This window comes from Oncorhynchus mykiss, chromosome 2, assembly GCF_057628025.1.
Source record: "Oncorhynchus mykiss isolate SJ-2025 chromosome 2, ASM5762802v1, whole genome shotgun sequence".
In the NCBI taxonomy this organism is placed as follows: domain Eukaryota; kingdom Metazoa; phylum Chordata; class Actinopteri; order Salmoniformes; family Salmonidae; genus Oncorhynchus; species Oncorhynchus mykiss.
This window is the reverse complement of record NC_143023.1, coordinates 22,960,439-23,030,000: the sequence shown is the minus strand read 5'-3', so window position 1 is coordinate 23,030,000 and position 69,562 is coordinate 22,960,439. Positions and strand designations below refer to the sequence as shown.

The following is a 69,562-nucleotide window of genomic DNA, read 5'->3' as shown; positions in this document are numbered from 1 at the left end:
ATTCTGTCGGAAAATTCTACAAGTCCAGAGAAATACACCAACTAATGCATGTAGGGCAGAATTGGGCCGTTTTCCAGTAATAATGAAAATACAGAAAAGATCATTAAAATTTTGGCTACATCTAAATTCAAGTCCAAATTCGAGTCTGCAATTTAAAGCACTTCAAGCCCAAGAGCTGAGCCCAGAAACGAGCCCTCTCAGTCAGCTGGTGTTGGACCTCACCAACCAAGCTGACACCAGCACTGCTTCAAAAGAAAGAATTCCAATAAACAAAATCATGAACCAATCAAAGGAATCATATTTACAATACTGGAAAAACGAAACAAAATCCCAAAGCCGACTAAATTGCTATCTGACCCTAAACAGAGAATATGAATTGGCTGATTATCTCTACTCTGTCAGAGATACGAAGCAGAGACAGATCCTTACCAAGTACAGGCTGAGTGACCACCGATTGGCAATAGAAACCGGCAGACATAAAAAGACATGGCTACCCAAAGAGGAGCGTGTATGTGGTCACTGCATGACAGGGGAGGTAGAGACAGAGATGCACTTTCTCCTTTACTGTGATAAATATTCCTCACAAAGAGATTCATTATTCACAGAAATGACTACATATATTCCACATTTTTACAAATTGAACCCAGAGGAAAAACTAAGAATACTCATGGGCGAAGGAGCAATGGCTCCTCTTGCAGCCAAATATGTATTTTCCTGCCATAGCCTGAGGGACACTGAATAATAACATCTGCATAGTAAACAGTAACTTACTTATTATTACTATTATTGTTATTACTATAATTATTAATGTTTACTGTAGACTGTTACCATTTTATTGTATTTATTTTTGTATTATTATTTACTACCATTTTATATTATTATTTGCTATCATTTACAATTTTGTTACAATGTATATTGTATACATTGTTGCTTTGGCAATATTGACACAATGTTTTTCATGCCAATAAAGCAGCTTGAATTTGAATTTGAATTTGAGAGAGAGAGACCATTAGAGTTCTCAAACATTTTCGTACATACAGAATATTAGTGATATTTAGTGATTTACAGTTTGGCTGATGGTAATAGGTGATGGTTTACAAGCACTCAATAAACAGTACATGTGTTACAGAGTCTATGTGTTTAACTTGAATAGTATAGAGCTGTTCATAGTTCCTTCTAATTCTAGAATGAGGATAAAAGGGACGCTATAGAATATTTGCAGGAATCATGACAATGAAAGGGGGAAGCTAAACTTTCATAAATATAATATTGCTCATAGCGGGCGAAGGGTGGAGGACAGGGGTCCTTGATCCAATGGAAGCAGTAGGGAAATATTATGTTAATGAAAAAACCCTACATGGCACTTTTACCCCTCTCTTTTCGACGTCTGCGTCGGCTGGCACAGTGGTACGTGACAATGACAACGGCAATGGTCAGGATCACATCTGCTGCGATGATGCCAGCCATGGTGCCAGGTTCGATCCTGTAGCAGGATGGGTTATCTGAAAGAGGGGACGGAGGACAAGAGTGGGATAGGTGAAAAATGACAGGAAATATGATTATTTTGGTCCCCAGTGTGTGAAAAATATGGAATTTGTGTCTCTCAGTCCTGATGTTGTGCTTAATATGATATGTGTTTATCATGATACATACTTGTACCTGGGTCAGCCACAACCTTTTCTTGAGGAGAAAAATGAAAAGGAGATAATTGTCAATGTAATTATATTATACACTGAGTATACAAAACATTAAGAATACTAATACCTGCTCTTTCCATTTTTTTTAAAACTTTATTTAACTAGGCAAGTCATTTAAGAATAAATTCTTAATTTCAATGACAGCCAAGGAACAGTGGGTTAACTGCCTGTTCAGGAGCAGAACGACAGATTTTTACCTTGTCAGCTCAGGGATTTGAACCTTTCGGTTACTAGTCCAATGCTCTAACCACTAGGCTACCCTGCCGCCCCATCACTGACTGACCAGGTGAAACCTATGATCCCTTCTTGATGTCACTTGTTAAATCAATTTGAATCCGTGTAGATGAAGGGGAGGAGACAGGTGAACCCCTAAGTTCAATATCCGCACCCCGCAGAAAATCTATTAGGGTAATACAAAAAAAATAAATAATGTTCCATCAGTTTAACCTGGAGACATCAGTTTGTTTTGCATTGGATGCATCTCAATCCATCGCATCTGCCTATGTCACACTTCTGCATCTGCGGTGAAAGGTGACAGAGCTGGAGCGGTGTTTGTCAGACCTTGAGACATCCAAAAATTGTTCTTCTCACAAAATCGTCTGTAGTGTCCGAATGGTTTGGCCTACAAACTATTATGACCCCTCTATTGAAAGAAGAGACTCTGTTTTCTGTTTTCCTCGAGAACCGCCACAAGAAGACTCGTCTGAGGTCGGTACAGTTGATCTGCCAACTTCTGTCTGTAGCATCCGAACACTTTGGACTACACATTAATATGACGGTGAGACTCTCATTAACACATTCATGTCCAAATCAAGTCAAATTCCAAATCAAATTGTATTGTTCACATAAACATGGTTAGCAGATGTTAATGCGAGTGTAATGCGAAATGCTTGTGCAACTAGTTCTGACAGTGCAGTAATATCTAACATGCAATCTAATTTCCCAACAACTACCTAATACACACAATTCTAAAGGGGTGAATGAGAATATGTGCATATAAATATGTGGAGGAGCGATGGCAGAGCGGCATAGCCAAGATGGTATAAAATACAGTATATACATATTAGATGAGTAATGTAAAATGTGTAAACATTATTAAAGTGGCATTATTTAAAGTAGCATTGTTAAAAGTGAATAATGATCCATTTATTAAAGTGGCAAGTGATTGGGTCTCGGTGTAGGCAGCAGCCTCTCTGAGTTAGTGATTACTGTATAGCAGTCTGATGTCCTTGAGATAGACTGAAAAAAAGCTTCTATCGGTCCCTGCTTTGATGCACCTCTACTGACCTCGCCTTCTGGATGGTAGCGGTGTGAACAGACAGTGGCTCGGGTGGTTGTTGTCCTTGATGATCTTTTTGGCCTTCCTGTGACATCGGGTTCAATAGGTGCCATGGAGGGCAGATAGTTTGCCCCCGGTGATGCGTTGTGCAGACCACACCACCCTCTGGAGAGCCTTGCGGTTTAGGGCGGTGCAGTTGCTGTACCAGGCTGTGATACAGCCTGACAAGATGCTCTCGATTGTGCATCTGTAAAAGTTTGTCATGGTTTTGGGTGGCAAGCCAATTTTTTTCAGCCTCCTGAGGTTGAAGAGGCGTTGCGCCTTCTTCACCACACCATCTGTGTGGGTGGACCATTTCAGTTTGTCTGTGATGTGTACACTGAGGAACTTAAAACTTTCCACCTTCTCAGCTGCTTTCCCTTTGATGTGGATAGGGGGGTGCTCCCCCTGCTGTTTCCTGAAGTCCACGATCATCTCCTTTGTTTTGTTGATGTTGAGTGAGAGGTTGTTTTCCTGATACCACACTCCGAGGGCCCTCACCTCCTCCCTGTAGGCTGTCTCGTCGTTGTTGGTAATCAAACCCACTGCTGTTGTGTTGTCTGCAAACTTGATGATTGAGTTGGAGGCGTGCATGGCCACGCAGTCGTGGGTGAACAGGGAGTACAGGAGGGGGCTGAGCACGCACCCTTGTGGGGCCCCAGTGTTGAGGGTCAGCGAAGTGGAGATGTTGTTTCCTACAGCACCTGGGGCGGCCTTTCAGAAAGTCCAGGACCCAATTGCACAGGGCGGGGTTTGGACCCAGGGCCTTCAGCTTAATGACGAGCTTGGAGGGTACTATGGTGTTGAATGCTGAGCTGTAGTCAATGAACAGCATTCAACCATAGGTATTCCTCTTGTCCAGATGGGATAGGGCAGTGTGATGGCGATAGCATTGTCTGTGGACCTGTTGGAGCGGTATGTAAACTGAAGTGGGTCTAGGCTGTCCGGTAAGGTGGAGGTGATATGATCCTTGACTAGTCACTCAAAGCACTTCATGATGACAGAAGTGAGTGCTACAGGGCGGTAGTCATTTAGTTCAGTTATCTTTGCCTTCTTGAGTACATTAACAATGGTGGCCATCTTGAAGCATGTGGGGACAGCAGATTGGGATAGGGAGCGACTGAATATGTCCGTAAACACACCAGCTAGCTGGTCTGCGCATGCTATGTGGACGCGCTAGGGATGCCATCTGGGGCAGAAGCCTTGCGAGGATTAACATGTTTAAATGTTTTACTCACGTCGGCAATGGAGAAGGAGAGGGGGTGGACGCAGTCCTCGTTAGCGGGCCGCAATGGTGGCACTGTATTATCCTCAAAGCGGGCAAAGAAGGTGTTTAGTTTGTCTGGAAGTGTGATGTCAGTGTCTGTGACATGGCTGGTTTTCTTTTTGTAGTCTGTGATTTCCTGTACACCCTGCCAGCCGTTGAATTGCGACTCCACTGTTGTTTTGTTGTTTTGTCAGTAGTTTTATTCTAGGATGAAACCCCCTCTCAACCCCCGTACCAGTTGAAAAAATTAATGTAAGTATTTATAAAGACTGTTTAGTGCAAAAAAAAGTTAAATACGTGTACAAAAAAGTATTAATAATAATAATATTTATATATTCATATAAATATATATATAAAAGGATATATACAGTATATCCTGATCTTTCTTATACACTACATGGCCAAAAGTATGTGGATACCTGCTTGTTGAACATCTCATTCAAAAAGCATGGGCATTAATATGGATTTGGTCCCCCCTTTGATGCTGTAACAGCCTCCACTCTTCTGGGAAAGCTTTCCACTAGATGTGGAACATTGTTGAGGGGACTTTCTTCCATTCAGCAAAAAGAGCATTAGTGAGGTCGGGCACTGATGTTTGGCGATTTGAGGTCAGCGTTGATGACAGGACTCTGTGCAGGCCAGTCAAGTTCTTCCACACCGATCTCAACAAACCATTTTTGTATGAACCTCGCTTTGTGCACGGGGGGCATTGTCATGCTGAAACAGGAAAGGGCCTTCCCAAACTGTTGCCACAAAGTTGGAAGCACAGAATCGTCTAGGATGTCATTGCATGCTGTAGCGTTAAGATTTACCTTCACTGGAACTAAGGGGCCTAGCCTGAACCATGAAAAACAGCCCCAGACCATTATTCCTCCTCCACCAATCTTTACAGTTGGCACTCTGTATTCGGGCGGGTATCATACTCCTGGCATTCGCCAAACCCAGTTTCATCCATCGGACTGCCAGATGGGGAAGCTTGATTCATCACTCCAGAGAACGCGCTTCCACTGCTCCAGAGTCAAATGGCGGCAAGCTTTACAACACTACAGCTGACGCTTGACAATGCCATGGTGATATTAGGCTTGTGTGTGGCTGCTCAGCCATGGACACCCATTTCATGAAGCTCCCAACGTACAGTTCTGACATTGCTTCCAGAGGCAGTTTTGAACTCGGTCGTTAGTGTTGCAAAAGACAATTTGTTATCACTAAGCGCTTCAACACTCGGTGGTCCCGTTCTGTGAGCTTGTGTGGCCTACCACTTCACGGCTAAGATGTTGTTGCTCTTAGATGTTTTCACTTCACAATAACTGCACTTGCAGTTGACTGGGGCAGCTCTAGCAGGGCAGACATTTCATGAACTGACTTGCTAGAAAGGTGGCATACTATGAAGGTGCCATGTTGAAAGTAACTGAGCTCTTCAGTACTCGCCATTCTACTGTTAATGTTTGTCTATGGAGATTGCATGGCTGTGGGCTAGATATTATACACCTTTCAGCAAATGTGGCTGAAATAGCCGAATCCACAAATTTGAAGGACTGTCCACATACTTTTGACCATGTAATGTATCTCTCAGATATAGGACAGACATTTCAGACCAAACTTCCTTTATATTTTTGGTGGGACTATCTTTTGTCCCCTCTCAACCCTCATCGGCATAGACAGGACTTAGACTCATGGTTTAAAGAAGGATTTTTAAGGTTTGAGACAACTGAGACATGGATTGTGTATGTGTGGCATTCAGATGGTGAAATACGTGCCTTTGAATGGGTATGATAATAGATGTCAGGCAAACCGGTTTGTGTCAAGAACTGCAACGCTGCTGGGTTTTTCACACTCAACAGTTTCCCGTGTGTGTCAAGAATGGTCAACCACCCAAACGACATCCAGCCACAACTGAGGGAAGCATTGGAGTCAACATGGGCCAACATCCCTGTAGAATGCTTTCGACAACTTGTAGAGTCCATGCCCCAATTGACTTGAGACTGTTCTGAGGGAAAAAAGGGGCAGTGTAACTCAATATTAGGAAGGTGATCCTAATGTTTGAGTCACTCAGTGTATACTGTACAGATATAGCTTCAGTAAAAACAACGTTACCTACAGTTGAAGTCGGAAGTTTACATACACTTAGGTTGGAGTCATTAAAACTTGTTTTTCAACCACTCCACAAATTTCTTGTTAACAAACTATCGTTTTGGCAAGTCGGTTAGGACATCTACTTTGTGCATGACACAAGTAATTTTTCTAGAGTGTCAGAAGTTTACATTCACTAAGTTGACTGTGCCTTTAAACAGCTTGGAAAATTACAGAAAATGATGTCATGGCTTTAGAAGATTCTGATGGGTTAATTGACATAATTTGAGTCAATTGGAGGTGTACCTGTGGATGAATTTCAAGGCCTACCTTCAAACTCAATGCCTCTTTGCTTGACATCATGGGAAAATCAAAAGAAATCAGCCAAGATCTCAGAAAAAAATTGTAGACCTCCACAAGTTTGGTTAAGCCTTGGGAGCATTTTCCAAACACCTGAAGATACCACGTTCATCTGTACAAACAATAATACGCAAGTATAAACACCACGGGACCACGCAGCCATCATACCGCTCAGGAAGGAGAAGCGTTCTGTCTCCTAGAGATGAACATACTTTGATGTGAAAAGTGCAAATCAATCCCAGAGCAACAGCAAAGGACCTTGTGAAGATGCTGGAGGAAACACGTACAAAAGTATCTATATCCACAGTGAAACGAGTCCTATATCGACATAACCTGAAAGGCCGCTCAGCAAGGAAGAAACCACTACTCCAAAACTGCCATAAAAAAGACTATGGTTTGCAACTGCACACAGGGACAAAGATTGTACTTTTTGGAGAAATGTCCTCTGGTCTGATGAAACATAAATAGAACTGTTTGGCCTTAATGACCATCGTTATGTTTGGAGGAAAAAGGGGGAGGCTTGCAAGCCGAAGAACATCATCCCAACTGTGAAACACAGGGGTGGCAGCATCATGCTGTGGGGGTGCTTTGCTGCAGGAGGGACTGGTGCCCTTCCCAAAATAGATGGCATCATGAGGTAGGAAAATTATGTGAATATCTTGAAGCAACATCTCAAGACATCATTCAGGGAGTTAAAGCTTGGTCGCAAATGGGTCCAAATGGACAATGACCCCAAGCATACTTCCAAAGTTGTGGGAAAATGGCTTAAGGACAACAAAGTCAAGGTATTTGAGAGGCCTTCACAAAGTCCTGACCTCTATCCTATAGGAGATTTGTGGGCAGAACTGAAAAAGCATGTGTGAGCAAGGAGGCCTACACACCTGACTCAGTTACACCAGCTCTGTCAGGAGGAATGGGCCAAAATTCACCCAACTTATTGTGGGAAGCTTGTGGAAGGCTACCTGAAACCCGAGTTTCTATTTTGGGAGTTTCTCCCTTTCTTCTCTGCAGATCCTCTCATGCTCTGTCAGGTTGGGTGGGGAACGTCGCTATTTTCAGGTCTCTCCAGAGATGTTAGATCAGGTTCAAGTCCGGACTCTAGCTGGGCCACTCAAGGACATTCAGACACTTGTCCCGAAGCCACTCCTGCATTGTCTTAGCTGTGTGCTTATGGTCATTTTCCTGTTCGAAGGTGAACCTATGCCCCAGTCTGAGGTCCTGAGCGCTCTGGAGCAGGTTTTCATCAAGGATCTCTCTGTACTTTGCTCCGTTCATCTTTCCCTCGATCCTGACTAGTCTGCCAGTCCCTGCCACTGAAAACATCCCCACAGCATGATGCTGCCCAACATCATGCTTCATTGTAGGGATGTGCCAGGTTTCCTCAAGACATGACACTTTGCATTCAGGCCAAAGACTTTAATCTTGGTTTTATCCGACCAGAGAATCTTGTTTCTCATGGTCAGAGTCTTTAGATGCCTTTTGGCAAACTCCAAGCGTGCTGTCATGTGCCTTTTACTGAGGAGTGGCTTCCGTCTGGCCACTCTACCATAAAGGCCTGATTGGTGGAGTGCTGCAGAGATGGTTGTCCTTCTGGAAGGTTCTCTCTTCTTCACAGAGGAGCTCTGGAGCTCTGACAGAGTGACCATCGGGGTCTTGGTCACCTCCCTGAGCAAGGCCCTTCTCCCCCAATTCCTCAGTTTAGCCGGGTGGCCAGCTCCAGGAAGAGTCTTGGTGGCTCCAAACTTATTCCATTTAAGAATGATGGAAGCTTCTGTGTTCTTGGGGACCATCAATGCTGCAGACATTTTTTGGTACCCTTCTCCAAATCTGTGCCTCGACCCAATCCTGTCTCGGAGCTCTACGGACAATTCATATGACCTCATGGCTTGGTTTTTGCTCTGACATGCACTGTCAACTGTGGGAGCTTATATAGGCAGGTGTGTACCTTTCCAAATCATGTCCAATGAATTGAATTTCCCACAGGTGGACTCCAATCAAGTTGTAGAAACATCTCAAGGATGATCAATGGAAACAGGATGCACCTGAGCTCAAATTCGAGTCCCATAGCAAAGGGTCTGACTAGTTATGTAAATAAGGTATTTCTGTTTGTTTTTTATACATTTGCAAAAAACGTAAAAGCATGTTTTCGCTTTGTCGTTATGGGGTATTGTGTATAGATAGATGAGGATTTTTTTTTATTGAATCAATTTTTTAATAAGTCTGTAACATAACTAAATGTGAAAAAAGTCAAGGGGTCTGAATACTTTCCGAATGCACTGTACACATCTGATTGCCATTTCAGTGGAACAGAAGTAGAACAGCTTGACTCCAAACTTTTTCCACAGAAAATGTACTTTGAAAAGTTCACCTACATAAGAATAAGTCACATGGTTGTGGGCGAATTTGCAATTGTGAAGATAGGATTGGCTAATAAAAAGTTGTATATATATAAAAAAAGAGTTGGATATGCTACACAGATGCCAAATTATGTTTTATAATGTAGTTGAACAAAAAAAATAAACATTAAATTCAAATATCTGAATTTACCGAGTTAACATCTAACACATATCAATCAAATAATCTGAATTGAGACAAACATTTCAACTTATGTCTTTTAGTGGAGTGCAATGGAAACATTGCAGTTTAAAAAAAGTTAACCAGAATAAACAAAATAATACAGTGATCTTACCTCCATGTAAACTTATCTACAGGACCTTCTGCGGTGATCAGTTACTGCCTTTCACTAGGGCTTGCTAGGATTTTTCCCTTTTGAATAATAACAGGTTTCTCTGCTCCTCCCACTCCTCCTCCCCTGTTTCCTTTATATATCGGATGCACTCCATTGCCTGCTTGTAGGCCTTTACAATTCTGAAAGTTAGATTGTAGTTTTGCCAGCCTGCACATTTTGAAGTTGGTTTGATGTGTATAGTTACAAAGCAAACAATAAGCATGCAAGAGCACAGTATTATTCATGGTGAACCAAGCACACTAATTATAAGTATTCAGAGAAGAGTATAACTGCAGAAATCTATGACCCTTGTACTGCTATTTTTATAGCTCCACCCCTGAGTCACCTGAGCAAGAGAGATCCAACTAAAATGGATTAAAGAACAGAACAGCACTGTGCCATTCAGCTATTCACCATTTAACTAACTTACATTGTATGACTTATTCATGGACTGAAAATAATCAGTCAATACGGTCAATACATCAAAATTGTGACATTTTATGTCTTTGATAATTCAATGTTTTACACCCAACTTCTATGTTTTTTCATTTCAGGAGAAGCTGAATGTCTTCAGTGACGTTAAACTGACCTGTGATCAAGCAGCAGAGAACATTAAGGTAAGAATGCAGAATGATCACAGCCACATTTCTACCCTGTGGAATTAGGGATGATAAACTGGTGACTGATGTTACTATCGACACATTCTTATTTGCTTTCTCCAGAGCCAGGCTCAGCACACAGAGAGGCAGATGAAGGAGGAGTTTGAGAAGCTTCATCTGTACTTACAAGAGGAAGAGGTCAGGATAGTTGCACTAAGGGAGGAAGAGAAGCAGAAGAGTCAGAAGATGAAGGAGAAGATTGAGGAGATGAGCAGAGAGAGATCCTCACTTTCAGACACAATCAGAGCCATAGAAGAGGATAAAAATGTATTTTGTTTCTCTGCAGCACTACAGGGCCATCTTGGAAAGAAAGGTAAGTGATCTGCCTCCGGTCTCTCTCTTCTCAGTGGTTCAGTATCCAACCCCACTGACACCTGTCTGTCCTTCCAGAACCTAGTGCACACTGCTGGACTGTGAGAGGGTTTCAGGAGGACTGATCGATGTGGCAATGCACATGAGAACCCTGCACTATAGGGTCTGGGAGAAGATGCAGGCAAGAATTCAATACAGTGAATATTAGATACAATTGGGATAAACCTTTATCGCTACTAAAAGGTTCCAACACAGAAAACTAGAAATTTGCTTAGTGAATTAAATTTATGTTGAATAATAAGATTATGTCCCTACCTCAATTTTTATTTCATTATGGTATGTGTGTGTTGTCAGTTCCAATGACTCTTGACCCCAGCACTGCAAACTTACATCTAATCTTGTCTGATGATCTAACCACAGTGATATACTGCAACTTCCTGACAACCCAGAGATATTTGATGACTATACAATGGTCCTGGCCTCTGAGGGCTTTAACTCAGGAACACACGATGAGGTTGGGGACAGTACAGGACGGATCGTGGGTGTGATCACAGAGTCTTGCCGGAGGAAGGGAGACTTCAGCATGTGTAGAGGATCCTGGGGTGTGTGGTTTTTAAAGAATAGGTATTTAACATATGTTCTAATGGTGCCACGTGTTCACAGACTCGATCACCTAACCATGAGACAGAAACCCAAGAGGGTCAGAGTGCAGCTGGACTGGTACAGAGGAAAGCTGTCATTCTCTGACCCAGATAATAACACACATATATACACATTCACACACACTTTCACTGAGAGAGTCTTTCCATACATCAGGAATCACTGCATTCTCCATCCTCTGAAGGTGTTACCAGTGAAGGTCTCTGTTACAGTGGATACAGCCTCCGTCTGAATCAGGGATTAGCATGTTGAATGAGTCAGTAACACTCACCGATGCCCTTCACCTGCTGTAACACTCTCATCAGTCAAACAAGGATAACTCATCATTGTGTCCACCTTGTCTACAAACAGCAGGTATACACATCTGACTGACATTACAGTAGTGCAGAAATGGAGCAGCTTGATTGGAAACATTTCCCTTCAGACTATTTAGTGAAAAGGGTCACCTATAAAATAATCATTCACATGAGGTTGTGGGTGTTCATTTTTTTTTAAAGTGTATTTGCCATTGTGAGCATAGGTCACTTGCTGATAAAAAGTTGTATATTCTTTAAAAAGTCTGAGTTGGGATAGGCTACACAGATGCCACCATATTTTCAAATCATACAGTTCTTAATTAAGACTTCAATTAATTAATGTAGTTAAAAAGTCCTTGTCCTTGTCCTTGTCAAGACCGCTCCTCAAAATGGTAGTTGAACTTGCTTTACACTAGATGGGGTGAGTGTATTAAAGTGTATCAAACAGACGCTAGAGGGCTTCATAGCCTTTCCACACAGACAAAGAAACACTGAATCAGCTGTATAAAAAATGCTCAAATCCAAAGCTGGAGGCTCTGTCCTGTCCTGAAAAGCTAACAAGAGCTGCTAGTAGGCTACAAGGTCTGGGTTGAATAACCCTTCGATTTTGTCAATCTAGGATAAATTGCCATTAAAATAAAGAATATATGCAGATTGTTCAAATAAATGACTGACTTAATTATTTTCCAATGGACTTGATCTCAACCATGAATGAGAAATGCTAACATGTCAATAGAAACACATTGTGCTAAAATAAGACAAGCCAGATTCATGTCTTTCCTAGTATGCATGTAGACGCTTATCAGTTTGATAAGGAATAGTGGGTGTATGCTTTGATGCTGGATTCCCCTCCTCTCATTGGTTTGAGACCAAAGCAGCCAATGAGACTGTTCAGTTAGATTTCCTCCTCATGCAGATACCAACCGCTGCAGTGGAGAGGAAGAGGAACTAAAGGTTTCTAAATAATACAGTAGTCCGTGATGATGGCATATAGGAATATTCCTACTACATCAAGGAAATCTCTCTTTCTATTCTCCCTCTCTTTCTCGCTTTCACTCTGTCTCTGCCAGCGTCGTCCGGGTTTGGCCGGTGTAGGCTGTCATTGTAAATAAGAATTTGTTCTTAACTGACTTGCCCTGTTAAATAAAAATAAAATAAACACTTTCAAAATCTCAGCTAGCAGTCATCATCATGAATCAAGTCGACAATCTACTGTCAAATTATTTTTAATCCATGTCATATGAGGAGAAATAATGAAGAGAAATTCTGGATAAAACATATCGTAATTCACAAATTCAACAATGAGTGGTTTGGAAGGAATCAGTGACAGTGGCTAACTGCAATCATTGCAAAGCAATCACTAGCCTGCTATTCAGGGGAGTGGCTGTCTGGTCCCAAGTCTGGGATTAAGGAGCTCTTTTCCAAGTTTAAAATGATAAACACTCAACATTGGACATGCTGTCAATGAAGCATGATTTGTGCCATGCTTAAAACAACTGTTAACTTGGAACTGCGAAAACTTGACTTCAGTGAGTTCAAGACAACTGGGGTTTCATGAATAAACAAGCTCCGACTGGGAAAACACCTTTTGAATGGTCATCCAATTCGGAATTGTAAATCTGGCCTCTTAGAGCTATGACCATAAGATCAACGACATCATCATGACTCGACCTTCTAAGAGCTTCCATTGTCTGCTTATATGCCCCCTCTATTTATCTTACTGTTCTGACTTGGTGTACAGGGAGAACACTGTAAGAATGACCCATGTTCTGATTTCTGTCGCTGTAGATTTCAAAAGTGCTAAACAAATAGTTATATTGACTACGTCCAGTGGCGGATTTAGGTACAAGCGACATGGACAGCCGCCCAGGCGGCATCTTGCCCTCACAAAGAAATTCGGAATGGTGACATTTGCTTGACCGTTTTTCTTTCACTCATTTGCACGTCACGTTAATGGTATCATGTCACCGTGTGGGACTGTGGGTTAATTAACCTTGGCGTAGTTGGCACCCTAATTCTAGTTTGTGAGCTAGGCAGGCTACTGGGAATGTCTACCCACTCAGAAGTACAAGGTGGGGATGGGGGTGGGGGTAGGTTGACCTCAGGTCGCCCCACTGGAAGCCAGAGGTATGGGGAGCAGGGGAATCTATCAAATAGCGCAACTCTAACTTTGTACAGTACTAATGCAATTAGTAAAATCAGTCACACTACGAAATGCTACCAAATAAACAACAATTCATTCATAATACTGTGAATATATACAGTTGAAGTTGGAAGTTTACATACACTTAGGTTGGAGTCATTAAAACTAATTTTTCAACCACTTCACAAATTTCTTGTTAACAAACTATATTTTTGGCAAGTCGGTTAGGACATCTCCTTTGTGCATGACACAAGTCATTTTTCCAACAATTGTTAACAGACAGATTATTTCACTTATAATTCACTGTATCACAATTCCAGTGGGTCAGAAGTTTACATACACTAAGTTGACTGTGCCTTTAAATAGCTTGGAAAATTCCATAAAATGATGTCATGGCTTTAGAAGATTCTGATAGGCTAATTGACATAATTTGAGTCAATTGGATCTGTACCTGTGGATGTATTTCAAGGCCTACCTTCAAACTCAGTGCCTCTTTGCTTGACATCATGGGAAAATCAAAAGAAAGCCAAGATCTCCGATTTTTTTTTGTAGACCTCCTGTCACACCCTGACCTTAGAGAGCCTTTTATTCTCTATTTGGTTAGGTCGGTGTGTGACTAGGGTGGGTACTCTAGTTTTTCTATTTCTATGTTGGCCTGGTATGGTTCCTAATCAGAGGCAGCTGTCTATCGTTGTCTCTGATTGGGGATCATATTTAGGCAGCCTTTTCCCATCTGTTGTGTGTGGGATCTTGTTTTTGTAATGTAGCCTTTTTGCACTACAAAGCTGCACGTTCGGTTTGTTACTCTTTATTGTTTTGTTGCTGGTTCACATTAATAAACTTGATGAACGCCTTCCATGTTGCACCTTGGTCCAATCCTTCCAACAACGATCGTTACACCTCCACAAGTCTGGTTCATCCTTGGGAGCCATTTCCAAATGCCTGAAGGTACCACGTTCATCTGTACAAACAATAATACGAAAGTATAAACACCATGGGATCACGCAGCCGTCATACCGCTTAGGAAGGAGAAGCGTTCTGTCTCCTAGAGATGAACGTACTTTGGTGCGAAAAGTGCAAATCAATCCCAGAGAAACAGCAAAGGACCTTGTGAAGATGCTGGAGGAAACTGGTACAAAAGTATATATATCCACAGTAAAACGAGTCCTATATCGACATAACCTGAAAGGCCGCTCAGCAAAGAAGAAGCCACTGCTCCAAAACCACCATAAAAAAGCCAGACTACGGTTTGCAACTGCACATGGGGACAAAGATTGTACTTTTAGGAGAAATGTCCTCTGGTCTGATGAAACAAAAATATAACTGTTTGGCCTTAATGACCATCATTACGTTTGGAGGAAAAAGGGGGTGGCTTGCAAGCCGAAGAACACCATCCCAACCGTGAAGCACAGGGGTGGCAGCATCGTGTTGTGGGGGTGCTTTGCTGCAGGAGGGACTGGTGCACTTCATCACGAGGAAGGAAAATTATGTGGCTATATTGAAGCAACATCTCAAGACATCAGTCAGGATGTTAAAGCTTGGTCGCAAATGGGTCTTCTAAATGGACAATGACCCCAAGCATACTTCCAAAGTTGTGGGAAAATAGCTTAAGGACAACAAAGTCAAGGTATTGGAGTGGCCATCACAAAGCCCTGACCTCAATCCTATAGAAAATTTGTGGGCAGAACTGAAAAAGTGTTTTTCGAGCAAGGAGGCCTACAAACCTGACTCGGTTACACCAGCTCTGACAGGAGGAATGAGCCAAAATTCACCCAACTTACTGTAGGAAGCTTGTGGAAGGCTACCCGAAACATTTGACCCAGGTTAACATTTTAAAGACAATGCTACCAAATACTAATTGAGTGTATGTAAACTTTTGACCCACTGGGAATGTGATGAAAGAAATAAAAGCTGAAATAAATCATTCTCTCTAGTATTATTCTGACATTTCACATTCTTAAATATAGTGGTGATCGTAACTGACCTAAAACATGGATTAAATGTATTTGGCTAAGATGTATGTAAACTTCCGACTTCAACTTTAGTTTCACAGACATATTGTTGCATTTTTCTTCTGGTTTGTGCGAAATCATTAAGAATAATATAAAACCAGTCTGCACACCACCAAGGTGAATTGGTTTAGTCTTGACTCTTGGTTGACAGTGTTGGGGGATGGGTAATGTATTATTGCTGGAGTGACAAATCAACACAAATGGATAAGAAAAGGTCTAAGGCGTCAGATGCCCAGTTTAGGAAAAAGAGGAAAGAAGAAGAGGAGAAACGCGCAAAAGATAAAGGTATGCAGCTATGTCATCTCTCTATGAGTATAATATTATGCATGTAATGAAATAGGCTAGTAGAACACTTATGTTTGTTAGCCTATGTTGCTTGCTATGCTATTACACATAGGGGGACAATATTCCGTTTTCTGTCCAACTAGCTTACATAACATTGGATATAATTGCACACAGTTTCATCATGATAATGTGTGTAGCCTGCAGCGAAACGATTACAACCTAACTAGCACATTATTGATTTGGTTAACTTTCATTGAGGTGACATCATAAAGGTTTTCTGTGATTGTATTGACTAAGTCCTGAGTTCAGTAAGGGGAATTTCCAATGCTGTAGGCTAAATTAAAAGAAATCAATTTTATGATGATGTTTTTTTATCTTTAGTGATATATAGAGTCTTTTGACAAAAAAATACAGTTAGTGCAGAATGGTGCCTTTTGGGGAGGGGGGTTGTAATGGAAATTAGGGATTGGCTCTAATCCGCTCTTATTGTTTAAGCAAGTCAGCCATATCAGCTGTGTGTTTTTTAAAGGCAGTAAAAGAGGCTGAACGGAAGGCTCCACTGACAGCCAGGTGTAGCAGTGGTAAGATGTTGGGACTGCTGTTGGACAACTTTATGTAGGTCGTTTGTGATCACAGCTTGTCACGTTATACTGCAATACATGTATTGTTTAGTGTTGTGTTGTGTAGTGTAGTGGCTTTGCTGGCATGCATCCCACTTTTTAGTGTTTGCCCCACCAATATTTACATGCTACAATTGCCACTGACACACACAAAACACATACAAACATATTAGAATGTAACCTGGTCGCTAGAATCTTCTCCACTCTTTGAATCAGAACATGCATTGTTAATTCAGGAAATATTCAGGAAAGTTAGTTGTCTAACATAACAAATATTATCTCTGTCTCCACCCTTCTCTTCCCTCCCCTCACCCTTTATCTCTGAGCAAGTGGAGCGTTGCGCTGCGTATTGATGTGGTGCTCTTGCGCCCCCAATTTTCACAGACTATAGTGGGCGTGGTGTTGGCAATGGGGATGGCGTCACCGGCAACGTGTTCTGTGTGTACATAGTAGCAAGACAACAACGAGCCTTTGACAGAAGAGACACACGAGTCACATCATACAAGTCTGACACGTCGAGAAAGGACCAGGAACCGCTGCGAATTCAAACCCTGAAGAAGAGACCAGAGGAGCTGACAAGGTGTTACAAAGAAAAAGGGATTCTGACATGCACTGGCAGAAATGTGAGTGTTTATTATGTTGATGATGAATATGACATTGACTCGCAGGCTACTAATACGCCTAGATACGAATATTGTGATCATATAGCGGATGTTGTGACATTGACAATCAAATGCTATTTTTTACATTCTCTTGCTGCTCAGTTTGAACATCCATTCCTAATGTCTAAGTTACATAATTGTTTTGATGGGTAAGTGGCAAGTAGGCTTAGACAATAGCCTACAAGTCAGGACTAACATTCAAAATAAATGAGGGTTGTTATAAAGTGGGCAGGCCTATATCATACCATACAATTGAGTGCATCAAACGAATGTGAGATTATTAAAACGTTAATACTAAGAAGTTAAGTCAACATTTACAGCCAATGATGAAAACAATAGCCTACTTTTGCGTATTGAAAACAGACAGCGGTGAAACTCTCTCAACACTCGCCCATGTTCGCTACATATCAGTTCCCCTTTTAATGCTGGGTGTAAAGGGGGAACCCGGATAGGCTATTTTACACACGCAATAATGAACGTGATTTGCCACTGCCGGCGACGGGCATAGTGTAGCAGTCAACTCTATGCAATATATTAGTCTACACAGTGCCACAGTCATTGAGGAAGTTCACTTCGTTTTCTCTGCTCCGGGCACCGCAGCATATCGAGCCAGCAAATAGAAAGGTCGTCGGAATCCCCGCCGCCCACGCGCATGACTAAATGGCCAGGGGTTTCCGCGATTTAAATATTACATTGCAACAACGTTCAGACAGGGTATCCCAGCAGCTCTGTCTCCTTGTCATGGATCGTTTAATTAACTAACTTTGACAACTGTAAAAATTGACCTTTGAATACGTTTAGTGCAATAGGCTGATGTAAAGAACTTTCTGCACTGATATAATTATTTGTCTGCCTAATGATGTACTGTAACTCTAGGTTCAAATGGACTTGTAGAGTACTACGTGAATTATTCTATACCCAAACTCAAGTAGCAATATGCTTTATAGAGCACTACATCACTGTGTAGGTAATATTACAGAATACAGCTGGGACCTTTATTGCTTGCTTGGTGACAAATAACAACTATTGAGGACAGTTCTCCCTCTCTGTGGGTGTTTTAAAATAAATACTGATTTTGGACATGGATAGTAGACTGCCTTTAAGGGTTAACACCCGACTGTAGCCTATCTTGTTTATGTAGGGGGGTTACTCTATCCCCCAACATGCACTACTAGTCAAATATTTGCATGAGATTATTTTTGGGTAGGCACACCTGCTGTCTACAGTATGCACCAGTGGCCAGAGCTGCCCTTCCGTGTGTAGATCACCCTTTCTTTCTCACCCCTGTGAGGCATCCCCTCAATTGGTATTCATCCCTCCCACACTGTGGTGAAGGTTGAGCAATGACGTCAGGGGGATTCACTAATGACTTTACAGTATCTGATGATGTATTGTATGAAGATGAACTCATTAGATACATTGGAATAAAGTCTTGAGATGGTCAAAACACATTTTCAGTTTCATTTTACCAATATGTCATAGTTTGGCAAATATATTCTTATTTGGCCTATAACAGTAGTAGCAATACATTTTTAATATAATATAATACAATAGGAGTCTCTTACAGTAATGTTTATAATCATTGTTATAAGGTATGAAAATTGCACATGTAATTGATGTAATGTGTCATTTTAGCTTAGCTAAAAAATCCTTGGCATCTCCTGTCTTATTTTTAGTTTTACAAATGCCAGTAGTCTGTCTTTTATTCCTTACTCAGCAAGACAGGTAACTGAGGAAAGAGAAAATAAATGAGGGAAAAAATTGAGAGACATGTAAAACTCAAGTCCAAGAGAAGAGAGAGACAAGTAAAACTCAGGTCCAAGAGAAGAGAGAGACAAGTAAAACTCAGGTCCAAGAGAAGAGAGAGACAAGTAAAACTCAGGTCCAAGAGAAGAGAGAGACAAGTAAAACTCAGGTCCAAGAGAAGAGAGAGACAAGTAAAACTCAGGTCCAAGAGAAGAGAGATACAAGTAAAACTCAGGTCCAAGAGAAGAGAGAGACAAGTAAAACTCAGGTCCAAGAGAAGAGAGAGACAAGTAAAACTCAGGTCCAAGAGAAGAGAGAGACAAGTAAAACTCAGGTCCAAGAGAAGAGAGAGACAAGTAAAACTCAGGTCCAAGAGAAGAGAGAGACAAGTAAAACTCAGGTCCAAGAGAAGAGAGAGACAAGTAAAACTCAGGTCCAAGAGAAGAGAGAAACAAGTAAAACTCAGGTCCAAGAGAAGAGAGAGACAAGTAAAACTCAGGTCCAAGAGAAGAGAGAGACAAGGAACATAATGTTAATAACTTCTGGAGTTTCCACAATGGCAGGGCAGAAAGGCAGTTCCTCCTTTGTATCCATTTGAGTGGCTTCAAGTGATACCAAACTTTGCTCGTTGTGAGAGGGATACTTAAAGTGAAAACGCAACACACCCCTCACCCAGGCATTCACTATACTCTCGCTCTCAAGTCAGAGATTTTGACGTTCCACTGAAACTGTGTTGATGGCACTACAAAAGTGTGTTTTTATCACTCCTTCCTATGTTCACTGAACCCCCTTGGGGAATAGATGAGACTCCTGTAGCATTCAAATATGTTAATGCAACTAGACCAAAAACTCAGGCTCACACCCCAAAAAGCCCCCTTTCTATGGCTTAATTGTCGTCTATGAAAAGGACAGGTGATGTGAGATGTCTGTGAGAAACTATCTGCTCCATGACCACATTTATGAATCATCATGCTAATAGTCAGACACTATGTTATGGCTGCCAGCCTAGTCACACAGCAGAGCAGACATGACCCACGTTTATATGTTCACTCTTCACATCTGGCTGTGTAACGTGCTCTCGGCACACACAGCAGCGACAGGAAGGTGCTGTGGTTTACCACAGCCAGCGTAACGGAGCTAGACAGGAAAGAGTCACAGAAAATGTGCAGTGGCAAGCCTCCACATGGTAGTGGTTCTATTGAATCTATCTGTTAGTTCTGACCTCACAGCCTGTTTTCCTAATGGAATAGGTTCCTCAGAGCTCTCTCTCTACCTGTTTATGCTCCTCAGTGGAAATGTCGCTTTGTCTTTCACGTGCGGGGTGATGACTTCGAGGAAAAACTACCCTGTTTTGCTGCACACAAGCAATATCAAGCTGGAAACCTCAGATACCTATATTTTTCACCACTATCTCTCTTTCCTCTGGCTGCTGAATGGAACAGAAAGTGATGAGGAAAGAGAGTAAACATGATATCATAGATGAATCATGGGAAATCACAGAGCTGGAGGAGAATGGCCTCTTTTTGCCAATCCTTTCAATTCAAAAACTAAAGAATGAAGCGCTATCCAAAATTACCACATTACTTCATATTATGTCATAACAGTATACCAAGAGCTTTAGCTGTGTCGCTCTGTAGTAATACATGTCTGATAAGAATAGTAGACCATTGTAGAAAAGCACCCCAATAGAGAACAAATGTCATGGTCGACTTCATGACTATCCACCAAATATCATTCATTGCAACATCACCTCTGTCTCCACAGCACCGAAGGAGAAGCCGTGTTACACTCTTCCCACAGTGAAGAAACTCCTGGAGCAGAAGAGGAAGAGGGAGACCTCCTCGACGGCAACAACCAGTACCGGTGTCCCCACTGCCACTGTCCTCTCCCAACAGGTGTCAACACCAGAGAAGTCTACCTCAACAGGTGAGTACTGCTTCAAGCACCCATGTAAGCCCTTTGCAACCCAACCAGACCTGGGTCAAGTACATTGTCAAATAATTCAAATACTTTTCCATTGACATTGACAGATGGGTTAACTTGTGACCCTCCCAGGTGTAGCCAGCAGCTACTCAGACATGGCAGTGGGGTATGAGAGATGGGGTCCTATGGATGAGCACCAAGCCCTCTCGGCCATACATGAAGGTCCATTCTCCCCTATGGGGAACAATTACTTCTCCAGCCCATCCTCCTCAATGGACTACAGCCAAACTCCGGCCTACAGCACTCAGATGGCCTCCAGCTACAGCACACAGCAGATTCAGGACTACTCAGACACCAGGATGCCCCAGTGTTATGTAAGGAGGACTGGTTTCTTGAGCAGAAGCAATTTGACATTACATTGTCCTTTTGACTACTTGTTGTCCACTTGCTATTAAGTACATGAACAGTATGTGCTATAGCATTTATGATGATACCAATTTTACCTTTACAGACGGAGTGTCCAGTGACCGAGGCTGTGTCTAGTTTGGTTCCTTCAGGGCCCCTGCAGTCTGCTGTCTTCTCCTGGTCATCGGGGGCCCTGGGCCCCACAGAGCTTGTCCAGCAGGTGTTTAGTGGCCAGATGGATGTCATTAAGCTGGAGGAAGCCAGGATGTTCCTCAGAGGGATGGACTACAGCAGAACCACCTGGCAGGATGACGACGGAGACACGTAAGTGTGTGTTTGTGACATCAGCTTGTGACCTGATGTTGAGAAAGTAGACCTGTCTAAGTTTAAGAAAATGTTAAGAGAAACTTGGCAAATGTCTTATGTTTGATGACTTTTTACATTTTCGACTGTAGGTGTCACCTGAAACCAATTTGTCACTTTGTATTGTCTTGTCAGGATTCTGCACATCTATACAGCCAAGGGCCTGAGGGAGTATGCATTTGCTGCAGCAGAGAGGCTTGCTGAGCTGGGCAAGCTAGACTCTAAGGAACACAAGGGGAAGGTATGCACCAAGAAGACACTTCTTCTTTAGAGAACACAGGATTGAGTTCAACACAAATGAGATGCTTCCTCTAAAATAAATGTGTGGATGCCACACATACTGAGCCTTAGTTTAATAGCATCCCCCCCCCCCCCCTCCTGTTTCCCAGTCTGCTTTGCTGGTGGCGGTGACTGCTAACCATCCAGAAATCGTCCAGGATCTGTTGTCTTTAGGAGCGGATATAAATGCCTGTGATGTCAAAGGTCAAACAGCACTTCATCTTGCTGCCACCTATGGCTTCCCCAGGGTTATGCAGGTAAACCAGCAGCACTGCCTTCAACCAAAGTTATCATCTGTTAGGGCTCAATCTAGATAAATAACAGAATGATATGAATAACCAATTTCAATCTTTGGATCTGTATTTGTAGGTTATTCTCTCCATTGGGCCTGGAGTGAACCTGGAGGCTCGCAATTTTGAAGGTAACATCCAGCTTATGTCAAATGAGAACAACCATTACTCAAAAGACATGACAAATGATATAATAAAACAACAGAATGAGTAATAACAATAGAATAAACTATTTTCCCACTCCTGTCTCAGGTCTGACTCCTCTGCACTGTGCAGCCATCTCTCACAGTGACACCATGAAGACTCTCTCCTCCCTCTCCTCCACCGGGCTGGGTGATGCCAGCCTCCATGCCCTGGCAGAGGAGAAGCTCTCCTGGCTGCAGATGCTACTCAACACTGGAGCCTCCCTGACCAGCCAGGTACTGAATGCACTACTTAAATGTAACGTACAATAGTTAGTATTTTAGAGCCAGTGTTCTACAAGTGGTGCCAGTACTCAATAAGTAGAAAACACCATCTATACCTCCGTCCACCCGAGGGAATGGCAGGGTTCGTTTTGGTAGAAAATAAATCAAATATGGAGCTATTAGTCAGCTTTTTGTCTACCCAACCTCACACCTGCAAAAATCTTGAATGGATTTTGAATATTTTCCTCACTTCGGCGCGTTGCAGTTTCATTTGGAGGCTTCATACAGTGTTTTCCTCTGTTTCCAGGAAATCAAAAGTAACAAGACTGTTCTTCACCTGGCTGTGAAGGAGGGGAACATCCAGCTGGTTCGCCATCTGCTGAAGACCCCCCTAGACAACATGAGGGACTTTGTCAACATGAAGGTCAGTGCTGCTGTGAGATTGTCCGCTTTTCAAAGGTGTAGAGAAACTGACCTGTGTCCTGAGAAACTCCATGAAAAGAGAAATGAGAGGTAGAACATCTTCAGCAGTGTGTGAAAAGGTGAAAAGAAAAGAGTGAAAAGAAAGGGAGACTCATCGACAGTGTGTGCATATCTAATTATTGCCATAGTGTTGGTCTATACTCACAGCTTCATGATTCCCTTTACCTCCTCACCGGCAGGCCCATGGTCATACTGCGCTGCACATGGCTGCTGGTCTCCATGGCAGCCCACACCAAGAGGAGATGCTGAGGCTGCTGCTGGGCCGAGGGGCCGACCCCAGCATCCGCAACCTGGAGAACGACCAGCCTGCACACCTGCTGCAGAGTGGACCCCACGGGGAACAGGTGAGCAGTCAGACAGAGAGACAGACAGACAGACAGACAGACAGACAGACAGCAAATGGCCATTTTGTTTCATTCATATAATCTCAGCTCACCTATCCCTGTCCCATCTGTTTTCAGCTCAAGCTCATCCTGAAGAAGAGAAGTGCTTCCTCTCGTCGACGTGTAATGTCCTTACAGGACCAATAGTGACCCGGACTACTTTTTATGTCCCTGTGTATCCCTCCACCTCTTTTCAGAGGAAGTACTGAAGGTCTGCACTGTAGGTTGAATCCAGACATCTGTACTTCCAAGAGGGAGGGATTCTAGCGTATCTTCATGTGAGGATTTTCAAACACGGCAAATCTCTAATATATACTAGGGCATTCACTTTGAAACTATATGTTTGATTGACATGATTTTGGTCACTATCTGAATTCAGTTCTGAATTTAATAATGGCTAGCTAGTAATGAGCAATGGTAACAGGTGGTATTCCAGTCCCCCCTGATATTACTGTCACTCAGTACAACCTTGATTTCTATGAAATCGTTTACATTATATTCAAAGCTGCACAGACTCATTGTGTGAGTACCCCCCAGCCGGGAAGCCCTCTTTAGAGGTATATCTGAGGAGGGTTTCTGGGCTCCCACCCCCACTCATTCTCTTGTCAAAACTTCCCACCATGGTCAGAAATCATATTGGTTTGTTGAAAGGTGGTTGTTGTTTCACTAAGCATGTGACACAGTGTACCATTGTGCTCATGCTTTCAATGTCTTTTATAACTTAACTAGGTCTTTCTTTTTATATTTGATATACTCACAGCGCTCATTGAATAGCTAACATATTGTCAGTGGTGGAAAAAGTACTCAAAAATCATACTTGAATAAAAGTAAAGATACCTTAATAGAAAATGACTCAAGTAAAAGTGAAAGTCACCCAGTAAAAAAATACTTGAGTAAAAGTATATATACTTAAGTATCAAAAGTCAATTGAATTGCTAACATTTTTATTTATTTATTTCAAAAAATGTTTTTACGGATAGCCAGGGGCACACTACAGCACTCTGACAGTAATTTACAAACAAAGCATTTGTGTTTAGTGAATCCGCCAGATCAGAGGCAGTAGGGATGACCAGGGATGTTCTCTTGATAAGTGCGTGAATTTGACCATTTCCCTGTCAAAATGTAACGAGTTTGTTTTGTTGTCAGAAGAAAAGTATGGAGTAAAAAGTACATTTTTTTTCTTTAGGAATATAGTGAAGTAGTCAAAAATATAAATAGTAAAGTACAGATACCCCCAAAAACGACTTAAGCAGTACTTTAAAGTATTTTTACTTAATTACTTTACACCACTGTATATTGTCTCATTCATACTATGACTTATGGAAAGAACATTTTATATTTAAAGGGAATATGTTGATATTTGCAACACATGCTATATAAAATTAGATAACATATCAACAGTGTATACAATGTAGTACCAGTAGGATGTATGTCTTAAAGGGCATTATAGGAGGAGTATTTCAGTTATGACTCGTTTCACCTTCAACCAATCAGGTATTTTCAAACATGACTCATGATTGAAAATACCACAACATGTTTTGTGGTGACAAGAAAACATCCATCACTTATTCCTTTTATGACTGTTTTTTTTCTTATTTTTAATCTCCAATGAGGTAGCATGCATGTCCCCTTTGAAATATTGCTGTAGTGAATATACCACTTCATCACTGTCAGTGGCATAAACAATGTAATAAAAAATAAAAAACATCTCATTGGAGATATGACACAAGATTTCCCCAAACTTATAGAATCAATTATTTTCAAATGTGATTTCCCCTAGTTTTGGCACCTGGGCAGTCTTAGTCTAGGAACATACAGAGATGTTCTTTGTATGTTCTGAGGTCTAAATCATAGGTGAGTTAACATTAGTTATCCTCCCTCATGTTATCATTTAAAAATGGTACTAGAGAATCTGTTGATTTTGGCTGCTTGGTTCCATTTGGCTCAGTTTCTGGACTATATACTACTTAGACCGTTTGTAACAGTGTAATACTGCTGTTACTTTTCACTGAATGTATCCTTCTGATTCACTGAATTGCCTGATTTACTGAACTTAACGCTGGCATTAAATCTGTTCTTCAAATATCTCTATTTGTCATCTAGTTTATACTCCATTTTACATCACATGTATGTATTGATAAAAGTCAGATTAAAGTCAGATTAAAAGATATGGGAAATAACTGTAAACAATACATCAATAAGACCATTGTATACAGGGTGATTTTTTATTTCAGCAGCTGTCTTATTGGTTAGCTCTGGTGAGAATCACTCATTTGCTTTTGGTTAACTGTTACGCCATTGGCTCAGTATCAGGCATTACTAGTGCTGCATACCGGTAAATAAAAAGAGCTGAAGATAACAGACATTGTACTTGCAGCAAGTTAGAAACAGCTCTAAATAATGATAATACAGACCGTTTATTTGCAGGTAGTTACTGTGACTTCTTATCTTAATGTATTGACCTTTTCATTAAGCTTAAACTCATACACTTTTAAAATGCCCGTTCCTTCAACCCAAGGTAATACCTTTTTAGTGCTTTGAATGATTCTACTTGTGCAATGTAACTTAAAATGCATTAGGAGAAAGAAAAAGACCATTGACATACAATAATATACTGGTGGCACCCTCTTACAGACCCCAGAGAATGACAGGAGACTTCATTCCTGCTTCTGTTTCAAATTGCTGTAAAATTAACATTAGACATGGGGTTGACATTCTTCTCATTGCTACCTAGAACACAACCACCCACGACAATCCACTTAATGCCATCAAAAATGACAGCAGATAGATCCTGAGCCAACCGTCAGTAAAATAGAGTGGGATAATGGGGTTGGGTTGATATCTTAATTCATGCTTGAGGTTGTTAATACAGGTCCAATGTGAAATCCTAAACGTAAAAGACCTCTCTCACACAACTGGATAATAAAGTTGTAGATTTCTAAAGTGCATTGAGAGTACTATACACTAAAACGAGACATGCAATCAACTGTCTTGGGTGTGCATGAAGTCAAAAGCAAGGAATAGAGAGAGCACAGCATTCAGTTCTGTTTCAACACTACCCACATCATGATATACATTTACAGCACACCTGAAAGCTGATCTTGGGCCAGGTATGTTTTTTTGCTGGGCAAGGTAGATTGATAGCACCTAATACACAAGTAACAAAGACGGTTAAGAGTCAAATCTTCATCTTGGCTTGATATACATTTAATTTAAATCAAGAATGACAATTCCGTCATTCTTCTGGTCAGCTTGGGCTGGGTGTGCACCATTACTTGATGTTCCAATGGGCGCTGGTGTGTGTCAGCCATAAACAAGTGAGTGTGTGTGTTGGCCTCTCAGCGGCACCTCCCATGATGACTCTCCCTCGCCTCCATGTACACTTCGTCTATACTGTTGGAGGTGGCACTGCAACACAAGAGAGGACAGTGTGTTATCTCTCTCTCTCTCTCTCTCTCTCTCTCTCTCTCTCTCTCTCTCTCTCTCTCTCTCTCTCTCTCTCTCTCTCTCTCTCTCTCTCTCTCTCTCTCTCTCTCTCTCTCTCTCTCTCTCTCTCTCTCTCTCTCTCTCTCTCTCTCTCTCTCTCTCTCTCTCTCTCTCTCTCTCTCTCTCACCATCTGTCTTTGGTATTTGGGTGCCTGCTGTATTAGAGCTGAAGACGAGAAGACAAGAGAAGACAGTTATTCACTCTGACACAAGGAGAGAAAGGCAATTAAAGGAAGCAATCCTGGATAGTTCCGACAGTTCAGTTCTCCTCAAAGCTTTGTGGAAACAACCACAATGTAACCAAGATCATGTGTGTTCTGACCAAAGAGAAGGTATTTTAGATGGATTAGGTCAACTGTATCCATGCACAGAAGGGGCTGGGGCCACAAAGCTTTGACAATCATAGGATTCAATTTGGGGCAAAATGCAGTGATCTGTCAGGATCTTCCCAATCAGTGTCCTCTCTCAAAGGGTAGGCGAGAGGGAGAGACTGGGTCGGCATGCCATTGTCTGTAAACATATACTCTTTGAGGCCATCCACCCACACTGCCAACCCATGCAACAACGGCCCCAATTTTCAACCAGGGGCCCCAAAAAAGCCCTAATGCAGGACATTTCCTTAATATTGTTTGTTTGACAAGAACACTTGATTTTCAAAAATGTCAAAGATGGCACAGAGTTAGACTACTAGACTATCTTGAGACATTTGACAGTAATATGATGCTCTGTATAAGGGTGACTGCTTAATTAGTTGAATGGGTGGGCAGTATTGTTGGATTTAGAGAGGGAGGGCGGGACTGTAATATCTTAACCAATAGGCAGCATTCAGACATGGGCTCCACTGTGGGAGGGGAGAGAGGGGGAAAGGACAGACATGGTAACAGTAAAATAGTATTAGTAAATCCATCCTGTATTTGGTGGGGACTCCTCTTCCCAAAGTCTGATGCATTCCACATGCACAGGCGGAGCAACTGCCAAGCCCTGTACAAACTCTTACTTGGAAGACGATTTTGAGCATGTGAGTTTTTTACCTGTTGAAGAGATCAAAAAGTTAGAGTAACCTTCAGAGAGTTACAGGGGGGGGGGGGGGGGGGGGGCATGTGACAGCCTAGGCGGAGTGTGTGCAAGCATACTCACTAAGAGCTATTAGGATACCCGACACAAACAAGATCACACCAATGATGACCCCTGTAGTTCGAAGTGTCTCATAATCTGAAACCAGAAAATAAATCTATAATCATGACCATTAGTAGTAGTCACATGGTACAACTCACATGCCATGTATGGTGTGACTCAAATAACAAATGAATCCATTCAGGTGAATTCACTCACCATATTCGAAGTCACTTTGATCATGTAAAATCGATTCTGTAAAGAAAACACAAATGATTAACCAGAACAAACAACCATGTATTATCAACATTAGGCCTAATAACAAGGTTATAACATGATGTAATGTAAGTTGTAAAAAATGTCAGAATCTTGCAGTGCTGGAGAAGTAAACAGCCAATAGACCGAGTCCAAACTCATGGGAACGCCCTTTTTGGGATGGGAGTCGGCTCAGCACGGTGGACAGCAGAACGCGACGGTTTTGGGAAAACGTCGGGATATGAGTAGCCTAATATGGACATATTTTGCTCTCGTATTTATCACAGATTCTAAATTGGCATACTCGTGATAGTGATGAAAGCAATTGCAATTTGAGTTAGTGCGTTATTTTAGCTTAATGTGATCACTCGAAAAGACCAACTGTAAATCAAATCAACGCGCTACACCAAAAGGAATATCTTATGCGTAAATCTTCCAGTTTACTAGGCGTTATCTTAAAGACGACAACAACTGTCTCCGTGCTGCTTGACTGCGGAGCGCTGATCAATGCAGAGTCTTTGCTCAGCAGAAAAGACCGCCCACAGAAAGTGGGTTAGAAGCGCACGAGAGGCGTTCAATACAACGCGATTTACAAGACAATCAATCAAGTTGCTTGTACCGATTATCCATATCGGATGTGTTAAAAAATAGAACAATCCTAATAATTGTTAATACAATATTTTATTTTATACACTAAAGTGTTGTCCCCACCCTTGGTGATGAACTGTGCTCCAACATCTTCAGATGAGAGCTCCCAGCCATAGTCCAAGTAAATATGCTAAATCTGGACTTTAACGAGCAGTAGGCTATCAGATCAGAGCGTGGACAATGCGGCTTTATGTTGCTGAACCCCCCACTTTATGTAATGGCTTAGTTGGCGCTTTCAACTTCTCCCCAGCGCTCTACCCCTCCCCTCTTGCACCCTGATGGGCAAGCCAACACAACCATTCACAAATTATAAGAAAACCATACATTTACAAAAAATACAGTGAGTATTACTTAAATTGAAAAATAATAAGCAATAGATAGATTAAATGGAAAGGGATCCAAAACATGGGAAAAGTAGCCTAGACTGTATTGGCGCTCTAGCAGCAATGCACCAATTGTTCATCAATTCCATGAAATAGAAATTGATGGGATGAGTCTAGGAGCAAGCTTAGCCTAAATAATTGATGTTCAAGAACAGCCTGAGCAAAGAACCTGTACCTAAAACACTGAACTGAAGAACAACAAAAACATTATGAAACGCACTAGTAGTTTCAACTGTTTTGTTCTTTTTAAATTTAAAGATCGCTTAGCATAAGCTACATTCAGAAAAAGACAAACCTCCTTCAGTTGACATGACTGCAGTGTGGATATACTGTGTCTTTGTCTGCTGAGTTTCTCTTGCGCCCCGATGCAGGTTTTCAGGTCAGCGGACAGAAAATGGGAAGACGCGCACTTTTGAGGTGTGGAGTAGGATAGGAAGAAAAGGAAACTGCGGCTCAATAAAGTCAATTGCACAAACACTTAGAACGCACGAGAGTCCTCTGGTGGTGATGCACAGACACTACATTTCGTTATAGGCTTTTAAATGCTGCAGCCTCAGTCTATTGAGGTATCCCCCAGGCCGTGAAGAAAAATGTGCCTGCCACTGCGGATGGTATTCTACCGCACTCGAGTAGCCTACTATCAATATGCCCTGAGGAGGCGTGGGAAACTGCGAGGGGAGGAATGCGCTAACAGGTCTCTCCTCCTGTAATGCGGCACGAGGAGGGAAGATATCCCTAGCAACAGAGCAACAAGGGAGAGGTTTCCCGTCTTCTCATCAATATAAAAATACAGAGTAAATGTATAGTAAAAACAACATCTGCAAGTCCCCGGTGGTGGTGTAGGCAGAAAATGCATGCGATATTTTATGCAATAATTGCCTCTAGTCTAATAAGCTACATTATTTCAAAGTGCCTTAGTTAGCCTATATTTGAGTGACCCAAGATAATTTAGGGAAATTCTTAATTTCAAATTTGAATTATGATTAAGTATTTTTCTAAATGGCATGATAAAAAGGTTCATTATGCAGTCAACCCCTCTTTTCTTTTGAATGTGGCCACTTTCCGAGATAAAATAAATCTGACACTATTGAAACACTGTCTTTGAAAGGTCTCCTCCATTCTGCAGCTAGACCTCCTTTGGCCAAGAATATATCAATAACAGAGTTACTTTCATTATAAAATGATAGGCCACAGATTAGCATGCAACAATGGTTCTAAACAATAGGCTACAGCATGTTTGATGTTGCGGCACTTTTTAGGAGGTTGAATGAATTTGTCTACTATTGCCTGCAGAAAGGTGCAACATCAGCAAAAGGGGTGTGCTGCATAACCATTAGAACTGCGCTACTGGGAGGAGACCGTGCCAGTGACTGACAGTGGGAAAAGTTGAAACACAATACACAATTACCCATGTACATCACTTTATTTCAGTGTGGAAATATTACAATTTAAAATAGTCAGTCAAGTTCTAATTTACAAAATCGCTTGTTAATAATGTGTCTACCACGTATGACAGGTGTAATATATAGCCTACAATTAAACAACCCTACTGCATCAACCAATTATGTCCTCAAAATACTGTCGCTGTAGATTCATTCATATAGAAAAAGAGAAAAGCAAAAAAAGATGCCAAGAGAACATATCAGCAGGATGGAATTTAAAAAAGGAGCTTCGTGCTCTGGGAGACGGCCATAGTAGCACTCTACAGTCCGATGCTGCCGCCTGGTGGCGAGACTTCACATCACTTGGGACCTGAGAGCAGATAGGTGTCATGAGATGTATTGGTTTCATAAATTCAAATTATATACACCAATCAGACTTTTGATAAAGACCAACATGGAAATGAAAACAATGATAGATTATTTTTACTTGTCAGAGCCCCTGCCTCTGCCTCCGGTACTCCAGCAGGCCTGAGAGATGAAAATGGAAAACAAACAGGTAAACCACCACTTGGCCAGTGATTAAAAAGTATACAGTACCAAACCAAGCCATCTAAACCCTAAAACATAGGGGGGAAATGTATTAAAGATCAAACTGAGTACTGAAGCTTCTAACTGTAAAGAATATTCTAAAAGCTCCTCTTAAGAGTCTAGAGATAACACTTTAATAGCCTTACAATGAACTCAGTCAAGGTCTTCTCTGCCATGTTTAATCAACACCATCTCTTCTTTGCCCAACTTACCGTGACTTCGGACTTGATTTGCATGGGCATTTCCGGCCTGCAGAGAGCGAGAGAAATTAGTGTGAAAGAGCTACTATGATGGAAAGCTGATATACTCTTGAGGATAGCTTGAGTTGACAGGACTCTCCCCATCCTAGATGTCAAAGACACATGCCTGCTAAACTAGCACTGGAATGAAGATGCCGCCTGCTAAACTAGCACAGGAATGAAGATACCGCCTGCTAAACTAGCACTGGAATGAAGATGCCGCCTGCTAAACTAGCACTGGAATGAAGATGCCGCCTGCTAAACTAGCACTGGAATGAAGATACCGCCTGCTAAACTAGCACTGGAATGAAGATACCGCCTGCTAAACTAGCACTGGAATGAAGATACCGCCTGCTAAACTAGCACTGGAATGAAGATACCGCCTGCTAAACTAACACTGGAATGAAGATACCGCCTGCTAAACTAACACTAGAATGAAGATACTTCAGTAATTGATGTGTATAGAAGTTGGAATATTACAAGACCCTATCCAGTAAAACATATACAAACTAACTGCTTGATTATTCTAAATGATTATTTGTACAGCTTGGACAGAACACTAAAGACCCAAAGCCTTCTTTTTGCACATGTGAGGTAGCAGGAGGGGGGCACTCCCTCTGTCCCCTGTGATATATGACTAATGTATGGGCTGATTAATGTAATGGATGCCTGGAGTAAGAATTAGGGTGGAGGTCTCCAGCTATGCCTGGGATGGGGTGGATGAGGGCAAGGGCAGGAGATGAGGAGGGAGGGGACAAGGCTGCATAGTGTCCAGGCCAGTTTTAGTCAGTGCCCTAGATGCGAAGATGTCTACAGGGTAGAGAGGTGTTGGGTGTCCTGGGGGTTGTGCAAGGCATGTTGGCCTGCATGCCAGCAAGTAACTGATCCCAGGCTTGTTTATAAGGACTGGACTGGTAAAGAGGGGCTGTTCAATGGATCAACATGTTGAACAGTGCAGAACTACAATAATTATGGAATGAGATTGGTACAGTAGAAATAAACTTATGGGACTAATCACATTTTATTTCAATGGAAATGTAATACTTCAAATGGTTTTTTAAATATACAGTGCCTTGCGAAAGTATTCGGCCCCCTTGAACTTTGCGACCTTTTGTCACATTTCAGGCTTCAAACATAAAGATATAAAACTGTATTTTTTTGTGAAGAATCAACAACAAGTGGGACACAATCATGAAGTGGAACGACATTTATTGGATATTTCAAACTTTTTTAACATTTCAAAAACTGAAAAATTGGGCGTGCAAAATTATTCAGCCCCTTTACTTTCAGTGCAGCAAACTCTCTCCAGAAGTTCAGTGAGGATCTCTGAATGATCCAATGTTGACCTAAATGACTAATGATGATAAATACAATCCACCTGTGTGTAATCAAGTCTCCTTATAAATGCACCTGCACTGTGATAGTCTCAGAGGTCCGTTAAAAGCGCAGAGAGCATCATGAAGAACAAGGAACACACCAGGCAGGTCCGAGATACTGTTGTGAAGAAGTTTAAAGCCGGATTTGGATACAAAAAGATTTCCCAAGCTTTAAACATCCCAAGGAGCACTGTGCAAGCGATAATATTGAAATGGAAGGAGTATCAGACCACTGCAAATCTACCAAGACCTGGCCGTCCCTCTAAACTTTCAGCTCATACAAGGAGAAGACTGATCAGAGATGCAGCCAAGAGGCCCATGATCACTCTGGATGAACTGCAGAGATCTACAGCTGAGGTGGGAGACTCTGTCCATAGGACAACAATCAGTCGTATATTGCACAAATCTGGCCTTTATGGAAGAGTGGCAAGAAGAAAGCCATTTCTTAAAGATATCCATAAAAAGTGTTGTTTAAAGTTTGCCACAAGCCACCTGGGAGACACACCAAACATGTGGAAGAAAGTGCTCTGGTCAGATGAAACCAAAATTGAACTTTTTGGCAACAATGCAAAACGTTATGTTTGGCGTAAAAGCAACACAGCTGAACACACCATCCCCACTGTCAAACATGGTGGTGGCAGCATCATGGATGGAGCCAAATACAGGACCATTCTGGAAGAAAACCTGATGGAGTCTGCAAAAGACCTGAGACTGGGACGGAGATTTGTCTTCCAACAAGACAATGATCCAAAACATAAAGCAAAATCTACAATGGAATGGTTCAAAAATAAACATATCCAGGTGTTAGAATGGCCAAGTCAAAGTCCAGACCTGAATCCAATCGAGAATCTGTGGAAAGAACTGAAAACTGCTGTTCACAAATGCTCTCCATCCAACCTCACTGAGCTCGAGCTGTTTTGCAAGGAGGAATGGGAAAAAATGTCAGTCTCTCGATGTGCAAAACTGATAGAGACATACCCCAAGCGACTTACAGCTGTAATCACAGCAAAAGGTGGCGCTACAAAGTATTAACTTAAGGGGGCTGAATAATTTTGCACGCCCAATTTCAGTTTTTGATTTGTTAAAAAAGTTTGAAATATCCAATAAATGTCGTTCCACTTCATGATTTTGTCCCACTTGTTGTTGATTCTTCACAAAAAAATACAGTTTTATATCTTTATGTTTGAAGCCTGAAATGTGGCAAAAGGTCGCAAAGTTCAAGGGGGCCGAATACTTTCGCAAGGCACTGTAACTGTAGTTGGGCCGACAGACTTACTGACGATGAGGACAATGCCCATGACAAACAGTACCACAGCGAAGATCAGTCCACCGATCCTCAGTGATTCATAGTCTGAAACAGAAATACATTTTTATCCCTACACACTAAGGCCCACTACTGCAGAATATGTGCAAGGCACAGTGCAACTTAAAACATCTTATTCAGTACATACATATGCACTGTACCCTCTTAGGGTGTATGCAATTATGACAATCACATTCCTGAGACAATTCAAACATACGTGCCTACTGTATATGCCACAATTGATGAATCCATCAGGTTCACATCTATAGATCTATATTCTGATTAATATTACTGCCTCAAACATGGAAGGATATTCACTGTAAGAGCTGAATATATCCTATAATGTATCTGAATGCATAGACCTACTGAAGACAGGATAGAGCAATGAACAGATTTGATGACAGAATCTCTATTATGGTTGTGATGTGTTTAGAAATGAGAGTACTACAGCAGAGTGGGAGGGACTAGAACGGTTTGCCAGTTGAACTCCGGAAGCGTAGCCCGAAGGGTCAATGTTTTCCGACGCTCCTGGAAAAATGGGGGGAAAACGCGAGCCCGTCTTGACCTCCCTGATATTCCCTGAGAAGTGTCACGTTTGCCCCCAGTGGAGTTAGTCCATGTTGATCCATCCCCCACTCACCGTAGTGAAACGCAGCGTCATAGTCTGGGAGGGGGAATACATGAAAACCAGATACATTTAGTCAGGGACCGCATTTTGTAGAATGTTATTATTCACAGTTATTCAATCTACATTGAAATTGCAGCTATAGTATTAAAAAAAAAATGGACATTAGACCACTTGTCCCATCGCCAGCCAAAGCAGATTGAAGACAGAGCAGCGCATGAGGCCAGATGGAATGCATTGTAAAGGATCCACTGGGAGACTTCTAAAACATTGTGTCCCTAGTGGGAATTACATCTCCTTTTAAAATCACACGCATTCATAGTGGTCCTTTTCAATAGAAACTTACACACCATGTTTGGAGCTAAACTAATTCAAACGTCAACGGGGTTGAGTGTAACTGGAGTGAAAAAGGCGAGTGACCAAAAACTGTGATTTAACTCTTTGCCAACATGCTCTTTAAAGTGAAATACAATTGGTACAATAATGTTCATTTAAAACAACAAGAAACTTTTACCTTTTTCATCCATCGTCAATGCTGGAAAACAAAAGACCGAAAGCATTAGTGATTGACAGGCATTAGCTCTGACTGTGTGCTTGGTGTGAACTACGAAGCTTTCATAACTGGTTTGAGGCTCTGTTGACTTTCAGAACTGTAGTCAAGTGTTCCAGAGGCGTACATTGAATGTCAATAGTGACTACTGTACACATGATAGTAAAGACTGGTTGTAGTGTTCAATGCTTTAAATTTTTTTTTTTTTTAATTGTCCACTTGTACTGAAAGTTTAGGAATGGGGCATGCACTTACAGATTACACCACTGGGTGATGCGATACAAAGTGCATGCTTTTAAATACAATCTGGCAACACTCAGGTGGCTCCCTCCTCACAACAGTAAAGGGGAAACAGCAACATGCAGTGGACCATAAGCAGCTCTGTTGAAAGCAGTAGAAATGCTAATGCTACAATGATGCAAGACACCACAGAGTCCTGATGCATTACTAACCATCCCCACTCTGCAGTCATTTCCTAAGGCCAGTGACCCATGGCAGCTCAGGTAGGTGCTGTTATAAAGCAGACTTCACTGTGTGCGCGCGCACGCAGAGCGAGTAACCGTTTGAGAATCAACCAATTGTCACATCAGGTCCTCACAATACCATTAAGATTAAGAATCTAAATCACATGGATGTCACACTATCTAGATCACCAAACATAAATGACTCCTGCTTTGTTTAGTACAGAAGTAATAGAACCACTTCTAGAAAGTTCCAAGGTGTATTACATTAATCACTGCTCAGCTCTCTAACAACAAAATGCTCCTCTGATTGGCTCATCTTATATCTGCTGACATTTTCATTTTGTTTTCTTCTAAAGGATGTCAGAATGACAACCCGAGTCAGCAGGGCTTTTTATGGTGCAGTAGATAAGCCTAATGTCCGACAAACACTTCCGTTTGGTGTCATTCCTCTCCATTACCAGGGGAACTCATATCCTGCCCAAATCACCCTGTTGACTGTAGAGAAAAACTACTAATGTAGCGCAATCTGCTCAGGAACAAGTCAGCACAACACAACCCAACCCAACGTGCAGTGTAGGACTGCCTAGCACCACATGCTACTACAATATGGGAGGCTTGGCTGCACACCAAATTACCGATTACTAAAATCCTTCACATGAGAAAAAGGCTAATCCTGGCCAGGAAAGCAAAGGCTCTTTCTTACACCAGTCTAGATGAGCCCATTTCAAATGAACTGGATTTAATCATAACTTGAAATCCTTACACAATAGTATTTAAATAAATATAGTTGTGCAATATGTAAGTACAGACAGAGCAAAGCTGGTCATACTCTAGGGCAGGGGTATCAAACTCAATCTATGGAGGGCCTAGTGTCTGCTGGTCTTTGCTTTTTCCTTTCAATTAAAAGACCTAGACAACCAGGCGAGGGGAGTTCTTAACTAATTAGAGTTGAGTGAAAACCCAGACACTCGGCCCTCCATGAAATGAGTTCGACACATGTGCTCTATGGCAGAGTTTCCTGACACCCCGATGAGGAGATATTTCAATCAGCTGTGTAGTGCACCAAAATGTGCACCCAGGGGAGACCCCCAGACTGAGTTGGATGAAAAGCTGCTCTAGTGCAACTGACCAGACAATAACAAATATGGCTGTGCATTCTTAGTGTCCATTCCAAAACAGACATGTTTCTCATTCCTTTATGACAACACTGAGGCATCCAATAAAACAAACTTACCTGGCATGTCCCTGCCTATAGATGACCCTGTTAGTATAGACAGACCAGTTCATTCTTTAAATCACTGGCACTCTTAAGACACTACAAGTTTGCTAAAATATGACACTACAAACATTCCTTTACCACACTGCAGTGTCTCCCCTACATGCATTGGCTAAAACTGTAAAATAATAAATCAATTATATATGCCCCAGGAACACCCCCTTCCTAACTCTGCTGAAAAACACTGCATTGTGAATGACCTTTCCAGTTTCTCTACAGACAGCCATACTCTAGGACAGGGTTTCCCACCAGACATTTCACACTTTTGTTTTAACCCTAAATGGGCACAGCTGGTTCGATTAGTCAACTAATCATCAAGCCTTTGACTAATTGAATCAGGTGTGCCCATTTAGGGTTAAAACAAAAGTGTGAAATGTCTGGGGGGTGGGGGCAGCGGAGAGGGTTGGGAAACCCTGTTCTAGAGTATGGCTGTCTTGAAGCCCCGGACAAAAACACCAAATTCAACTCATCGAGGATTCAATGATTAGTTGACAAGTTGAATCAGGTTTGTTAGTCCAGGGCTACAATAAAATGTGTACTGTAAAAAACAAGGGGTTATTCGAGGACTGGAGCTGGGAAACACTGCTCTAGGGCAACTGATAAGCCAACAACAAAGATGGCCATGCATACTGTGTCCATTCCAAGGCAGACAGACTGCATTTCTCATTCCTTTGACACAACTGAGGCATCCAATGCACTGCAAACTTACCTGGCATCTCCCTGCCAAATCCTGACCCTGTTAGTATAGACACACCAGCTCATTCTTTAATCACCGGCACTCTGAATAAAACATTACACTTCCCTCAACCACACTGTGAACGCTCCTCAGTCACCATTCAAGTGCTGGGGTCAAGTATTTGAGAGAGAAGCTAAAACAAGAAAAAGAGTGAAAGGAAAAAGCTCACCCAAAGCAGGAGGAACACAGGAGCAGAATGCCACCAACAGAGAGAGATCCATGTCACCTGGAGACAAAGGGAAACAACCACCAGAAACATGACAAGACAGAAAGCAAATATTTTATTTGAGAACCAAGTTCAATCCCCAGGGGGGACTCAAGTTGATACATGACAATTACATATTTCAAGCATAACGTAATGGAAAGACTTCTGGGCTCATAATGAGGAAACATAACAGGCTTACACAGTTGAATCCTACAGATGAATTTTTCAATTTTAAGTTATTTTTATATTATTGTGTGTACCACATTAGGTGTTTTATGGTTGACAAATAATTCACCATACCCATATCTTCCAACAACAATATATATATTTTTTGTTATTTCAAAAAATACTTTTGTTCTTGCCGTTTTAATTTTTAGAATGTGGAAGAACAGTATATCTCCAGTGATGATTTCAGTTTGTGGAAGAACAGTATATCTCCAGTGATGATTTCAGTTTGTGGAAGAACAGTATATCTCCAGTGATGATTTCAGTTTGTGGAAGAACAGTATATCTCCAGTGATGATTTCAGTTTGTGGAAGAACATTATATCTCCAGTGATGATCTCAGTTTGTGGAAGAACAGTATATCTCCAGTGATGATTTCAGTTTGTGGAAGAACAGCATATCTCCAGTGATGATTTCAGTTTGTGGAAGAACATTATATCTCCAGTGATGATTTCAGTTTGTGGAAGAACATTATATCTCCAGTGATGATCTCAGTTTGTGGAAGAACAGTATATCTCCAGTGATGATTTCAGTTTGTGGAAGAACAGTATATCTCCAGTGATGATTTCAGTTTGTGGAAGAACAGTATATCTCCAGTGATGATTTCAGTTTGTGGAAGAACAGTATATCTCCAGTGATGATCTCAGTTTGTGGAAGAACAGTATATCTCCAGTGATGATCTCAGTTTGTGGAAGAACAGTATATCTCCAGTGATGATCTCAGTTTGTGGAAGATCAGTATATCTCCAGTGATGATCTCAGTTTGTGGAAGAACAGTATACCTCCAGTGATGATCTCAGTTTGTGGAAGAACAGTATATCTCCAGTGATGATCTCAGTTTGTGGAAGAACAGTATATCTCCAGTGATGATCTCAGTTTGTGGAAGAACAGTATATCTCCAGTGATGATTTCAGTTTGTGGAAGAACAGTATATCTCCAGTGATGATCTCAGTTTGTGGAAGAACAGTATATCTCCAGTGATGATCTCAGTTTGTGGAAGAACAGTATATCTCCAGTGATGATCTCAGTTTGTGGAAGAACAGTATATCTCCAGTGATGATTTCAGTTTGTGGAAGAACAGTATATCTCCAGTGATGATCTCAGTTTGTGGAAGAACAGTATATCTCCAGTGATGATCTCAGTTTGTGGAAGAACAGTATATCTCCAGTGATGATCTCAGTTTGTGGAAGAACAGTATATCTCCAGTGATGATTTCAGTTTGTGGAAGAACAGTATATCTCCAGTGATGATTTCAGTTTGTGGAAGAACATTATATCTCCAGTGATGATTTCAGTTTGTGGAAGAACATTATATCTCCAGTGATGATTTCAGTTTGTGGAAGAACATTATATCTCCAGTGATGATCTCAGTTTGTGGAAGAACAGAGTATCTCCAGTGATGATTTCAGTTTGTGGAAGAACAGTATATCTCCAGTGATGATTTCAGTTTGTGGAAGAACAGTATACCTCCAGTGATGATTTCAGTTTGTGGAAGAACAGTATATCTCCAGTGATTTCAGTTTGTGGAAGAACAGTATATGTGACATTTTGCATGACTCTTGTAAGATGTCCTTTTTTAACACCTGATAGGATGTTTTAAGTACTTTCAAGTACAGATGCCCTTCATGTAAATAACTTAAATGCAATATGTAGTTAATTCATTTGTATGGAGGTTCATTTAAAGGTGGTCTATCAACTGTAGCACTGATGACTTTTCTTAAAAGTTGAGTCATGAAATCTTAGTCTCATTTAAAATGAAGCCCTCACTGTGAACATACCACAGAATAACTACAAAAACAGAATACAATTAAATTCATTAAATCAAAACAAGCACAACTTGTACATATCAAATATGGATCAATGTGATGTGCCACTATGCATGTTCATTATGCAGGTCCCTAAGGTCAATATTACATAACGTTCAGAAAACCATTCTCTTTGTGTTTAACACTATGATCAGCAATTAAGTTTTGAATTGCGTTAAACCCATTATTCACTCTGCAGTGACTTATAAAAAGAGCGTGCAGCAGCTGGCAAGTAGTTGAGCAGGTCATCAGATCTTGGTACTTGTTTTTTTTTAATGGGCAGAGGACTCTCATATGCTCTAGGGTAGTGGCTCGCAAAATAGGGAGGTTGAGGTGTAGCTCCTCCTTTTGGTTTGGAGATCAGCCACGACTTCCATCCCTCAAATAGACTGTGGCTCTGTCTGGCGTACAGATTCCAAGGATCCTCAACTGAAATTAGAACAGAAACATTCTAAGTTTCTGACATCAATAACAACTTTCACAGTCAAGCATTAGGATATTTTATTGTTAGAACAACATGTTGCATGTTGATGGGATGTTCGTAAACTATTCTCTGTGCAATACCTGTGACTTTTAACCACCTCACTGAGGTGGTCTGTAGTCCAGCTGGTCGCTTGAGGACAGAATCTGGGAGGTGCCTGAAGTCTTCACATTGCATCCTCATCGCCTTGAATGGTTTTGCTGGTTGTGCATCAAATATCATCTTTGAAACATCATCAGGTGTATGAAGGACGGACACCTTGCGCCTCTTCTCGATGGTGGCAAAAGATCGATCACAAGGAAGAAAAGAATGACCAGAGACCATGAACTTCTGCTCAACTTGCGTAAAGTAACCCATAGAGACGAGCATCGACATCAGATTGAGCATCCGCCAGTTGTTATTCTGCCCACAGCATCTGTCACTGAAGATGATCAACTTGCGCACCTCTGGTTTGGTGAGTGGAGTGAATTCTGTCTTCACCCACTTCAATATGTAGCTTGCCACCTCAATGGACCCCCGGTGTGCAATCCCTGTAGGATACAGTGTAACGTTACATATAACTAGCTAGCTACTGTAGCCATGTCGAATCATCCGGTGGATGGAGAAAAAGTAGCTAGCTATGTTTCTTCTATAATCTAGCAATAACATTTGTAACGATAATGTATAAATTAGTAGCCAACAAACTTTAGCTAATATGTTTTCTCTATAGTTACAAATTAGACAACCCAGAACATACATGTTAGTTACTATACTCTACAGCTAGCTAGCTTGATTGTTTGATATACGGTTCTTCCACATACCTCTTTTGGATAGCTTTTCCCAGTTTTTTCTTGACCCTTACGATTTGTATAGGGTTTTCCTGCATCCCGTAAGACCTTTGCCTGTCTTTCCATTCTTTTAGTTTTGTTTCACGTTTCTTTCCCACATTTCGGTGATTTTCATCAGCAACAGAAAGGTTGTGCGCTTGTCCGTCCATTCTGAGTGCTGCACATAAACGGTTATTCCACCAGAGCCTATCTTTACATTTAAAATTGTTAATTCGAGCGTGGAAAGCTTGTGAAACCGGTTCACTATAGAAAAAGGGTGTCCAATAATGATTTTTCATGTATATCTCTTTTTGTACATTTTTTAAATGTCACATATATGGTTCTTCGTCTGTAGGATTCAGTTGTCCTGGCCAGAGGAGTGTTGAAGTTCTCCCACCACCAGTGTCTGACAGGTCTGGTTGTGGGAGAAATAGGTGCAGATCCCAGTGGTTTTAACATCAGCCTTGTTACTGAACACATACAGCTTTGTATCTGAGGGGACCAGCAGAGCTAGTCACAACACCCTGCAACTTTAACACCTCACTATCAAAGAAAGCACTGTTCTTGAAATCACACCAATCTCTCTCAAGAAATGAAACTACAGGGGAAAGGTACATCTATAGAATTATTCTTGACTTCACATTCCTTGTTTGTGCCCCTGACCGTGGGGAGGAATTAAACATTGAGGTGACGCTTTCAAATAACCCCAACATCTTGTGATCTTATAGCTGACCTGCTATGGAGGCCATGGTCTGTTGCTGCTAGACTTAAACAGTTCTCCCATGATCTCTTTATGTTTTTAGCTCCTGACTCGGGGTAAGGGAAGAGGGGGCTATTTCAGTCTCTGCACTGTAGAACACGGGTGTCCTGTCCTTGCAGTATTGGGGTGCAGGGAAGAGAGACCCGGGTTGAGTTGCACATGATATTTGGTCAGTGGGTTAAAGACATACAGTGCTTTCAGAAAGTATTTATACCACTTTACTTTTTCTGCATTTTGTTTAGTTACAAAGTGGGGTTAACATTTATTTAATTGTAATGTGTTGTCAACGATCTACACAAAATACTATGTAATGTCAAAGTGGAAGACAAATTATAACATTTGTAAAAAAAATAAAAATAAAATTGTGAAATAAATTACTATTATATCTTGATTATGTAAGTATTCAACCCCCTAACTCAATAAATGTTAGAATCACCATTCGCAGCAATTACAGCTAAGTGTCTTTCTCAGTACATATCTAAGAGTTTTCTGCATCTGGATTGTACAACATTTGCCCAATATTATTTTCAAAATTCTTCAAGCTCTGTCCAATTGGTTGTTGGTTATGGCTAGACAACCATTTTCAGGTCTTGCCATAGATTTTCAAGTAGATTTAAGTCAAAACTGTAACTTGGCCACTCAGGAACATATACTTTCTTCTAGGTAAGCAACTCCAGTGTAGATTTGGCCTTGTGTTTTAGGTTACTGTTTTGCTGAAAGCTGAATTCATCTCCCAGTGTCTGGTGTAAAGCAGACAACCAGGTTTCCACTAGAATTTTGCCTGTGTTTAGCTCCATTCCATTTATTTTTTATCCTTTAAAGCTCCCTAGTCCTAAACGATTATAAGCATACCCATAACATGATACAGCCACCACTATGCTTGAAAATATGGTACTCAGTAATGAGAGTGGTACTCAGTAATGTGCTGTATTGGATTTGCCCCAAACATAACATGTTGTATTCATGACAATAAGTGAAATGCTTTGCCACATTCTTTGCTGTATTACTTTAGTGCCTTGTTGCAAACAGGATTATGTTTTGGAATATATTTTTTCTGTGCAGGCTTCCTTCTTTTCACTGACAATTAGGTTAATATTGTGGAATAACCACAATGATCTTGATCCATCCCCAGTTCTCTCCTACTGTATCACAGCCACTAAGCTCTGTAACTGTTTTAAAGTCACTACTGGCCTCATGGTGAAATCCCTGAGCGTTTTCCTTCCTGAGTTGGAACGATGCCTGTATCTTTGTAGTGACTGGGTGTATTGATACACGATCCAAAGTGTAATAAATAACTTCACCATGCTCAAAGGGATATTCATCGTCTGCTTTTAATTTTTTTTATAAATGTTTTGACCCATCTACCAATAGATGCCCTTCTTTGCGAGGCATTGGAAAACTTCTGGTCTTTGTGTTTGAATCTGTGTTTGATATTCACTCCCAGCGACTGAGGGACCTTACAGATAATTGTATGTGTGGGTTAGAGAGATGAGGTTGACATGAAACAAATCATGTTAAACACTATTATTACACACAGAGTGAGTCCATGCAACTTGTTAAGCACATTGTTTACTCCTGAACTTATTTAGGCTTGCCATAACAAAGCAGTTGAATAATTATTGACTCAAGACATTTTCGCTTTTCATCTTTTATTAATTTGTATTTATTTAATTTTTTTTGAAAAACATAATTCCACTGACATTTTATCATTAAATCGAAGTTTCATCCAATGCAGGCTGTAACAACAACATTTGGAAAATGTCAAGGGGTGTGAATACTTTTTGAAGGCACTGTAACTCAGCTGGGTTTTTTTTTCTCAGCTGGAATGTGCAGTCACTGCTCACGACGGTATGCCGCATACCGCTACAGTTTGTTTTTCACACATAGGCCATTCTTTCTACAGATGTTCTTCCAAGCCCTTCTAGATTTTCACATCAAGTGTTAACTGGCCGTGGCTCTTAAACCAAACTCCCACACTGGAGTTTTGTTTGTGGAGGCATTGGCACCCTCGGCAGAAAGTGTCCTGAGTTTTGTTACAGACAGCAGATAAGCCTAAATGTTTCTTTAAACAAAATCTTGTTTGTTGGAGTGCTGCAGAAAAATGTACTCACCTGACACTAATCTCTAGGGAACTGTGAGCATATTTGATTCATGTGCAGAACATGATTGTGGGATTTTGGAAGAATTGAACGGTGAACATACAAATGAGCCATATTATATATCTAACTATGTATTCATTACATCACCTGTCAGATTAAGTCACTGTCCTCGGGACTTCTGTACAACTGAAATATGATAATTAAGAACTACTCCGGCAGCAGATGAGGTGACAGAACTCATACTATAGATTATGTAGATTTCCGTATGAAGAAATACCATACTGTGATGGGCATCAGATAGCCGTCACTGTAGTTAACATAATAATTTGACATAGCCATTAAAACGATTAGCCCCAATGAATCTGATCAGAGCCCATCTTTTGGCACAGACCCTATCTGTTCTATCCCTAGCCCAAGGCATAGAAAAGCTGTTCCATACGGCAACTATAACTATTCATACTTATGGTCTCTGAGTTGGAGCAGTGTGGCATGGTTTAGAGAGATACAGGGTTTTAAACACTCAAACCAGGGCTTAAGAACAGGACTAACAACAAAGGACTGCCAATCAATATCTTAATCTGCCAAATGCTGCAAGAGTTATAGCAAAGGCCAATAATAGTGTTTGTTACAGCATTCTACTTTAAAGAAGACTAGGCTCACCCTCAAGTAAACAAAGTTTAAACTAAGTTACTCTTAGAAAATACTTTTAACCTCAGTCATGGTTTTCATCTAGCCCATTAGGCTACAGATAGCTACTTCTCATGCCTAGAGAGTTGTGAGGTTATTGCACTTTGCCTGAACTGAAAAGGACAAATACAAAGTAAGAAAAGTAGACCTACCTACTACAACCACAAACTGATAAGCCAGTCAGTTTTGAAAAGTTATGGTACAGCAGGCCTACGCCAACTGGTGGCCTGCTACTGAATTTGGCTCGCGGGTGATTTTATTTGACCACCCAAGTTTTCTGAGCAAAAAAAAAAAGTATTTAAAATGAGTTTTATTGGACATAAAATACTGTAAAAACTAAAGCAAATCAGCTCCAAGTGATTTTAATTTTGTAAATCTCGTCCAAAGTATTCCCACGCATAATGAAGAGATATGTGACCATATACAAATTTAAGCAAGGTTAGAAATTATGTTTTACTCAAATATTATACACTACATGACCAAAGGTATGTGGACACCTGCTCGTTGAACATCTCAGTCCAAAATCATGGGCATTAATATGGAGTTGGCTCCCCCTTTGCTGCTATAACAGCCTCCACTCTTCTGGGAAGGCTTTCCACTAAATGTTGGAACATTGCTGCGGGGACTTGCTTCCACTCAGCCACAAAATCATTAGTGAGGTCGGGCATTGATTTTGGGCAATTAGACCTGGCTCGCAGTCAGAGTTTCAATTCATCCCAAGGGTGTTCGATGGGGTTGAGGTCAGGGCTCTGTGCAGGCCGGTCAAGTTCTTCCACACTGATCTCAACAAACAATTTCTGTATGGACTTCGCTTTGTGCACGGGGGCCTTGTCATGCTGAAACAGGAAAGAGCATTCCCCAAACTGTTGCCACAAAGGAAGCACAGAATGGAAAGACCTGTGTGTTGTTCTTGTTAATACAGACAGAAGAGCTCCAACTTCTTAATCATAGCCTCAATTTTGTCCCGCATATTGAATATAGTTGTGGAGAGTCCCTGTAATCCTAGATTCAGATCATACAGACGAGAAAAAACATCACCCAGATAGGCCAGTCGTGTGAGAAACTCCGTCATCATGCAAGCGGTCAGACAATAGATAATTATGGTCAGTAAAGAGAACTTTAAGCTTGTGTCAATACTTTGCCCCTTGATAACCAGCGCACTTCTGTATGTTGTAAAAGTGTTACATGGTCGCTGCCCATATCATTGCATAATGCAGATAATGCACAAGAGTTCAGGGGCCTTGCTTTAACAAAGTTAACCATTTTCACTGTAGTGTGCAAAACGTATTTCAAGCTGTCAGGCATTCCCTTGGCAGCAAGAGCCTCTCGATGGATGCTGCAGTGTACCCAAGTGGCGTTGAGAGCAACTGCTTGCATGCGCGTTACCACTCCACTATGTCTCCCTGTCATGGCTTTTGTGCCATCAGTACAGATACCAACATATCTTGACCACCAAAGACCATTTGATGTCACAAATCTGTCCAATACTTAAAAAAATATCCTCTCCTGTTGCCCTGTCCTCCTGACCCCCCATAAACGTAATAGACAAATACCAAAAGCTGTGCCAGGCCCGCCACGTCTGTTGACTCATTCAGCAGTAACGCGGACACTGCCGCAGATATGGCTTGTATGTGAAGCAGTAAATGTTTTAAAACATTTTTTTATTTTTTATTTCACCTTTATTTAACCAGGTAGGCTAGTTGAGAACAAGTTCTCATTTGCAACTGCGACCTGGCCAAGATAAAGCATAGCAGTATGAGCAGACAACACAGAGTTACACATGGAGTAAACAATTAACAAGTCAATAACACAGTAGAAAACAAAGGGGGAGTCTATATACAATGTGTGCAAAAGGCATGAGGAGGTAGGCGAATAATTACAATTTTGCAGATTAACACTGGAGTGATAAATGATCAGATGGTCATGTACAGGTAGAGATATTGGTGTGCAAAAGAGCAGAAAAGTAAATAAATAAAAACAGTATGGGGATGAGGTAGGTGAAAATGGGTGGGCTATTTACCAATAGACTATGTACAGCTGCAGCGATCGGTTAGCTGCTCAGATAGCTGATGTTTGAAGTTGGTGAGGGAGATAAAAGTCTCCAACTTCAGCGTTTTTTGCAATTTGTTCCAGTCACAGGCAGCAGAGTACTGGAACGAAAGGCGGCCAAATGAGGTGTTGGCTTTAGGGATGATCAGTGAGATACACCTGCTGGAGCGCGTGCTACGGATGGGTGTTGCCATCGTGACCAGTGAGCTGAGATAAGGCGGAGCTTTACCTAGCATGGACTTGTAGATGACCTGGAGCCAGTGGGTCTGGTTTGCTGAGTAGAGTGTTGGAAGCCATTTTGTAGATGACATCGCCGAAGTCGAGGATCGGTAGGATAGTCAGTTTTACTAGGGTAAGCATCTCCTGCCATGTCACTGATGCGTCGTGAAACAGTGCTGTTTGATGAAGCAATTGTCTGTATAGTTTTTTGGGCCTTTCCCCCCAGCATTGTTCCAGCCATTTCCGTGGCAGCAGGAAGAATTAAGTCCTCCACAATAGTATGGGGCTTGCCTGTCCTAGCCACTCAGTAGGTCACCATATAAGACGCTTCTAGCCCCTTCATATTAATGGTATCTGTTGATTTTATACATGTCTTACTAATCGAAAGTCATCTTTATTCTCGCTCAAAAAACTGCCTTGGCTTATTTTTCAAATTGGTATGTTTTGTTTCTAAATGCCTGTTTCGTCGAGTTGTGAGATAGTACTTTTAACACACTGTGGCTGAGGAAAGGCACTACTCCCAATATAAGTGAACCCCAAATCAATGTAGTTATCATATTTAATATTTGCGCCTCTTGATGGTCCAATGTCCCTGTCTGTTGTTCGGTACTTTCCCGGGCTGCATCAGATTCACAACTGTCAGTGTCCATGGTAGCTGGGTTAACAACAAATGTAGAATTACTGGTGTTATCATTGGATGTGCTCGTGGAAGCAGGACAACTTGTGTCATCGACAGGTGCAGGTGTAGTACTGCTGGTAGTAGCAGTACTACCAGTAGAGCTGGTCTGTGTCTCTATGGACGAGGCCTTACTTTTTTTAACCATTTATACATTTTTGAGCAAACGGAATGAGCAGCAGCTGCGTTTGGCTACATACGGACCGTTAGTGGAATTCCCACAAGAGAGTAACGGTTAACGTGATTGGATGTTAATTATTTGACTAGGCTAGCTGTATTTGAAATTGTGTTGTTAATCTGCTGAACACTAGATAGTTTCATTTTATTTTTGGCAGTGAAGGCTACGAGGCTACTCAGGCGAGAAAAAACCTCACCAAAATGTATAGCCCGTTGGAAATTATAAATGTACTGTTTGAATATGTGAAGATATTTCAAATGTTTTTATTTGTATACCATCCCAACAGATCCACAGATGACGCAATCTCAATCGTACTCCACACTGCCCTTTCCCACCTTGACAAAAGGAACACCTATGTGAAAATGCTGTTCATTGACTACAGCTCAGCATTCAACACCATAGTGCCCACAAAGCTCATCACTAAGCTAAGGACCCTGGGACTAAACACCTCCTTCTGCAACTGGATCCTGGACTTCCTGACGGGCCACCCCCAGGTGGTCAGGGTAGACAACTACAAGTCTGCCATGCTGATCCTCAACACTGGGGCCTCTCACGGGTGCGTGCTCAGTCCCCTCCTGTACGCCCTGTTCAAACACGACTCCAACAACATCACTAAGTTTGCTGACGACACAACAGTAGTAGGTCTGATCGCCGACAACGATGAGACAGCCTATAGGGAGGAGGTCAGAAACCTGGCTGTGTGGTGCCAGGACAACAACTTCTCCCTCACTGTGAGCAAAACAAAGGAGCTGATTGTGGACTACAGAAAAAGGCTGGCCGAACAGGCCCCCATTAACATTGACGGGGCTGTAGTGGAGCGGGTGGAGAGCTTCAAGTTCCCTGGTGTAAAAAAACACACCAAGACAGTTGTGAAGAGGGCACGACAACACCTGTTCCCCCCTCAGGAGACTGAAAATATTTAGCATGGGTCCCCAGAACCTCAAAAAGTTCTACAGCTGCACCCTCGAGAGCATCCTGACCGGTTGCATCACCGCCTGGTACGGCAACAGCTTGGCATCTGACCGTAAGGCAAAACTTCCAGCCATCCGGGACCTATATACCAGGCAGTGTGAGAGGAAAGCCCCAAAAAATGGTCAAAGACTCCAGTGACCCAATTCATAAACGTTTCTCTCTGCTACCGCATGGCAAGCGGTACCGGAGCGCCAAGTCTAGGACCACAAGGCTCCTTAACAGCTTCTACCCCCAAGCCATAAGACTGCTGAACAATTAATCAAATGGCCACCCAAACTATTTACATTGACACCCCCACCTCCATTTGTTTTTACACTGCTGCTACTTGCTGTAATTATCTATGCATAGTCACTTCACATGTACAAATTACCTCGACTAACCTGTACCCTTGCACATTGAATCGGCACCAGTATTCCCTCTATATAGCCTCGTTATTGTTATTTTATTGTGTTAGTTTTGTATTAATTTTTACTTTATTTGGTAATACTTTAACTCTTTCTGGAACTGCACTGCTGGTTAAGGGCGTGTAAGTAAGCATTTCACCGTAAGTTGAAAAAAAATTGAATTTATATTTTGATGTGTGTATTTTCTGTAATTTCTGTAATTCAGGACTCATCTGTAAAATATACCTTGGTCTCAGTAGTAAAATAAAGGTGAAATAAATAAATACAAAATATATGGTCACGTGCTCTCAAAGATATTTAGAAATCGTTTAAATGTAATGATATGGGGAACTTTCTATAGACTAAATGTTCTTAAACCAACGGAAAACATGGTTTACTTGCAAGGCTATTTACATAAATGTAGCAAATTATACAAACTTTAAAGCTATGCGCACAGGTCAAAACAGCTTTCTTCTCTAAAGCACGTGTTGTTAGTTGTTCACATGTTTTGACGGGGAAAATTGCCTTTTGGTAAAAGATTTATAACAAATGAAAACAAATTACCTGTCAGAAGTCCAATTAATGGAAAATAGGTGACTGTGGAGATTAGATGAATAATAAAAACGCTTAGGTCGCTGCCTTGCCTCCGCTCCTTCAGAAACAATGTTTCTAGTGTTCTAATTTATCGACACAAAAAGTCCGCTTTTGCAAAACTGATAAAACACGATTTAATGAGCGTACTTAATGTACAGAAATTAATGCAAATCTGGTCCTGAAATGTTTCTCCTGAAACATCCAGCAAAGTTTTCGTGGTCGGATATATTTTAGCGTCTGGCGAGGGAAAGAAGGGGGAGGGGGTTAGGGGTTGGTCTGAGAAGAAATGCAACCTGCCCTCCAGAATTACCCTGCTACTGAGGGGTAAACAACCTTACCACCAACTGTATTTTGATGTTTGTTTTTTACCACCATTTTCACATTTTCTAAAAATGTGTTGTACACCGCGTTCAGTTTAGGGTGTGCACCATCCTAAAACGAAAATACATGCTATAACGCTTGCTTGTTCTGCCCACTACGATTAATTTGCTCCCATTGGAAACGAGAGTCTGTGGTCTATTTTGGGTTAGTTATACAAACCTTTGATGATGCTTTATGTACAACTACGAGCCGGTCCATGGGGGACACGAGTGTATTACCGGGAAGGCACGTCAATCCTAGACAATAGTGCAGATATAGCGCCCACTATCGGCTGTTTAGGCTACCCTGAATCGGTTTTAGTCTGTTTAATAAAATAAAAAATGTGTGCAGTTATTTGGCATTTTGAGACTATTTTCCATATAATTATTTCACAGTTCAAAACAAGTTTAGCACTGTATGTTAGGTCTGAGTGAGGTAACATTCAGTGGGAGTCAAATTATTTCCTAAGCATGCAGAAAGTGGGGTATGGTCTTTTATATCTCTAAGGTTGGCCCAGCAGTTGTAAGGTTGGCCCAGCAGTTGTAAGGTTGGCCCAGCAGCTGTAAGTTTGGCCCAGCAGTTTCGAACGGAGGCAACAGAACAGAGTCAGTTCCAGGTTAGTGGGAATTAGGCTAGAACAAAACAATAAAATTACAAACCTTGGAAAGAAAACAAAAGGTTACGCTTGGTTATAGGTTATGCCAAGTTGGCTTGGGCCCTAAAAAGTTAGCTACATGCTATCCCACACATCAAGACTTTTCCATGTAGGCCTACTGCCGTGAGTAGCCTGCCTAGCCCTCGAGTCATTGAGTAATAGCCTCAAGTGGATGTTGAACTAGAGGCGAAAGTTCCGCATCCAGTTCAACATACACTCAAGGGCTCACCATGGCGGGGCTGTCCAGGTGAGCTATACATTCAACTTCTGCATAAAGTTCAACATCCACTCGAGGGCTCCCCCTTGCAGGCTGTCCAGGTGCACTATACAGTCTATCTTGGAGCCCTCGAGTGGATGTTGAGCGGGATTCAAGGATGTCTCCGCTAGCTATCAATCATAATGGGTTTGGTTAGCTAGCTAACTAGTGTCGTCAACCAGATTAGAATCTGAATTCAAATTATTTTGAGTGTAATGCAGTTTGGTGACACTAACCACATTTCCATCCAGTTTTTATTGGAGTAAAGTCATACCTTATTAAAAGAAATCATGACAGCTGTCATGGAAACAGGAAGTTTCGGTACAATTTTACAAATGCCGACATAATTTGTTGGTTTGACATGGTGGGATCTGTTTGTGTCAATAATCTTAATTATGCGAGAAATTATGGTGGAAACGCCTTTATGTGCAAATATTGAAAGAATAATCATCATTGAAGTAAATTTGGAGTCGTGATGACATGGTGTGTGGTCCTCCCACTACGACTCTGGAAAGCATTACTTTATTAGGCTACAGATTAAATAAATGATGAACTTCACAGGGTGGTGAAAATGCTGCCCAGTGACACAAACCTACCAGACGAGCTAAATTACTTATATGCTCGCTTTGAGGCAAATAACACTTAAACATGCATGAGAGCTCCAGCTGTTCCAGACGACTGTGTGATCACACTGTCCGTAGCTGATGTGAGTAAGACATTTAAACAGGTCAACATTCACAAGGCTGCAGGGCCAGATGGATTACCAGGACGTGTACTCCGAGCACGCGCTGACCAACTGGCAAGTGTCTTCACTGACATTTTCAATCTATCCGTGACTCGAGTCTGTAATACCAATATTTTTCAATATACCCATATTTTCAAGCAGACCACCTTGGTGAGGTGTTCATTTTGTATATCAACAACATTGGGGATCTTATTGAAACAGCGGATGTTCATTTTTATGCTGATGATACTGTTCTTTATTCAAGTGGTATTAGTTTATCTTTATCTTTTGAAAATGCTCAAAGAGCATTTAACATCATACAACATAATCTGTATGATTTAAAGCTGATTCTAAATTCGGGTCAAATAAAATGCATGATATTTTCAAACGCCAGGCATGTTACAAATCATGTCATTGCTACATTGGCTAGACATTCTATAGACAAGTTAAAGTGTACAAATATTTGGGTGTGTGGGTTGATGATAAGCTGAGCTTCACTGTGCATGTAGAGAACTTGATAAGGAAGCTCAAGCTGAAAATGGGATTGTATTAATGGCATAAGGCTTGTTTTTCTTTTGAGGCCAAGAAGGAGCTGGTACGATGTACATTACTGTTGGTTTTAGATTTGAGTGATGTTATATATATGCAGGCCTCAGCACCTACCCTAAGAGCACTTGATTCAGTGTATCATGCAGCCCTCAGATTAATTTCAAATCGGAAACGTCTAGCACATCATTGTGATCTCTACAGCGCTGTTGGCTGGTCGTCATTGACCTTGCGTAGGCTTAAACACTGGTATACACTGATTTATAAGGCCATATTGGGTAAAATGCCATTTTATCTCTGTACTTTTTTAGTCAGGTCCGTAAATAAATATCAATTACGGTCCCATTCTGATTTGCTTCTAACAGTACCAAAAATTAGAACAGGACATGGTAGTTTTAGTTACATAGCGCTGTGGTCCTGGAATTCTGTAATGAACATTTTAAAATGTGATGATCTAGTTTCGTTGGTGGAGTTTAAACACTTTGTCACGTCCTGACCTTAGTTCCTTTTTTATGTCTCCATTTTAGTTTGGTCAGGGCGTGAGTTGGGGTGGGCATTCTATGTTTTGTGTTCTATGTTTTCTATTTCTATGTGTTTGGCCTGGTATGGTTCCCAATCAGAGGCAGCTGGCTATGGTTGTCTCTGATTGAGAACCATACTTAGACAGCCTGTTCTCCCACTATGGATTGTGGGTAGTTATTTTCTGTTCAGTGTTTTTGTTGCACCTTACAGAACTGTTCGTTTGTCGGAACCGACAAAAAATATTTTGAATACGTACCACGCTGCACTTTGGTCCTCTTCTCCCGATGACAATCGTTACAGACTTGATCGATGTATATATCATAGTGTAATTGTTTTTAGGCCAGCTGTTTTTAGTCAAGGCGTTTGTGTTTTTAATGTACAATGTTTTTGTTGTTGTTTATAGTTTTGTTTAATGGTGTGTTAGTGTATGTAAGTTGTTTTGTCTGAAACGTTGTTCCCTCTGCTGCTATTGGACCAAGTCTCTCTTGGAAAAGAGATGTTCTCTCAATGACAAAAAACCTGTATGAATAAAGGTAAAATAAAATAGTCTTCTTGGGCACAGGAACTAAGTTAACCTGCCTAAATGACTACTGATCAGTAGTACTCACATCTGTAGCAATGAAGTGCTTTGAAAGGCTGGTCATGGCTCACATCAAAACCATTATCAGAGAAACCCTAGACCCACTCCAATTTGCATACCGCCCCAATAGATCCACAGATGATGCAATCTCTATTGCACTCAATACTGCCCTTTCCCACCTGTACAAAAGGAACACCTACAGTTAAAGTCGGAAGTTTACATACACCTTAGCCAAATACATTTAAACTCTGTTTATCACAATTCTTGAAATGAAATCCAAGTAAAAATTCCATGTCTTAGGTCAGTTAGGATCACCACTTTATTTTAAGATTGTGCAATGTCAGAATAAAAGTAGAGAGTGATTTATTTTAGCTTTTATTTCATTCACCACATTCCCAGTGTGTCAGAAGTTTACATATACTCAATTAGTATTTGGTAGCATTGCCTTTAAATTGTTTAACTTGGGTCAAACATTTTGGGTAGCCTTCCACAAGCTTCCCAAAATAAGTTGGGTGGATTTTGGCCCATTCCTCCTAACAGAGCTGGTGTAACTGAGTCAGGTTTGTAGGCCTCCTTGCTCGCTTTTTCAGTTCTGCCCACAGATTTTCTATAGGATTGAGGTCAGGGCTTTGTGATGGCCACTCCAATACCTTGACTTTGTTGTCCTTAAGCCATTTTGCCACAACTTTGGAAGTATGCTTGGGGTCATTGTCCATTTGGAAGACCCATTTGCGACCAAGTTTTAACTTCTTGACTGATGTCTTGAGATGTTGCTTCAATATATCCACATCATTTTCCTACCTCATGATGTCATCTATTTTGTGAAGTGCACCAGTCCACCCTGCTGCAAAGCAACCCCACAACATGATGCTGCCACCCCCGTGCTTCACGGTTAGGATGGTGTTATTCGGCTTGCAAGCCTCCCCCTTTTTCCTCCAAACATAACAATGGTCATTATGGCCAAACAGTTCATTTTTGTTTCAACAGACCAGAGGACATTTCTCCAAAAAGTACAATCTTTGTCCCCATGTGCAGTTGCAAACCGAAATCTGGCTTTTTTATGAGCGCCCTTTCAGGTTATGTCGATATAGGACTCGTTTTACTGTGGATATAGATACTTTTGTACCTGTTTCTTCCAGCATCTTCAGATTTGAAGGTAGGCCTCCAACTGACTCAAATGATGTCAATTAGCCTATCAGAAGCTTCTAAAGCCATGACATTGCTAGTGGTTGAAAAACAAGTTAATGACTCCAATCTAAGTGTATGTAAACTTCTGACTTCAACTTTATGTGAGAATACTATTAATTTACTACAGCTCAGCATTCAACAGCATAGTACTCTCAAAGCTCATCACTAAGCTAAGGACCCTGGGACTAAACACCTCCCTCTGCAACTGGATCCTGGACTTCCTGACGGGCTTCCCCCAGTTGGTAAGGGTAGGGAACAGCACATCCGCCACGCTGATCCTCAACACAGGGGCCCCACAGGGGTGCATGCTCAGTCCCCTCCTGTACTCCCTGTTCACTCGTGACTGCATGGCCAGGCACGACTCCAACACTATCATCAAGTTTGCTGATGACACAACAGTGGTAGGCCTGATTACCTACAATGATGAGACAACCTTAAGGGAGGAGGTCAGAGACCTGGTCTTGTGGTGCCAGGACAACAACCACTCCCTCAATGTGATGAAGACAAAGGAGATGATCGTGGACTACAGGAAAAGGAGGGCCGGTACGGCAATTGCTCGGCCCCTGACCGCAAGGCACTACAGGGGGTATGGCCCAGTACATCACTGTTCTCTCTGCTACTGCATGGCAAGCGGTACTGGAGTGTCAAATCAAGGTCCAAAAGGCTTCCTAACAGCTTCTTTCCCCAAGCCATAAGACTCCTGAACAGCTAATCAGTGGGCTACCCAGACCCCTCTTTTATGCTGCTGCTACTCTGTTTATAATCTATGCATAGTAACTTTAACAACATGCACATTTTACCTCAATTACCCAGTGCGCTCGCGCATTGACTCTGTACCAGTACCCCCTGTATATAACCTCGCTTGTTATTTTACTGCTATTTTACTCCCCCTCAGGAGAATGAAAAGATTTGGCATGGGTACTCAGATCCTCAAAAGGTTCTACATCTGCACCATAGAGATTTCTGACTGGTTGCATCACTGCCTGGTATGGCAACTGCTCGGCCTCCGACCGCAAGGCACTACAGAGGGTATGGCCCAGTACATCACTGTTCTCTCTGCTACTGCATGGCAAGCGGTACTGGAGTGTCAAATCAAGGTCCAAAAGGCTTCCTAACAGCTTCTTTCCCCAAGCCATAAGACTCCTGAACAGCTAATCAGTGGGCTACCCAGACCCCTCTTTTATGCTGCTGCTACTCTGTTTATAATCTATGCATAGTAACTTTAACAACATGCACATTTTACCTCAATTACCCAGTGCGCTCGCGCATTGACTCTGTACCAGTACCCCCTGTATATAGCCTCGCTTGTTATTTTACTGCTGTTGTTTAATTATTTGTTAATTTAAAAAAAAAAAAAAATATTCTTAACTTCTTAAAGCATTGTTGGTTAAGGGCTTGTAAGAAAGCATTTCACTACACCTGTTGTATTCGGCGCATGTAACATAACATTTGATTTGGAACTGTTCAGAGACTGCGTGAATCAGGTCTTTATGGTTGAATTGCTGCAAAGAAACCAATACTAAAGGACACCAATAAATAGAAACTTGCTTTGGTCAAGAAAGACAAGCAATGGACATGGAAATCTGTCCTTTGGTCTGATGAGTGCAAATCTGAGATGTTTTGTTCCAACCGTTGTGTCTTTGTGAGACACAGATTAGGTGAACAGATGATCTCCGCATGTGTGGTTCCCACCATGAAGCAGGTGTGATGGTGCTTTACTGGTGACACTGATTTATTTAGAATTCAAGGCACACTTAACCAGCATGGCTACCACAGCATTCTGCAGCGATAAGCCATCCCATCTGTTGTTTTTCAACAGGACAATGATCCAACACACCTCTAGGCTGTGTAAGGGCTATTTGACCAAGAAGGAGAGTGGAGTGTTGCATCAAATGACCTGGCCTCCACAATCACTCAACCTTAACCCAATTGAGATGGTTTGGGATGAGTTGGTCTGAAAAGTGAAGGAAAAGCAGCCAAAAGGTACTCAATATATGTGGACACTCCTTCAAGACTGTTCGAAAAGCATACCAGGTGAAGCTGGTTGAGAGAATGCTAAGAGTGCAAAGCTGTCAAGGTAAAAGGTGGCTATTTTGAAGAATCATAAATATAACATTGATTTAATATGAATGAGTAGGTGTGGTGGTGTGGACACCTACTGACCGGTAACCTGACCGGTACTGTATACTTCACTCTAAGTGTTGATAAGAGCAAACATTAATTTACTGAACATAAAATGTAATGTTTGTGTATGGTTTAGAAGTCAAAACTCATGTCGGTATTCGTTATATAAGGAGAATGCGGTTCTTGTCGAGTTACACAAATCCACAAGGAGTCAGAAGAAACCATATTTAATTAAGCAAATCAGCAAAGGTTTTTAAAAAGGCAGTAAATTAAGCTGAATGAACTCTCGCTGCCAGACGAGGCTCCGTTGATATCTAGGTGTAGCGGTGATAAGGATTCACTCCATGGTGCTGAAAGGAAAGCTCCGCTGTCAGGACAGCTTTATGTAGGCACAGTTTGTCACAGTTCTAGTGCAGTTAATGTATTGTATAGTGGCTTTGCAGGCATGCGGCTAACAAAATTGGCGAATTAGCCCCAACAAGATTTACATGCTAAAATTGCCACTGCTCCGGCGGACTGTCTGTAGACCATTGCTGCGACTGTCAATTTCCTTGTCGCAGACATGAAAACAAGTTCAAGTCTCTGCAACTGTCCATTGTCGTGGTTACCAGACTGCCACAGCAAACAGACCAAATCCTCCTGTGATAAGATGCAGGAGTTCAAAAATTCTCAGATAGAATGAGCTACTTTTATTTTGTCACATTGTGGCAGTAAGCTGTTCTATAAGCTCGCCATTACCTTGTAATTAATGTGGGTTTATTTTCTTTTAATAATTAATTAAAAGCTACAGTAATGTTGTCCAGCTGTACTCTGGGTCATTAGAACTGGCTAGCCAGTTAGCAACGAACCAAAACATTCAGAAAATTGGATTTAGTTGCCTGGCTTGCTAGGTTGAAATTGACTGAATTCATTTTTAAACGGATGGTTTATTGGTGTTAAAGTAGAGAAAGCACAGTATGCCAGTGTAGTGAATGGCGTTATCACAATGCTACATATACTGGCCGAATATCTGCCTGCTCGAATAGCAATAGAGATACATACGGATTCCCTGGGTAATTTCATAAGAGGAAAAACATTTAAAAACTCAGACGAACAAAAAAAAAATCATAATGGGTGAATCTTTAAAGTACTAAAACATTTGCATTTTGTATTAGCTGAAGTGGACATTTAATTGAGACATGTGAACAAAAGATTTGATGAAGTAGAAAGTATTTGAAAGTAGTACTTTATTTGTGCATAAGCAATTTGAGTTGGACAATAGACTTCAACTTTTTGCATTGCATCATATGTAGGTGAAAGTGTTCAACTTCATAGTAAGATTTGACAAATTCTAAATGGTTACAGTCAAATTCACTTTTGCAAATCATTGTTCATAGAAACGATAAACCAAAGTTGAGTGACCTCAATTGTTACTATTGCTCTAAGCAAGTGGAAATGCAGGATTTCTTCGAAGTGCAATATTCAAATATTCAGGAGGAAATGTCAGTCCTTCATTGTAGAGTTGAGTACAGATGGAGAAACAGCATTCTTACAGGCCACTGCAATTAAAGAGAAGGCAATTAGACATAACTCCAAGTTCCAGGCCACTGGAAGCAAGCCACAAGACAAACATCCACCGATCGCGTTGAATAAAAACACGTAATCAGGAGAACACTCAGGGGACTGAAATTTAGAGAAGAGCCAGCCTAATGCAGGCACTCAAGAGAAACAGCGCAGGACAATATTCCTAAGACTACGCAGCAGAATGTCTTCTATAATGGAGATGCAATCCACAGTGGGCAATCAAATCAAAAGTTTATTTGTCAGGTGCGCCGAAAACAACAGGTAAGCAAAGGTAAGCAATAGGTCAGCAAAGAAATAAAACAACAGTAAAAAGACAGGCTATATACAGTAGCGAGGCTATAAAAGTAGCGAGGCTACATACAGACACCGGTTAGTCAGGCTGATTGAGGTAGAATGTACATATCGTTAAAGTGACTAGGCATATATGATAAACAGAGAGTAGCAGCGGTATAAAAGAGGGTTTGGGGGGGCACACAAAGAAAAAAGTCAGGGTAGCCATTTGATTACCTGTTCAGGAGTCTTATGGCTTGAGGGTAAAAACTGTTGAGAAGCTTTTTTGTCCTAGACTTGGCATTCCGGTACCGCTTGCCATGAGGTAGTAGAAAGAACAGTCTATGACAATTCTTAGGGCCTTCCTCTGACACCGCCTGTTGTAGAGGTCCTGGATGGCAGGAAGCTTTGCCCCAGTGATGTACTGGGCCGTACGCACTACCCCCTGTAGTGCCTTGCGGTCAGGGGACGAGCAATTGCCGTACCAGGCAGTGATGCAACCATGCTCTCGATGTTGCAGCTGTAGAACCTTTTGAGGATCTCAGGACCCATGCCAAATCTTGAGAGGGAATAGGCTTTGTCGTGCCCTCTTCATGACTGTCTTGGTGTGTTTGGACCATTCTAGTTTGTTGTTGATGTGGACACCAAGGAATTTGAAGCTCTCAACCTGCTCCACTACAGCCCTGTCGATGAGAATGGGGACGTGCTCGGTGCTCCTTTTCCTGTAGTCCACAATCATCTCCTTAGTCTTGGTTACGTTGAGGGATAGGTTGTTATTCTGGTAGCACCCGGCCAGGTCTCTGACCTCCTCCCTATAGGCTGTCACGTCGTTGTCGGTGATCAGGCCTACCACTGCACCCCTGGGGAGCATGGCAGATGTGTGGCTACCTACCCTCACCATCTGGGGGCGGCCCGTCAGGAAGTCCAGGATCCAGTTGCAGAGGGAGGTGTTTAGTCCCAGGTTCCTTAGCTTAGTGATAAGCTTTGAGGGTACTATGGTGTTGAACACTGAGCTGAAGTCAATGAATAGCATTGGTGTTCCTTTTGTCCAGGTAGGAAAGGGCAGTGTGGAGTGCAATAGAGATTGCATCATCTGTGGATCTATTTGGGCGGTATGCAAATTGGAGTGGGTCTAATTGGAGTGGGTCTAATGGGATAATGGTGTCGATGTTATTACCAGCCTTTCAAAGCCTTTCATGACTACGGACGTGAGTGCTACGGGTCTGTAGTCATTTAGGCAGGTTGCCTTTGTGTTCTTGGGCACAGGGACTATGGTGGTCTGCTTGAAGCATGTTGGTATTACAGACTCAGTATTACAGACATGTTGAAGATGTCAGTGAAGACATCGCAGGGCATAGCAGGATTTCTTGTAAGCTTCCGGGTTAGAGTCCTGCACCTTGAAAGCGGCAGCTCTACCCTTTAGCTCAGTGCGAATGTTAACTGTAAACCATGTCTTCTGGTTGGGGTATGTACAGTCAGTGTGGGGACGACATCCTTGATGCACTTACTGATAAAGCCAGGGACTGATGTGGTGTACTCCTCAATGCCATCGGAGAATCCCGGAACATGTTCCAGTCTGTGATAGCAAAACATTCCTGTAGTTTAGCATCTGCTTCATCTGACCACTTTTTTATAGACCGAGTCACTGGTGCTTCCTGCTTTAATTTGAGCTTGTAAGCAGGAATCAGTAGGATAGAGTTGTGGTCGGATTTACCAAATGGAGGGCGAGGGAGAGCTTTGTACGCGTCTCTGTGTGTGGAGTACAGGTGATCTAGAATTGTTACCCCTCTGGTTGCACATTTAACATGTTGATGGAAATTTGGTAGAACTGATTTAAGTTTCCCTGCATTAAAGTCTCCGGCCACTAGGAGCGGCGCCTCTGGTTCAGTGGTTTCCTGTTTGCTTATTTCCTTATACAGCTGACTGAGTGCGGTCTTAGTGCCAGCATCTGTCTGTGGTGGTAAATAAACAGCCACGAAAAGTATAGCTGAACGCTCTCTAGGCAAATAGAGTGGCCTGCAATTTATCACAATATACTCTACTTCAGGCGAGCAAAATCTAGAGACTTCCTTAGATTTCGTGCACCGGCGGTTGAATTTTACAAATATGAGCTGCTCCTCCAGGCCTGTATCTGGGCCCCAGCGTGCTGACAAGTGATGGCGTAAGCCTGGATGCTCTCACAGAGTCCCTCTGTCCCCGTCCATGGCACACACGTCAAACACACAGTGGGCCACGTATGCTGCCGGGTTCACCTGATTGTGTCAGGCCTGGAAGGGCCCATTGTCTGCTGCCATGATGCCACAGGAGTCTAGCCTGCCATACTGGGCACTGCCCGCCGCAGCCTCCACACACTGCCCCAGGGAGGTCCAGCACCCACGCCTGCCCAAACTCATACACGCTGCCCATTTGGTAGGCGTAAGTCGTTGTCTGGCTTGGTGTTGTAGTTGTCACAGATCTTGCTCTGGTAGGTGGAGGGAACGATGACTTTGACGTAGTACACGGTGTCATAGAGCACCCGCAGGCCGAAGTCTGTCTGGAGGATAATGTTACAACCCTCCTGGGTCGCCATAACCAGACCAGCACAGAGAGAGAGAGAAAGGTTCACCAGCTCCTCATCCATCTGTGTTGGATAGGACAAGACCAAACAGGATCACAGAAAGGACAACTCCCAGGGCCACCACCCCTGGCGTGGACTACAGGTTATTTTAAGTATAGGAAAAAAAACAATAATCTAAAAGTTGTTCAAAAAGATGTTCACTTACAATCACTCTCCAGCTCATCCCCTGAACAATGCTGATGGCATAGGTGTGACAGACACAGCGATCATGTTAGTGACAGCCACCTTCCCATTGCCATACTTTTAAATCCCTTGAGTCACAGTGAAGCCGGTCAGTCTGCCTTTGTCGTCTTCACACACCTTGGCCAGCATGTAGACGAAGGTGCCCTGGAAGTCGAACCTGCGTCCGAATGACATGTAGTGGAGGTCGCCTGACACCAAACACGTGGCCTGCCCAATTGGGTGGCACCCCACACCCCGTTTACCACCTTACAGGCCTCCCCGGCACCACACTTGGCCTTCTGGCAGGAGACTGCTCCGTTCTCCCCACAGGTACACTGTTCCAGACCCTGGGGGTAGAAGGTCTCCCTCTTCCTGTAGTAGTGCCCCCCGTAAGAGTAGCCACACTGGGCCATGGGTACGCAGGCGTCACCGCTCAGCAGGTAGCCTTTGTCACACTGGCAGCCCTCAGAACAGGACTGGCGACATGTAGAGAGGCTTGTACAGGTGGCAGGGCAGCCTGGGGCACAGAGGCTATAGTGGCTGTTGGCTGGACAGGAGAGAACTGTAGGACAAGGAAAAGGGTTGAATTGTAGTTTACTCCGATTAGGAGTGAAAAAAAGTATATACACAATTTGTTTCGTTGAGGATGGGAAATTAAGCAAACATTTGTATAAGCCACAATCTGGAATATTAAAGCTGATCCAAATTATAACAGGCATCGAAAACAGTCCTCCAGGTACGGAGCAGGGTCCACGTTGCCATGGCACTCTTTAAAGGGGTGTCGTGGAAATTTCCTCTATTTACCAAATCATGGGAGCAAACCACACACACAAGTCAGAGTTAGTTATCAAAGTCCATCTTTAATTATATGAGCTCTATCACAACCCTGTGACTCTCAGATCGATTCAGTGTCTAACCATGAATTCTCTGAGAGCCCCCTTACAATGCAACTGAGTTCCTTTAATAGCAAAGACACACATAGTCAGACAGCATAGACATAACTCATCGTTCAGCTTTGTCTCCTTACTCAAACCCCAGAACCATAAACCAACCCTCCATATCACCAGTCATATATCAAATTGTCATTTAGATACAACCAACTCTAAATACAACCAATCCTGGACAAGCTCACAGAGAGGAGAATGATTCCAGACACTGCAACCTTCCTTTCCCCACTATGGGAAAGGTAGGGAGTAAAATATATGTTTACACATGATGACACTTTGACCTCTCCCCTCTCAGCGGCCCAGGCAACTTAGTTTTGACATAGAACAGATAACTGCAACCTCACCACAGAATTACACAAAAATACCATTCTGATGAGAATTAACTTACACACATTTGATGAATATAAAACATCTTACATATGTTACCAACAAATTCTGAATCTTCCCTAACAGGGCCCGGCCTTGTCTGCTATGATGCCACAGCGGGAGCTGTACGTGTTCTTCTCTGTGTCAGAGCAGGACTGGCATTGTGTCCCCTGGCATCCAGAGGAGCAGCCAGGCACAAGGGCCACCCGCCAGCTCTTACCCAGCCAGGTGGCATCGGGGACTGTCCCGCATTGCGAGGTCGTCCTGGGGCATGGCGTTGGAGTTGCCACACAGGCCGCAGACTGCCCCCTGGTAGGGGCTGGGGAGTTTGACGTGCACCGTGCTGTGCCAGTCAAATGTCAGCGTGATACCCGCAGCAGTCTCCACCACCGCTCGTTGGCCACTGCAGAACACCATCAGCTGACTGTTCAGGCCCAGGGGCAGGGACACAAGCTGTCCATCCAACTGAGACAAAAGAGAAAGGAGAATTATATGGGAGCCTATAGATTTAATATTTTTCCATTGTTCACTAATCCAGAGTAATTCCCAATGAAATGTTAAGGACTTGAACGCTTAAATAGCTGTAACAGCACCATGGGTGGTAGAATTTAACACGTGGGGGAAAATAAACCACCACTTAGTGTTAAATACTAAGAGTCTTAAAATACTAACATAATTATAAATTCCTGTAAATATACATTCTGTCCCTATACAGCAGGGGTTCTTAAACTTTTTGAGCCTGGGACCCAAATGAGAAATTCTGTGTTTTCCTGGGACCCAAGCTTAGGAACATATGCAACTATACGTCCATGCAACTATATGTACATTTTATTGCCCTTACGCCTAAAACATATGCAATATAGACTAAAACAAATAATGAAATAACTAGTCATGTTTATTTCCCCCATTAACTCTTACATCTGTCTAGGTTGGAACTGTTGCTGTTCATTCAAAAAATAATTTTGCATTCTGAACTAGAACAAACGGATTGATCACTTCACACAGATGCATAACAGAACAGACACACAGGCTTTTTGATAGTGCAACCCTAAGTAACAGTATAGATGATGAAAAATGATCAGGCCTACTGTACAAATTATTGTCAAAAGAAAGTCTAGGTTGGAGCTGTTGATGTTAAAATAGAAGTCATCTTTTTTTTCTGAACTGGAATAAACTGACTGATCCAGGCTGTATCACATCCGGCCGTGATTGGGAGTCCCATAGGGCGGCGCACAATTATCCCAGCTTTGTCCAGGTTTGGCCGGGCTAGGCCGCCATTGCAAATAATGATTTGTTCTTAAGGTATAGGGGGCAGCATTTTCACTTTTAGATAAATAGCGTGCCCAATTTCAACTTCCTGCTACTCATGCCAAGAATATAAGATATGCATATTATTAGTAGATTTGGATAGAAAACACTCTGAAGTTTCTAAAACTGTTTGAATCATGTCTGTGAGTATAACAGAACTTATGTAGCAGGCAAAACTCAGAGGACTAACCTTTCAGAATTTTTCTTTTTTGAGGTCTGTCTGTTCACTGAGTTCTCATTGGCAAATGATATTTCTTTGTTTTCAGTTCCTACCGTTTCCACTGGATGTCACCAGTCTTTGGAATTTGGATGAGATTATTCATTTGTGCAATGAAGAAGTAGGGCCAACTAGGAACTGCGTAACACTGTTGAGAGTTGCGCAAGACTTGAAAAGTAGCTTGGTTTGTTGTCTTCCTGTATTGAACACAGATAGACCGGTCTTCAATTTGATCGATTATTAACGTTTAAAAAAAACTAAAGTTGTTTTACAAAAGTAGTTTTAAATATTTTGGCAAAGTTTATAGGCAACTTTTGAAATATTTTGTAGTGACGTTGCACATTTTGGAAGCTGTTTTTTTCTGGATCAAACGCAGCAAATAATTCAATCAATCAATCAAATTTATTTTATATAGCCCTTCGTACATCAGCTGATATCTCAAAGTGCTGTACAGAAACCCAGCCTAAAACCCCAAACAGCAAGCAATGCAGGTGAAGAAGCACGGTGGCTAGGAAAAACTCTCTAGAAAGGCCAAAACCTAGGAAGAAACCTAGAGAGGAACCAGGCTATGTGGGGTGGCCAGTCCTCTTCTGGCTGTGCCGGGTGGAGATTATAACAAAACATGGTCAAGATGTTCAAATGTTCATAAATGACCAGCATGGTCGAATAATAATAAGGCAGAATAGTTGAAACTGGAGCAGCAGCACAGTCAGGTGGACTGGGGACATTGACATTTGACATTTTGGATATATATGGATGGAATTAATCGAACAAAAGGACCAATTGTGATGTTTATGGGACATATTGGAGTGCCAACAAAAGAAGCTCGTCAAAGGTAAGGCATGTTTTATATTTTATTTCTGCGTTTTGTGTAGCGCCTGCAGGGTTGAAATATGCTACTCTCTTTGTTTACTGGTGTGCTATCATCAGATAATAGCTTCTTATGCTTACGCCGAAAAGCCTTTTTAAAATCTGACATGTTGGCTGGATTCACAACGAGTGTAGCTTTAATTTAGTATCTTACATGTGTGATTTAATGAAAGTTTGATTTTTATATCAATTTATTTACATTTGCCATGCTGCATTTTCCCTGTTTTTTGGCCAAGTGGGACGCAAGCGTCCCCTATACCATAAGAAGTTAAAACTTCTTAAGGATAGGGGTTCTGCTAGCGGCCCCCTCAAACATTCCTCTGAAAAGGCAGCGCGTGAAATTCAAAAATATTTTTTAGAAATATGTAACTTTCATAATTACAAGTGCAATACACCAAATGAAAGATTAACTTTTTGTAAATCACCCCATCGTGTCCAATTTCAAAAAGGCTCTATAGCGAAAGCACAGTTAGGTCAGAGCCACAGTTAGGTCAGAGCCAAGTCACAAAAACACACACAGCCATTTTTCCAGCCAAAGAGAGGAGTCACAAAAAGCAGGAATACAGATAAAATTAATCACTAACCTTTGATGATCTTCATCAGATGACACTCATAGGACATCATGTTACACAATACATGTATGTTTTGTTCGATAAAATGCATATTTATATCTAAAAATCTGTTTACATTGGCGCGTTACGTTCAGTAATGTTTTGCTTCCAAAACATCCAGTGATTTTGCAGAGAGCCACATCAATTTACAGAAATACTCATAATAAACAGTGATAAAATATACAAGTGTTATTCACAGAATTTAAAGATATACTTCTACTTAACTGACTTGCCTAGTTAAAAAAGGTTCAATATATAAAAAATATATATATATTTTTAAATCACATGGATGTAGACCAGAAAACAAAAACACAGTCCTAATGAACTGAGGTAAAGACAGTTTCAAGTTGGATATTCGACAGATATTCGCGCTTTCAAACCTCAATACCTTTCAAACCATTTGAGCCACAGACTCCAAATAAGTGTCATGATGTTGGAAAAATTGCACAACATTGCACAGGTCTTATTTTCACAATTTGGACATTAATTCGCTTTCCAAAGCTAATAAACATGTGGAAATGTTTCTAGTTGAATTAGTTAGGGAATGTGAAAGAAGTACAAACTTTTTTTTACATTCAAATTTCAATAGCTCCTTGGTCATGTGACCTACTTGACTCAAACAATGTTCAGAATGTCCACTGACTAACCTTCTATATTGCACACCCTTTAGTTTGTCCATTTTCATCTCACATTATTTTACATACATTTTTCTAAATTTATGTGTAAGCTTGCAGACCTCCATTTTACTTTATTTTTTATGTTAACAAATGTTCCAGCCTCGCAATAACCATCTTTCACATGGACACTGAAAGGATCCGCAAATGGCTGTATGTGGTATGGAACAAGGACAGGGTGTTCGAACAGAGGTGCTTAAAGGAAGGCACACAGGTAGGCCTCATGAAAAACAATATTTCATATGCTCTTTTAAATCACAATAATAGGCAGTGATTTGTCAGTTAGAGTGAGCTTGATAACGTTAAAGAATCCTTTTCATAGCATCACTTTCATATACTGTACATGAAGACAAATCCTTCTATGTTGAGTATTAGAACCCAGTTTACATAACCTGATAATGACTTGATATTTGAGTGTATTCACAACAAGCCACCTGCAGACAACTTACAAAATGCAATAGTGCATTTGAGGGTTAGTTTTTCTAATGAAAATTGTTATTTGATGCATAGCCTACTATTTCTAACTGGAAAAATAAATTCCTACGACTTTTGTGAGTAAAATCCTTTTTCCAAAATTGATTTAGGTACATTTTTGTGAACAGGTATGAGGGTTGTGATATGGATCATTTAATGGTAAAATCATTTAAGAGATCAATACATTTCTATATTGATTCCCCAGTATCTGTATGAACCATCAGGCCAAGTGTTTTTGGTTGACCCTGCTGGACAGAAAGAGAAGGAGGAATCGGAACACGCTGTATTCAAATTCAGGTCATAGTTATTCCATTGTACTGGATCTAATACATATTAGCATTTTACATACACTTATAAGTGTAAGAATTTTTTATGACATACTGTGAAAAACTCTCTTGGCTGCTGGCTCTGTCACTTTCAGACATGCAAAGAGCAGATTGAAATGGGAAGGGTAGCTCTTGACTTGAACCACATGGGTTCTCTGTAAAGAGAGAGTATTCAAAAAGGGACAGACACACCCCATGACTTTCAATTGGCACCCTTGACCTGTATGTATTCTCTCCTGATTGGCTCTGTGGTGCACAGTCTGGCAGTCTGACTAAAGTGCCAGAGGTATGTATTGTATTTATGGGAACAAATATTTCCTAACACTTTGGATCCTATTCTTGGACAGTTAGAAGACAAAATGCATCAATGCAAAAAAAATGTTTTTTTACTGTCCATGAGTAACCTCAACATTGTGGGTCTGTGGGTGTTTGGGCCAATAGTGCCAACTCAATTCTACCACTGACTAGTCTCTCATGCCCCTATGAACGAGGACACAGAGCAATAGTTTTTAATCTAAACCAGACCTTTTTTACTGGAGTACACTAACCCCTAATTGGGACTCTTATCTTGACACATAGTAGCAGTTTACCAGATAACAAGTCAAGAAGAACAAAAAGTAGATTGTTGTAAGGGTGTATTACGTCCTGTGCTGCCACATTGTCATATCCATTCTGGATTCTGAGTGGTAAAATCATAGCTGAAAAATGCCTCTATGTATGTGTATACATTTTCTGCCAAGACAGAACTGCCAAAGGGGGTGGAGTTGCAATTTACTGCAGAGACAGCCTGCAGAGTTCTGTCATGCTATCCAGGTTTGTGCCCAAACAGTTTGAGCTTCTACTTTTAAAAATCCACCTTTCCAGAAATAAGTCTCTCACTGTTGCCGCTTGTTACAGACCCCCCTCAGCCCCCAGCTGCGCCCTGGACACCATATGCGAATTACTTGCACCCCATTTATCTTCAGAGTTTGTACTGTTAGGTGACCTAAACTGGGATATGTTTAACACCCTGGACATCCTACAATCTAAACTAGATGGCCTCAATCTCACACAAATGATCATGGCACCTACCAGGTACAACCCCAAATCCGTAAACTCGGGCACCCTCATAGATATCATCCTGACCATCCTGCCCTCTAAATACACCTCTGCTGTCTTCAACCAGGATCTCAGTGATCACTGCCTCATTGCCTGCATCCGCCATGGGTCCGCGGTCAAACGGCCACCCCCCATTGCTGTCAAACGCTCCCTAAAAAAAAACTCTGTGAGCAGGCCTTTCTAATCGACCTGGCCCGGTTATCATGGAAGGATATTGACCTCATCCCGTCAGTTGAGGATGCCTGGTTATTCTTTAAAAAGTGCTTTCCTCACCATCATGAATAAGCATGCCCCATTCAAAAAAATGTAGAACAGGGAACAGATATAGCCCTTGGTTCACTCCAGACTTGACTGCCTTTGACCAGCACAAAAACATCCTGTGCCATACTGCATTTGCATCGAATAGCCCCCGCAATATGCAACTTCTCAGGGAAGTCAGGAACCAATATACACAGGCAGTTAGGAAAGCAAAGGCTAGTTGTTTCAAACAGAAATGTGCATCCTGTAGCACAAACTCCAAAAAGTTCTGGGACACTAAAGTCCATGGAGAATAAGAGCACCCCCTCCCAGCTGCCCACTGCACTGATGCTAGGAAACACTGTCACCACCGATAAATCTACGATTATCGAGAATTTCAAAAAGCATTTTTCTATGGCTGGCCTTGCGTTCCACCTGGCTACCCCTACCTCGGTCAACAGCTCTGCACCCCCCACAGCTACTTGCCCAAGCCTCCCCCATTTCTCCTTCACCCAAATCCAGGTACCTGATGTTCTGAAAGAGCTGCAAAATCTGGACCCCTACAAATCAGCTGGGCTAGGCAATCTGGGCCCTCTCTTTCTAAAATTATCTGCCGCAATTGTTGCAACCCCTATTACTAGCCTGTTCAACCTCTCTTTCGTATCGTCTGAGATCCCCAAAGATTGGAAAGCTGCCGCGGTCATCCCCCTCTTCAAAGGGGGTGACACTCTAGACCCAAACTGTTACAGACCTCTATCTATCCTACCCTTCCTTTCTAAGGTCTTTGAAAACCAAGTTAACAAACAGATCACCGACCATTTCGATTCCCACCGTACCTTCTCCACTATGCAATCTGGTTTCCGAGCTGGTCATGGGTGCACCTCAGCCACGCTCAAGGTCCTAAATGATATCATAATCGCCATCAACAAAAGACAATAC

At 41.8% G+C, this 69,562-nt stretch overlaps 4 protein-coding genes and 1 long non-coding RNA gene across 8 annotated transcripts in view; 2 read left to right on the top strand and 3 right to left on the bottom strand.

Moving 5' to 3' along the window:
- Positions 1-9,783: 9,783 nt before the first annotated feature.
- LOC149984912 (uncharacterized) lies at positions 9,784-10,709 on the top strand. Its single transcript, XR_016485241.1, has 4 exons — positions 9,784-9,873; positions 9,995-10,057; positions 10,163-10,412; positions 10,490-10,709. It is a non-coding gene; the product is annotated as an uncharacterized LOC149984912 (long non-coding RNA).
- A 6,151-nt stretch (positions 10,710-16,860) lies between these two features.
- Positions 16,861-25,455, top strand: nfkbid (nuclear factor of kappa light polypeptide gene enhancer in B-cells inhibitor, delta). Its single transcript, XM_021625427.3, has 11 exons — positions 16,861-17,050; positions 20,600-20,761; positions 20,891-21,132; positions 21,270-21,487; positions 21,662-21,767; positions 21,916-22,062; positions 22,175-22,226; positions 22,348-22,514; positions 22,810-22,926; positions 23,165-23,329; positions 23,447-25,455. Exons 1-11 carry the CDS (start codon positions 17,035-17,037, stop codon positions 23,513-23,515), a joined length of 1,461 nt encoding a protein of 486 aa, XP_021481102.1. The 5' UTR covers positions 16,861-17,034; the 3' UTR covers positions 23,516-25,455.
- Positions 25,456-25,569: 114 nt separating this feature from the next.
- Positions 25,570-30,052, bottom strand: LOC110538531 (uncharacterized). The gene is made up of 5 exons (XM_090193242.1): positions 29,549-30,052; positions 28,187-28,222; positions 27,992-28,066; positions 26,983-27,020; positions 25,570-26,776 (listed from the first exon to the last, which is right to left on the bottom strand). Exons 1-5 carry the CDS (start codon positions 29,562-29,564, stop codon positions 26,672-26,674), a joined length of 270 nt encoding a protein of 89 aa, XP_090049368.1. The 5' UTR covers positions 29,565-30,052; the 3' UTR covers positions 25,570-26,671.
- A 605-nt stretch (positions 30,053-30,657) lies between these two features.
- On the bottom strand, positions 30,658-50,460 carry LOC110538497 (FXYD domain-containing ion transport regulator 6). Of its 4 annotated transcripts, XM_021625379.3 has the most exons (10): positions 49,899-50,460; positions 37,962-38,018; positions 37,766-37,792; positions 37,015-37,041; positions 35,281-35,301; positions 34,782-34,805; positions 34,115-34,189; positions 31,436-31,472; positions 31,123-31,163; positions 30,658-31,005 (listed from the first exon to the last, which is right to left on the bottom strand). In XM_021625379.3, exons 2-10 carry the CDS (start codon positions 38,011-38,013, stop codon positions 30,995-30,997), a joined length of 315 nt encoding a protein of 104 aa, XP_021481054.1. In that variant the 5' UTR covers positions 38,014-38,018; positions 49,899-50,460; the 3' UTR covers positions 30,658-30,994. The 4 variants fall into 4 exon arrangements, with proteins under 4 accessions (XP_021481054.1, XP_021481068.1, XP_036798876.1 ...); XM_021625393.3 differs by lacking the exon at positions 37,015-37,041 and having other exon boundaries at positions 49,899-50,247; XM_036942981.2 differs by lacking the exon at positions 37,766-37,792 and having other exon boundaries at positions 49,899-50,247.
- An 11,878-nt stretch (positions 50,461-62,338) lies between these two features.
- LOC110538480 (kielin/chordin-like protein) overlaps positions 62,339-69,562 on the bottom strand; it is an 11,882-nt gene continuing 4,658 nt past the window's right edge. The window contains exon 2 of the mRNA XM_021625333.3: positions 62,339-63,273. Within this exon, the coding sequence (XP_021481008.2) occupies positions 63,025-63,273 (249 nt within the window). The 3' untranslated portion in view covers positions 62,339-63,024. The remainder of the gene's footprint in view (positions 63,274-69,562) is intronic.

What these genes read in the sequence shown, in the direction of transcription:
- nfkbid (XM_021625427.3), top strand. An exon ending in CAGGATGACGACGGAGACAC is followed by an intron (nt 21,488 to 21,661) that starts GTAAGTGTGTGT and finishes TTGTCTTGTCAG; the next exon opens with GATTCTGCACATCTATACAG. An exon ending in GCTTCCCCAGGGTTATGCAG is followed by an intron (nt 22,063 to 22,174) that starts GTAAACCAGCAG and finishes CTGTATTTGTAG; the next exon opens with GTTATTCTCTCCATTGGGCC.
- LOC110538531 (XM_090193242.1), bottom strand. An exon ending in TCAAAGTGACTTCGAATATG is followed by an intron (nt 28,067 to 28,186) that starts GTGAGTGAATTC and finishes TTCTGGTTTCAG; the next exon opens with ATTATGAGACACTTCGAACT. An exon ending in GGGTATCCTAATAGCTCTTA is followed by an intron (nt 27,021 to 27,991) that starts GTGAGTATGCTT and finishes TCTCGTCTTCAG; the next exon opens with CTCTAATACAGCAGGCACCC.
- LOC110538497 (XM_021625379.3), bottom strand. Translation starts at nt 38,013, where the DNA reads ATGGATCTCTCTCTGTTGGTGGCATTCTGCTCCTGTGTTCCTCCTGCT. An exon ending in ATTGACGATGGATGAAAAAG is followed by an intron (nt 34,806 to 35,280) that starts GTAAAAGTTTCT and finishes TCCCCCTCCCAG; the next exon opens with ACTATGACGCTGCGTTTCAC. An exon ending in AAATCAAGTCCGAAGTCACG is followed by an intron (nt 31,164 to 31,435) that starts GTAAGTTGGGCA and finishes TTCATCTCTCAG; the next exon opens with GCCTGCTGGAGTACCGGAGG.